The sequence below is a fragment of the Eulemur rufifrons genome, chromosome 8, assembly GCF_041146395.1.
Source record: "Eulemur rufifrons isolate Redbay chromosome 8, OSU_ERuf_1, whole genome shotgun sequence".
In the NCBI taxonomy this organism is placed as follows: Eukaryota; Metazoa; Chordata; class Mammalia; order Primates; family Lemuridae; genus Eulemur; species Eulemur rufifrons.
In genome coordinates, this window is record NC_090990.1 from 113771375 (window position 1) to 113842523 (window position 71149).

The 71149-nt window shown below is 41.0% G+C and overlaps 3 protein-coding genes across 6 annotated transcripts; 2 read left to right on the forward strand and 1 right to left on the reverse strand.

The window, feature by feature from the left end:
- Positions 1-2036: 2036 nt before the first annotated feature.
- Positions 2037-13199, reverse strand: ATP5PB (ATP synthase peripheral stalk-membrane subunit b). The gene is made up of 7 exons (XM_069478979.1): positions 13083-13199; positions 12777-12813; positions 8708-8853; positions 6859-7022; positions 6380-6505; positions 3410-3589; positions 2037-2445 (listed from the first exon to the last, which is right to left on the reverse strand). The coding sequence occupies exons 1-7, from the start codon at positions 13120-13122 to the stop codon at positions 2368-2370; spliced, it is 771 nt and encodes a 256-aa protein (XP_069335080.1). The 5' UTR covers positions 13123-13199; the 3' UTR covers positions 2037-2367.
- Positions 13200-13320: 121 nt separating this feature from the next.
- On the forward strand, positions 13321-21119 carry WDR77 (WD repeat domain 77). 4 transcript variants are annotated; one of them, XM_069480839.1, is made up of 11 exons: positions 13321-13598; positions 13841-14026; positions 15068-15209; positions 15501-15550; positions 17671-17741; positions 17876-17930; positions 18384-18455; positions 18983-19091; positions 19410-19417; positions 19619-19706; positions 20321-21119. In XM_069480839.1, the coding sequence occupies exons 1-11, from the start codon at positions 13484-13486 to the stop codon at positions 20478-20480; spliced, it is 1056 nt and encodes a 351-aa protein (XP_069336940.1). In that variant the 5' UTR covers positions 13321-13483; the 3' UTR covers positions 20481-21119. The 4 variants fall into 4 exon arrangements, with proteins under 4 accessions (XP_069336940.1, XP_069336939.1, XP_069336941.1 ...); XM_069480838.1 differs by lacking the exon at positions 19410-19417 and having other exon boundaries at positions 19638-19706; XM_069480840.1 differs by lacking the exon at positions 19410-19417 and having other exon boundaries at positions 19638-19706; positions 20327-21119.
- Positions 21120-37746: 16627 nt separating this feature from the next.
- On the forward strand, positions 37747-46376 carry LOC138390137 (pepsin B-like). The gene is made up of 9 exons (XM_069478981.1): positions 37747-37805; positions 38322-38478; positions 39613-39730; positions 40260-40378; positions 41109-41308; positions 42583-42705; positions 44825-44972; positions 45895-45993; positions 46224-46376. Exons 1-9 carry the CDS (start codon positions 37750-37752, stop codon positions 46374-46376), a joined length of 1173 nt encoding a protein of 390 aa, XP_069335082.1. The 5' UTR covers positions 37747-37749.
- The last annotated feature ends 24773 nt before the right edge of the window (positions 46377-71149 follow it).

Sequence of the window (71149 nt, forward strand, 5' to 3'; positions counted from 1 at the left end):
CACCTTTCTGCTCTTGTGTTTTATTGGATGTTTCGACTTCCTGGAAGTGGAATTTTTAAGTATTATTCATTTAGGTTAACATTTATTGATAGGATAGCTATTGTAGTGGTTTGCGTCAATTTGATTAGGCTGAACTACATTTTCCAGAATTTTCTTCCCTGAATATTCTGGTTAGGGTGGGCCACAAGAGATTCTTTAACAAGATCTGGAGGGTGAATGTGAAGCAGCAGCTGTTTTGTAGCTCAACCTCCCCTCCTTTCCCTGATCATTCTATTTCTCTAACCTTTGGATCAGGTGTTTGTGATGAAGGACATGGGGTACACAGGACAACCACACTGTAAAGGTCACATATAATAAAAACTGACATGGCTTTCAGTCTGCGCTTGTGATTTCCAATTGTTCCTACTGTTTTCCACTTTATGTCCATCTTCTTTTCTTAAATGCCTGCCCTGTGGACTTCCAAGTTCCAACATCAAAGAAAGATAACAGTCTTACAGACTGCCTGATTAGCTCCCACAGTAGTGTAAAGTCCAATTCCTTATATATAAACATATTCTAACAGTTCTGCTTCTGATTGCACCCTGATCTGACTGGTATATATGGAAATGATGAAGCTGGTGAGACTGCCTAAAATGGTGCCTGCCATACTGTCAAAGCACCCTGTGCTAAAGTCTGTATCATATAACCTACTATCTTCCTAGTAGACAACTTTTTGAGGTGGGGACTTTCATCTGTGACCCGTGCAGTATGTTGCACTGGTTGTGTAATTCTTCGTTAAATGAATAATTCGAATTGCCTCTGCTGACCCAGAGTCTCCTGAAGTAACAACAAAGATGTCAATCTGATTTCTATTTTAGATTAGTACGTTAGCTATCAGTAAATATTGAATCAAATGATTATGTATCTTAGGAATTCAATGAAAATAGCAATTATCCATATGATACATACTTTTAAATATTTCCTATTATGTAATTTGTCCATTTGAATACAAGTAAATCCTTGTACAAATATAGAATTAAATAGACAAACCTATGATGAATTTTCTGATTTATCTGCTAGATTATTTTTCTTCAATTTATTGTGGTAAAATACACATAACAAAATTTATCATTTTAACTATTTTTAAGTGTACATTTCAGTAGTATTAAATACCTTCAAAATGTGCAACCATCACCACTATCCACCTCCATAATTTATTTTGTAAAACTAAAACTACTCCCATTAAACAATAGTTCCCATTTCCCTCCCCGCTGGCAACTGCCATTCTAGTTTCTCTATGATTTTGACTATAAGTACCTCACTCAAGGAGAATCATATATTTCTTTTTTGTGATTGGCTTATTTCATTTGGCATAATGTCCTCAAGGTTCATCTATATTGTAGCAAGTGTCAAAATCTCCTTCCTTTTAAAGGTGTAATAATATTGCATTGTATGGATATACCACATTTTACTCATCCATTCATCCACTGATGGATACTTGGGCTCTTTCCATGTTTTAGCTATCATGAATACTGTTGCTATGAACATGGTATACAAATAACTCAAGACCTGCTTTCAATTCTTTTGAGTATATAGCCAGAAGTGGAATTGCTGGATCCTGGTATTTCTATTTTAAATTTTTTGAGGAACTGCCACACTGTTTTCTATGGTAGCTGTACCATTTCTTATTTTTACCAACAGTGCACAAGAGTTTCAGCTTCTCTACATGCTTGCTAATACTGGTTATTTTCTGTGTTTTTGAGAGTTGTCTGTTAGATTCTTAAGAGTGATTTTATGACATACTGAGTCCATATTTTCTACAGGCATACAGCTAAAATAATAAAGGCAATGATATGATTTGATATACAATATTTCCTTTAGTTATTTTAAGAGTACTAAAAAGCTTAAATTTCCCATAACCTACCATTATCAGTTAGCTAGAAATGGCTTCCCACTGAATGGTCTCATAAACATGACATTAGTTAAATGACATCTTTAATTTATACCCATATGAAAAATGCTCAAATATTTCAGAAAATTATGCAACTCAAAAAACCTTGTTTCAACTGTCACTTTATTGCAAGATGGTAGAATTATTTACAGATTTAAACTATAATTTGGCAATCTTTAGTCAGGCAGCAAATTTTAACAAAAGCAAACCTCTTATTCAAAAGTGATCATGTAACAACCCCAAACGCAGAATAAGAAGGATGAGAAACATCTGACTGGCCAATAGATTTAGTTCTTTCACTATATGAAACTCAAACTTTTCATTTTTAGGAAAGGTAACTTTAACTTCAGTAGATAGCAATATGGAAAGATTTTGTCACACAGACTAGTCTCCATTTAGTCAACTGTTTCTCACTGTCTCAATTGGGAAAGATACATTTACAGAACTGGCTGTGCTTTAGCCTTCTTTGCAAGCAGCTTTAGATCTGCAATGCACTTGGCAATTGTCTCCTTTTCCTGTGATAAGGAAAGAGAAATCTGGTTAGATCTTCTGAAAAAATGGAAGGGTACAAACACCATAATTCGAAAGAACACATGCTACCAGACCAGAACCTCAAGGTGATTACTGGCTTAATATTATAAGACTACTAGAAACGTTTAGCAGTAAAATTAATTATTTAACGCAGAACAGATACAATTTATTTTAAGCAAATCCAAGCCTGGCACACAGCTTTTACAAATGAAACCTGTACAGAATTTGTGAACAGATACTCCTATAATATCTGCCACTGATGTTGGCTTGTACAGCTAACAGCTGTTTGAAAAAGACCAACCTGACAAATATTAGTAATATAGAAATGTTAAGAAAGAATTAAAGGAATTTTTAGTCTCTTTTCTATATTTTCTATTTTGTGAGTTTCTTAAATAAGCATGTATATTACTTTAATGTAGAAGACAATTTAAAAAAATAAGAATCCACCAAACTTTGATAGATTCCATTTTTCTAATCCTATATATGTTAGCCAGAAAATGACCAGAAATGCCTAAATCTGCTATATATCAGGGAAAGAAAAAATAATGTCTCAAGAAGAGGAAATGGAATGGAAATCATGGAATTGGGAAATGGAAGGGGTTTAGAAATAGTCTTGACCAATCTCTATTTTATAGAAAAGTTAAATGTTGGTTAACTTTACCCAAATGATGGAACTTGAACACAGGCCTACTACAACCAGTGTTCTCAACAATCAGTGTTTTTGACTTTATGGGGTGAAAGCCCCTTTGGTAACCAAACTTTGAGGAACGCTGTCATGGCAATTGTGTAACATCTTCTAGATTATCATCACCCAGAAAAACAAACCAGGGTCACACTGCTGTTTGTAGGATAAAGATTCCTTGCCAATTATTCCTACCTTAACAAAACATCAGCAGATGCTTGTCAGAGATACCAGTACAACTTCAGAAGCTATAAAACATTGTGTACCTGCTGTGCAGAGATGCTCTGCACCACATGCTTCTCCACCCAGTTTATCATGTGCTCTTGTTCCTTTCGATGCATCATATTTTGCACAGAGATATGATAGTCCAGGCGATTCTTTACCTCCTTATATACTCTATATAGCCGTTCCCGGTAAGTAACCTCCAAGGCCATAGCAATGTTATTCTGGAGCAAAATTAAGAAATGGTGGATATTGTTTGCATACTTGAAGGAATACTTCTTGCTTTGAGTGCCCCACTTAGAGTTAGAATGCCCCACCACTCTCTTGTATTTTATGTGAAATTCTTTTATTTAACATAAATAGGTAACGTACACATAGTAAAAAATTATAACAGCATATATTAATAGTAAAAATATATTTAAAAATAAGTCTCCCTCAGCCTATGTCTGCCCCCCCACCACTATCTTCCTATATTTATTGTATTCCTTCCAAGAAATAGTTAATAAATATAGGTATATGCACACACATACATAACTTTTAATTATTACATGCAAACTCACCTCAATTTTAAAAGTTACACTGGATTCCACTATATCGATCTTTCATAATTCATTAATCAAGCTCTATTAATAGACTAGGTTGCTTCCAATTTTTCCTACTACTAATAATGCTGCATACATTGTATGTTTGTCTTTGCACTTATGGGTGAACACTTATGGGTGGATCAAATAATGGCTAACACTGTTGAGTACCTACTATATTCAAAGCACTCTTGTGTTTAGATTCAGTTAAATCTTATAACCACACCATGGAATAGTTATTAGTATTATTATACCCATTTAGCAGTGAGGAAACTGAGGCAGAAGTTAAGAAACTTGCCCAAGGTTACAGAGCTAATAAATTGTGAAGCCAAGATCTGCATATAGGCAATAAGGCTACCAAGTCCATGCTCTCAAATATTTCTACTTGGCTACCCACAGGCATCTCAAGCTAATTCATACAAAACTGAAGGGATTTGCAACAAGGCAGTCAAAGATACTCTTCAAAACGTAAGTGAGATTATCACCCCTCTGCTTAAAAGCTCACAATGGCTTTCTCTCTCTCTCTCTCAGAGTACAAGTCAAAATCCTTACAGAAACCTATGAACTTTACATATTCTAGCCCCTGGCCACCTCCACCTCCCGTCTTTCTATTCACCCCTCATCCATTGTACTTCAGCCATGTTGGCCTTCTTAGTGTTCCTTGACCACACCAAACAAACCTCCAGGTTTAGGGCACTTGCAATTGTTCTTCCCTCTGCCTGGAACTTATTTCCCCAGAAACCCACATATCTTGCACCATCAGTTCTTCTAGGTCTTTGCTCAAATATCCACAGAAGTTATTTCCTGACTGCCCTATAAAAATAATAAATCTCTCCTCCTGCGATCTTTTTCTTTAATACTAGTTTATTGTTCTATTTAGCATTTATTACCTGATGTCATTCACTTCTGCTCAATTATTTATTTTCTGTCCTCCCAACACGTGGCTAGAAAATAGACTCCATAAAAGAAAAAGCTTTCTTTTGTTCTCTGTCATATTTTCAGTACCCTGCCTTGGCTAGAGTATTCATACAGGAAGAACTCATAAGTATCTATTAAGTAAATATTTTACAAATAAAAACCCAAATGACAATCATTTAACTCTTATGAAAAAGCAACATCTCCAATTTGGTTTAAAAAAAAAAAAAAGACAAAATTTATGTGTGTGCACCCACATGTGTGTGTGTGTGTGTGTGTGTATATATATATATATATATATATATATATATAGTATGCATGAAGCAGGATGTGTTCTCCTCTCCAGTTGTAACGTAAATACGCAAGGAAAGAGGCTTTAACATTTTCTGAGATTTTCAAACATCCATGTGTTTAAGAGTCTTAGGCCGGGCGCGGTGGCTCACACCTGTAATCCGAGCACTCTGGGAGGCCGAGGTAGGAGGATCGTTTGAGCTCAGGAGTTTGAGACCAGCCTGAGCAAGAGTGAGACCCCGTCTCTACTAAAAATAGAAAGAAATGATATGGACAACTAAAAATATATAGAAAAAATTAGCCAGGCATGGTGGCGCATGCCTGTAGTTTCAGCTACTTGGGTGGCTCAGGCAGGATTCCTTGAGCCCAGAAGTTGGAGGTTGCTGTGAGCTGACGCCATGGCACTCTAGCCCGGGCAACAGAGTCAGACTCTGTCTCAAAAAAAAAAAAAAGAGTCTTTAGTGATCCTGTTTAAAAGAATATAGACTCTTGGATAACCCCTAATAGAGGTTCTGATTCCACAGGTTTTGGAAAGGGAACAAAAAGCTACACCAAACGTAGTTATGTTGCATGTGGTACTGAGACCACACTGAGAAATACTGGCACAGATCCTTAATATTTCAGATATTTACTCTAACTTAGCATCTCATTTTTCATTTCACTGGTGTTTTAATATAAAATTTCAATATAAGAGCATCTCACTTTAAAATATTAGTCATAAAGTATGACACTCAAAGTAAATACAATAATAACAAAATACTTGAACATGTTCCTAAAGATTGTTTTGGAAACTAAGTATTTTAGACTCTAATTATGCTCTGACCATAGTAATAAGCTCTACTGCTATCTGAATTTGCTTTGTGAATTTGGAATGTACAGTGTAAGATTTTCTTATAGCAAGTGTGTAAGAAATACACAGCATTTATTTTGCCTCTAGCCTTTCTTAGTACATGCCATTTTTTAATCAGCTATCACTTAATGACTATTTTCCTTTTGTGTGGATCCAAAATGTGTTTTTTTTTTACAACTTTTACTCTTCCTAATTTTAGAATAATTCCAATTATTTTTTCACTTGGCAGTTCTTAAACGTCTAGCTGTAACTGCCCAAATCTTCTCTTTTCTAAGTAGAATATGTTCAATCTATTTAACCATTCCTCATAAGAGATTCTAAATTTCTTTTTTTAAAAATGCACACAAATATTCTCCTTAGAAACTTCTGAAACCTACCCTCTGGACATCAAAAAGGTAATGGCGCTTCTGAACCAGTGCCTGCTGTGACTTCTCCATATCAATCGCATCCTGGATTTGTTTGATGGAAGCTTGCTTCACCTCTTCTAGTTGGGCAATTTTTTGCTGCAATTAGGGTAATAAAAACATATTCATTTTATATTTCCTCAAAGTTGTATTTCCTATTTGTGAAAACACTAAGAAACATATATAGGGAGAAATGTACAAATCCTTGAAAAGAATCACCCATAATAGCTATGCAATATCTTGTTGAATGAATAAAACTACAGAAAAGCTGAAAGGTTTGGTAGATTTAAAAAAAATTATCTAAAATTAGTAACTAATATTGACACGATTGTACTCATTATAATTAGATTCATTTCTATGTTCTTCCTCTAACACTCATATAAAAATTATCACTAGATGGCCTTGATGTTTCTTCTAGTCTAAAATGGGGAAATAAGATTTATGATTCTTACCTCATTGAGTTTATCAGCAAATTTTCCAACAGAGGCACCATATTTTTTAATTCCATAGACAAGTAACCCTATTGTCGATATGGCAGTGAAGGTCTCTGGGGAAATCACATATATTTCTTTGGATAGACAATACAAGATAAGTCCAGTTCCAAGCACATAGGGTCCTAAAAGAAGAAGAGAGAGTTATTTTATGATATGCTATGCCTAAAAGGGGAAAGATAGAAAGATACTTCTGCATTTGATTAGCTGAAAGCAAAGTTATGTAATCATTTTAAATACTCAGATTCAAAGACAAGCTACTGGATTGGGAAGCGGTATGGCAGAGCTAAAAGAACAAAGATCTGAACTCAAGGAAACCTGTATCTTGACTCAACAACTTATAAGAAACTGAGCAATCTAAATAATCTCTGAACTTAGTTTCCTCATCTGTAAAATGGGAACAGTACCTTCTTTAGTTTGATAAAATTGAGAAATAATAAATGTAAAATATCTAGCACAATAACTCAACAAATGAGAACTATTCTACAAAGATGGGTCAGGTTACTTTCTGAAGCAATTTGGCAAAATATACTATTTATTGAATGGGAACACTAAACAGTGTAAAATCTATCCATTCTTATTTTTATTGATTAGCAACCTGACACAAGAAACAAGCAAAAAACAACTATACATGTATATATGTACATGTAAAAGGAGGAATTTAATAATAGGAATCTCAACTCCTGTACCACCTAATTATAACACTTCAAATTTATCTTTTTTTCTTTAACCAGGCCATGAGTTCTGAAAGGACAAAAACCATGATTTTTACATTTCCTTAGGATTTTCCTCTGTAACTCACAAGATGTTAGGGGTCGAGCAGGCCTTTAGGGCAGCATTTTACAGTGTTTTTAAAATCACAAGTATCAAAAGATGGTAGGATGTATTATGAAAGTAACAGGGTTTCAGTCTCAAATATATTTTACCTAGAGTTTCCCATACAAAGGTTCAGCAGTTTTCTTTTTAAATTGCCTTTAACATATAAATTTTAAATGTGAATTTGCAAGAAAGGCATACCACATGTAATATTTTTATCACTTACGGAGACCTGAGGACACTAATGTTTCTTGCAATTTCAGTTAGGAAAATGCTACTCCAGGGTTAAAAAAAAAAATCTTTGGTTTATAGCAGTATACTTGCGTACAGCAAGAAAGGCAGTATATGTAGTAGAAAGAATTCTAAACTTAATCAGGGGATCTAGGTTCAAGTCTAGCTCAGTCACTAAAGAGATTCATATAATCTCAGCAAATTATTTGTTTTCTAGTTCTTCTGGGTAATAAAAATGTCTTCATAGGACTGTTGTAAAGATTAAATAATGTAAGTAAAATCATATTGCATTATAAAAAAAGCATGGTTTTGAAAGTTTCTGCTGTTTTAAAAGGAGAAAAACTGATAAAAATGGTCCAATTTGTGTTCATGTCCATATATACTCAATTTAATAGTTTCTATTGCTTTATCTTGCTTTATTTTCATCCATAGCTCTTTTCATTATCTGACAGTACACTATACAATTACTCATTTCTTTATTGTCTATCCTACAACAGAACCATGATGGTAAGTACTTAACATAGTTCAACACTGTATGCCTAGAACTATGCCTGGCATAGAGCAGGCATTTAAAACTCTAGTGTACAAACAAACAGAGACAATGCTTCAAGATTAAGTTAAAATCCCAAATAAATTTATACCAAAGACAGGTTGGAGCAACTAAATCAACTGTTATATGGAATCACCTCAACAATTTCCTTTTAAAAATAGCTGACTTGATTTTAGTGTACCATCCAAACACACTATCAAAGACTAGGCTCACCTGTTACACCAGTTTTAGGATAAAGAAACTGGAAGAATTCCTCAGGGATCAGCCCAAAACGAACTTTTCCTCCATATTCAGGAAGAGGTGGTAGAGGGGCAAGACTTGGCTGTCCTGTGTGAAAGATCCTTGTTGCCTGCAATACCCTATAGGTAGCAATTGCAGAAATGTAAAACCTATTCTTTAAAGAGAACAAATGCGTAAACAATTAGCAAAAACAATGAATGGGGCTGAGGATTGAGGCAGCTTCCTATTAACTGACATAATGGAAAGAAGCTGGACTTGGAATAGGAAGGTTAGGGTCCAATAATTAGCGGTGACAATGACAATGACTTCATCACAGACACTTAAAGTCATATGTAACCTTCTATCTAATACTGGAATCTTTTCTATAAGTCTCATAGATCATCTGTCTAGCACCCTGCATGTCTCTTATTAGCACTGAAGTATATAAGAACAAGGATTCAGCAGCTGGACTCCTTGGGTTCAAATCCTAGACTTGCCACTTGACTTTGAGTAAGGAACTTAAGTTTCTGTGAACTCAGATTTCTCTCAGTAAAATGGGAATATAAGATAATACCTCCTGGGTTGTTGTGAGGATTAAGTTAATATATATGTAAAGTGCTTAGCATGATGCCTGGTAAAGTTCTATGTAAGTAGGTAGCTATTGCATACCTGCTGTGTTGTAAGCTCCTTGAAGCCAAGAATTTGACCTTTATGAATACTTCCTTTGATGGGGTGCTAGTCACTATGTGTAACAGGCCTTTTCAGTATTGGGTAGCTCTAATTATGTTCATTTTTGAACTGAGCTGCTACATACATCCTTGGTTCTAATTTTGCTTTTCTATGTATGGTAACGCTCATGTATCTGGGTTAAACATCTCATTCCCCTTACCATCCTGACTGTCCACCACAAGGAGCTCTCTGGTATTATTTTTAAAAAAATGAGGTATACAGAACTGAACATAATACTATAAATATAGTGTGACCAATTTATTCATTCTACAAATATTTATTGAGAACTTGCTATTGCCAGTACTGGGCTTGAACCATTGTGCTATTATCAACAATGCATTTGTAGACTATTCTTATGTTAAAGCAGCCTAAGATTGCATTTTTAGCGTGCAATGAGCATATTGATGTCTCATCAAGCTTCTGATGAAATAAATCTAATCTGGTTAGTCTCCCTCAAGTTCTCAGTCTGTTTTTGTCCCACTTCCTACCCTATACCTCCCCACTCTCTCCACCTCTATCCCCTTGCAAAGTAAGAGTTTACATTATTTCATTGATTTTGGTTCACTACTTATCTTTTGACAGTCTCGCTCTGTTGCCAGGGCTAGAGTGCCATGGGGTCAGCCTAGCTCACAGCAACCTCAAACTCCTGGGCTCAAGCGATTCTCCTGCCTCAGCCTCCCAAGTAGCTGGGACTATAGGTGCACAGCACAATGCGCGGCTAATTTTTCTATTTTTAGTAGAGATGGGGGTCTCACTCTTGCTTAGGCTGATCCCAAACTCCTGAGCTCGAGCGATCTTCCCGCCTCAGCCTCCCAGAGTGCTAGGATTACAGGTGTGAGCCACCGTACGGGGCCATTTTGGATATTATTTCTGCCTCCAAATATATTAGCTACCCCACCAAGTTTTGAAATCTGAGAATTGTGCTTGAGATTCCTTCATTTAAATCAAAGTTTCTGAACCTCGGTACTACTGACATTTTGGACTGGATGTTGTGTAAGGCTGTTCTGTGTTTCGCAGTGTCCTTGTGGCCCTATACACTAGAAACTAGTAGCACAGCCCCCACAGTGGTGACAATCAAAAATGTCTCCAGACAGTGGTAAATATCCCTTGAAGGGTGAAATTGCCCAGGTGGGAACCACTGATTTAAAGTCACAGCATTAGAGGATTAGCTTTAGTCTGATACAAATCCTCTCCGCAACCAGCCTAGTTCAAGCCCTCATCACCTCTTGCTTAAAATAGTTTAACAATCTAAAACCTGGTCTCTCTGCTTCTTGTCAAGTACCCCTTAAACTCCCCGCCCATTACTGCCAATGTTTCTAAAGTGCAAATTTGACTTGAAAACTTCAACAGGCTCTCTCCACCCTACAGAAAACAAACTATTATACTTAATATATATGATCCAGTACCTATCAAATTTTATAACCTCATTTTCCTATCCTCCAGCCACATAGAACTATTAACACTTAACAGCTTCAAAAACAAACAAAAATTTGCCTTATGCTGTCCCTTTTGTATGGCATGCCCTTCATACCATGACTTCACACCAATGACTGCCAAACCCAACCAGCCTTAAAAACATCTCAATCATATCCTTTATAAAGGCCTCCCCAATCTTGGGCTAACATTCATTCATTCATTTAATCAACCAAACATTTACTGACTTTTGACTTCTGTCTGGAACTGGGAACACAGCAGTGAACAAAGCCCCAGCCTTCAACATTCTAGTGGGGGTATGGAAAGTGTGTACATCCATACATAATTTGAGGCAGCAATAAGCGCTATGAAGAAAAAGGGAACAAGGTAAGGCACAGAATGGGGAAAGAGTTTTTAAGAAGGTCAGATGATATTTTAGCCAACGACCTGGGGAAAAGAGAGAAGACAAGTAGAAAGATCCTGACGCAGTTGGATCTTGGCAGTTTCAAAGGAACAGCAAGGCCAGTATAGTTGGAGAAGGAACTAAAAAGAGAATAGGACAAGATGGAATCAAGAGGTAGGATGGGATTAATTCATGTCGGATCTTTTGAGTTATGCTAAATTTGGATTTTATTTCAAGTGGGATGGCGAGCTCTGGAAGGCTTTAGGTGAAAGACTGCCCATTCTCACAAACAGAGAGAATGGGCAGTAATGAGACAAGAATAGAGATGCAAGACTAATTAAGGGACTACTGAAATGGCCTAGGTGAAAGTTGGTGGTGGTTTGTACCTCAGTAGGAGTGGCAGTGGAAGAAGTAGTCAAAGTCTACATATAATCTAGAGAAAGAGCCTTGCTGAAGTACTGGATGTGGAGTGTGAAAGAAAATCAAGGATGTTCCTTGTATCTTGTATATATAGTTATTTTACTTACTATCTGCATTACAATTTGTTTACATGTTTGTGTGGAGTCCTTTTTCTCTGATAAGTTGGAAGCAGTAAATTATAGACTAACTTTATTGCATACACAAGACTTAATTACAGATAAATTAAAACCACTTTTCAATCCATAAGATAGCTATTAAATTTTGCCAGCTTTAGGACTAAGCTTGGAACTGAAAAGAGAAATCTCAAAGAAAACTGACATGTCTTATGAAATAATTTTAATAGTAACAGCTGCTAACATTTACTAAGCCCACTATGTACCAAGCATTGTTTTTAGAGTTTCATGGGAATTACATCTCTTATTTCTCAAAACCCACAATGTACTATTTTCTCCGTTTTGCAGAAGAGGAAATTGACATCATACAACTAGTAAGTGGAAGAGCCAGGTGTACCCTGCTCTAGCTTTAGAGCCCTCACTCTAAACCACTACTTTACAGCTGCCTCCCCTCCTAGATTGTGAGCTCCATGACTGGAGGTACTCAGCTTTACTCTTTTTATTATTATTATTTTTTTTTACCCTTGGTTATGTGGGTGGCAAGATAAATATTTGCTGAATCAATGAATGATTTTTCTGACTCTTATCATCCATAAGAGCAGTAAAAAGTAGGAATCTGGGAGACAGACTAAAAACAACATCTTCACTGTTTTATTTAACAAAATTTGTTCTTGGTTATGTAATCTACTAACTCTGATTCAGGATGTGGCTACTACTTCTAGTCAAAGGGCAGCCTTAGAAGACAGCAAAACCAGTTTCTAGTTTATGTAGAACACATTACTTATCCTCTTAATGTCTTTGCCATTAGGTGATACGACGACATTCCTGGTAGTTACAGGAACAAGTGTTTGAATGAGGCTTTAAGCGTCCCAAAATTACCTGAAGAAAGTAAATTTCTGGTCTAAAGCTAAGAGGAGGAAACCGAGAAACGAAATGAGATGATAAAAACAAGGACGAAGGGGAGCATTACACTCCTCACACTTACCCTGGACCTAGGACGGCTGAGTTCTTCAGGCAGGGGGCTGCAGACACATAAGGCGCAGGTCAGCAAAGTCAAGGTGAAATCTAGTTTTGCCCCTTCCTTGTCCCCACGGGGCCCGATCTCTAGGCCATGTACCCCTCTTTCCCGTCCCCCAAGAGCCCGCGCTTCCTTCCGAAGGCGCTGATCACTCCCCACTCAGGCCCAAGTATCCTTGCGCCTTTCTTCTCCGCCATGCCCCCTCTCCACGACCCTCCAGACTCGCTTCTTTCCAATCACTCTGACAGGCAGACCAGGCTCTACACCCCTCACCCGCTGTGGCGGCAGCAGAAAGCACCACGCGGGACAGCATGGTCAGCGAAAGTCCAGGCAGCGGTCTTAGCGTCCCGGTGACCCCGACCGGAGAAGCTGTCAGGGACAGGAGCAAGATGGCCGCCCGCAAGTCTCGCGAGAAGAGAACTTCGTACCCTTTTTTCCTTTAACTTTCGTCGGGAGGTTTTTGTTTCTCGCGAGAACAGGCACAGAGCCTGTTGCTGGAGGGCGGCCGCGGGAAAGCGGTATGGAATCGGAGAAGCGATTCTCGCGAGACGTATAGTTGCCGTGGCCTCCAGAGAGGGGCGGAGGTCCAGAGGTACACCACGTGGGGATACTCTTGGAGCTGAATCTCCGGCCGGCGTCCAGTTTGGATCGAGGTGAAAGTTGGAACCGTGGAGATGCGGAAGAAAACCCCGCCCCCCCTAGTACCCCCGGCAGTCCGCGAGTGGAACCTTCCCCCTAATGCGCCCGCCTGTATGGAACGGCAGTTGGAAGCTTCGCGGTACCGGTCCGGTGAGCCGAGATCCCAGGCCCTCCCCCTGGCCCGAGTCGCCCCTTCTCGGGACTGACCCTCCTAGCTTGCCCTCGCCCTGCATGCCACCCTGACCCCTGGCTCGGGTCGCTGAGCCGTCCCCAATTCTGCCCACCGCCTTCCTGAGCTTATGTCCAGACCCTGCCCGCGTGCTGTTCTGTGCGGTCACCATGGAGACGAGCCCTTCCACTCCCTCACGCGCTGACAGCTTGTACCCTCGTAGATGGGGCGCTTCTGCTTGGGGCCTCCAGCCTGAGTGGCCGCTGCTGGGCCGGGTCCCTCTGGCTTTTTAAGGACCCTTGTGCCGCCCCCAACGAAGGCTTCTGCTCCGCTGGAGTCCAGACGGAGGCCGGAGTGGCGGACCTCACTTGGGTAGGGGACAGAGGTATCCTAGTGGCTTCCGATTCAGGTGAGTCACTTTCCCCTCATCCCCCTGGTAGAATGGAGCCTTGGGGTACAGACGGATGGGGCTGGTTTCAATCTTTGAAGTCCCATACTCAGTGCTTGGAGGAAACTGAGAGTGTTGGCCTCAAATGCAAATTCTTGTGTAGGTGGGAAATATCTTTTCCAAAATTATAAATTGTCTGGTGGGATTTCCTAGAAAAATCTATAACACAATTAAGAAATGGATTGGAACCATTTTTCTTCTGTATAGCCTACTTCCAACCCTGCAGCCCAGACCAAAGGTAATCTTGGTTTTAAAGATGATGCTGAAGCCAATCTGTCCTACCTGTCTCTTCCCATATTCTTCTTAATTGTCTTCATTCTGCTTTCTTTGTTGTGAATGTCAGGCTCAGCAATGAAGGCTTTAGCATTTTAAAAAATCAGAAATTAGAAGTTGGCAGGCATTGCATGGAAGTTTAAAAGTCCCACTTTTTTAAAAGATTGAGCTTCTCTGACAGTTGAGTTTGAATACTACATATTCAAGATAACTTTTGGGGGGGGGTTTCTATACTTATCTAGTCACTGTGCAAGACAGTCAATTATTCAACATTTTTTTTAAAGATTCTGCAAGGCATTTATTCAAGTAGTTCAGGAAATATTTATTAGTGTCCAAAGGATTGGGCAGGGTTAACATCACTGTACTGTGTGTTGCTTAGACAATTGTGGAGACTCCATTCTTATTTCCTGGGAACTGATTTTCCAGTGTTCTCTCACTGAAAGCAGAATAATGGCTTTTACAGGGTGTTCCATCTTTCCCTGTCTTTTTCTAGAAGCTTTCCCCACCTAGTTGTCTGTGCTGTCATTAGGAAAACAGTAATACAACATAAAGCCAAAAGGCTTGAAAGTTAGCTAAAACCTATAATGATGTGGACTTTGCTATTATAGGAATAACTTAATTTTTTAGTTTAGTGACAGTGACTACTTGAATCCTAGAAGTGAATTACTGTCTTGGTATAATCCAAGCTTATGTTTCTCTCACCTTCCTACCCTATTCCACCCCCAACAGGTGCTGTTGAATTGTGGGAGCTGGATGAGAATGAGACCCTTATTGTCAGCAAGTTCTGCAAGTATGAGCATGATGACATAGTGTCTACAGTCAGTGTCCTGAGCTCTGGCACGCAAGCTGTCAGTGGTAGCAAAGACCTTTGGTGGGTCCCTATTCTCATTGCTTCCATCTCTGGGCCTCCTTTAGGTGTTCTTACTATCCTGTTAACCTCACTAAGTAACGTTTAGGGCTCATTATAAGAAGCCAGTGACTGCTTACAGCATGTCTATAAGGTTTCCTTAGAGATTTTGCAATCCCTTGTAAATAGAACCATAATAGGAGTCCAGGAGGCAAAGACATAGGACATGTTGGTTAAAGAAAGTTCTTGTTTGAACACGTGTTTATATTGATAGCGTAGGTCAAGATTAAGTGTCTTTTTCCTTTTGCTTCCTAGCATCAAGGTTTGGGACCTTGTTCAGCAGATGGTACTAAATTCATACCGAGGTGAGTATTACTTTCTTTTCAATCCTGGCCTTAGTTGTTTTATTTTTATTTTCCTCTTTGGGCTCTTTGGACTTTGCTTGGACCTTAGGATCAGCAGTTCCATGTTCTCCTGTCTGATAGTTTTCTTCTAAAACTATAGGCACGCTCCAATATCCATCCCTTATCCTTTTCTCAATTTCCCTATTTCTGTTGATGGTCTCACCACCTTCGTAGCTACAAAGGGCTCAAACTCTCAGTCCTTTTTTTCATTCCTCCTGTTTCCCCACTGGCAGTTCTTCACCAAGTTCTTTTGAGTCTTTTTCCACTTACTTGGTAACTCACCTTCCTGTCTATTTCTAGCCACTCATTCACTTTCAGGCTTTACCTCACGCAGACAGTGGCACTCATCTCTCCACCTATAATCTTTGGCTCTTTTGATCTTTCATTGGTTTCTTGTGGCCTCTGCATTAAAATCCCATTTTCTTGTTACAGCATTTAAGCTTTGTTACTGTTATTCCTTGTTCAAGCATACCACACTGACTTAACCTAGTCACAGTGGATCCTTCACATTCTCGAGGGATAAACTATGAGACTTGCAAATCTTGAACTTTTGAATATTAACCTCCATAAAATATCTATTTTTCTGGCGAGAACCATCTCTTTAATGTTCTTCTTTCTGCTTACTTTCACTAACAGCACTAGCAGTTGACTTTATTTTAGGAGCCATTCTTTGTGAAGATAATTTCTAGAGCCTTAATGTGTGTGTGGCTATGAAATTTAGCTATATTATACTTCTCTTGCCTTTTATTTCTCAGACATATGATGTGCTTTCCTGGTTAATGCTACTCTTTTTCAGCACTGCCCCCATTCAGCCTTTCCCATTAGTTCTTTGTGTTTGTGTATGATTCCCTTCACTGAATTCCAAATCCTCTGAGGGTAGAGGAACCATGTGTTCTTCATCTTTTGTATACCAACGTGGTGCTTGTCCCAGAGATTTGATTTTTTTAAGTGAGCAATTAATTCCTTTTCTGACTTGTTATCCTGTTGGCTTTCTATGGATTCTAGGGCTAAGAAAGAACTAGGGAAGGTGGTTTAATCCCATCCTTCTGCCTCAGGGTAGGCCCATATTCAGACTACCTTGGAAAGTCTGGTTAAATAACTTTAGAGAAGGTGGTTTCCGCAGCCTCTAATTCATACGTAGCAGTGATTTTCAAAATTTAAGTAGTTACAAAAAAGATTATTTCTGGCATGTCATTTATTATACACTTACTTCAAGCACATGTTTGTCAAAATTTTGAATTTGTAGAATAAGCCTATTTAATTTATGTAAAATGTGTACCAAATAGCCTAACTGGCAAAAACCTATCTGCATTGTTAAGCCAGTTGGCCAAGTTAGACTAAATTTTCTGTCAGAAAAAGTCTGACTTCATTTTTAAATTCAGATAACTTGTTAGATATATACTTATGACAACCGTCTGTCATAGTTTTTAGTTCTTATTAGACAGAAACAAACGTAAGTCACAGAACCACAGTTGTGTTTATGGTGTGACTGAAGGGGATGTCTTTCTTTTGCTCTTTGGCTCTTAGGGAAAAGCTGCTTTTGTCCCTTAGTTTGGAAGCCTTACATGTATTTTTATACCTCTGAGCATTGTACCATGGAAAGATTTGGGATGGGTACGAGGTATGTGTTCCTTCTATAAAATGGGACACAGTGATTGTGAAAATAGAGGCAATTCAATTTTTGGAAAGAAAACATTGGAAAAATTGATTCCTTTAAAACTGTCAGTGCCCAGAACTCCCTCAAAAGTTTATGTATATTGCTTGGAGGCATGTGTATTCCAGTGTGAAAACTGCTATTCTAGAATTATTAATATTTAGCCCCTACATCCAGGATGTTTTAACTGTAAATTCCTCCAGTATTTCTCCTTCATTGTCTTTACTAATTCATTTTCTCACAAGCCTTTTTGGATTTTAAACTATTCCTCATAGGTTTTGCCTAATCCATAATCTCTAACAAAATTTGTTAAATTGTATTATGAGAACAGGTGTGTTTCTCACACCTCCCTGCCCCTTGATTGTACCTGGGCTTCTTATAATGCCTCAGCTTTTTCGCTGTCATATTTCTCCTCTCTCCTTTACAGCTCATGCTGGCCAGATCACCTGTGTTGCTGCCTCTCCTCACAAGGACTCTATGTTTCTTTCATGCAGTGAGGTGAGATACAACCTCCTCTCCTTCCCTAACCACATTCCAGCGCTCTGTAAGCCAAGGTTTCCAGTGTAGAGATCTCCTGGCTATTAGCTGCTTCTTTGGATTGTGAAGCCTTTTTCTGTTCTTCTTCCTTCTAGGACAATAGAATTTTACTCTGGGATACCCGCTGTCCTAAGCCAGCATCACAGATGGGTGAGTGTGAAAGCCAATAGTGAGAGTGGTACTAAGAACCCACCTGGAAGAGGCTTTCTTTGGCCAGAGTCAAATCGAAGTTGCCAGATGCCCAGTCTGGTCACTGTGACATAAGTGACATAATCTCCTTCTTTCCCAGTGAAGCTCTGCTAACTCCATTCTGTGCGATAAAAGGGCCAGTTCCCAGGTGGGAGATTTACTTTGTTAGATGGGTGGACAAAGGGGCCGAAATTGTTATCTTCATGCCTTGTTCTTGAGATTTGCCTGTCCCGAAAGGGCAGTAGGCCAGTGCATAAATGTAGGCTATGAGGCTCAAGGATGAGGACATTACTGCCTTAGCAGGGTTTGGGAAACCAAGTAAAGGTGCTTCTGGGATTTAGAGTGACCTTGTTTGAGAAGCTGCTGCTTCTGGGCTCTGAGTTTTGTTCCAGACCTCTCTTTTCTCCTTTGCAGGCTGCAATGCCTCTGGCTACCTTCCTACTTCACTGGCTTGGCATCCTCAGCAAAGTGAAGTCTTTGTCTTTGGTAAGACAGCGTGTCAGACTTCATATTGATTCCAGGAAGGGGGATCATAAGAGAGAAAGAGCTAACTTCATGAATTATGTTAATGGAGGGCTGGAGAGGTGGGGTGATCCCAAAGTAGTTTTAATTTAGCTTTAAAGAACATGATGTTTTTTTCCCCAGTGGATTTGATTCCTGATTCATTATTATAGCTCCTGTATTCTGAGTGTGGCTAAAAGTCACTGAGCCACAAAGCAAGTGGATTGCTGTATAGGGAATTCTGTTCTACTGTGGGTAGGTGTGGAGCTATCATGGTGATGAGACCATGCATATGGTGACATAGTTTGTGGTTAAAATAATAACTACTTCATGCATTAATTTGATTTATATAACCATCCAGTGACTTACTATTCATACTTTGCAGAAGAGGAAACTGATGCTCAGAGTGGTTAATTTGTCCACTCTTGAGGAAGAAGGATTCGAATCCAGGTCTAGCTAATACCAAAACCCATGCTTTTTACCACTATGACAGCTCCTTCTTTTTTCTGTAGGTGATGAGAATGGGACTATCTCCCTTGTGGACACGAAGAGTGCAAGCTGTGTCCTCAGTTCAGCTGTACACTCCCAGTGTGTTACTGGGCTGGTGTTCTCCCCACACAGGTACTATTTTTTGTCATCAGGGGCCTGGCGGATATGAATGGGAACAGCAAGGGGGGATGTGTATGTTGGTAAAGTAAAGTAAAATAAAGTAAAGCTGATTAGGTATTTTCTTAAATCAGATAGCTCTAGCTAAGGTTTCAGAATCAAAGACCTCTTAAGACCCTAATCCTTTTTCAGGTTGTACAGTCTCTGAAAATGGCTGAAATCTGTTCCCATTCCTGCTCAACACCCAAAATGATTAATAGTGTGGGCTTCTAGGGCTGTGAGGTTGGAAGAGCCTGTGTTTCTGGGTTACTGCTGAAGCTGTAGAGAGACCAGATGGGATAGTTCATTGCCAGGATGATTGTCCACCTGGCTTTGCTTCATTTCCTTCATCTTACCTTGGAACTTGTAACGTAGACTTGAGTGGTAGCCAGGCTTAGCCAAAAGTGGGGGTCAGGCCGCCTTCTCTGGGTCAGTGTATAGCGGGGGTGAGGCTGGGCCAGTCAAGATGATGTCTTGGGATCCATGGGCTTTACCTTTGACAGTGCTGTCTCCCTCTCCTAGTATTCCCTTCCTGGCCTCTCTCAGTGAAGACTGCTCACTTGCTGTGCTGGACTCAAACCTTTCCGAGGTGTAAGTATGTAGTAAAATCCTGTGATTGGGAATCAGGTAGGGGGAGCAGCAGGTACGCAAATCTTTTTTCTTTTCAGAAAAATGTGTTGTCTCTTTGGAGAGAATTCTCCATCTGTATCTGAAGGGCCTGGGTGATGAAGCAGGCAGATAGTTGACTGAGACCAGCACTCTGTTCCTGGGGCTGATTCACAACCAGCTGTGTCCCTGGTAGAGGAGGAATATGGGTGGAATTTCTAAGTCTAGCATTCCAGCCCTCTCCCACAAGGGGACAGTCTACCCTTTCCACATAAAGAGCCATGTATGTGAAATGCAACCTGCTATGGGATAACAGGCACCAGAAGGAAGAACCTGAATTGTACTCCCCTCTTTGCCATGGTTTGCTGCCTGATGCTGGCCCCTCGCTCTATCCACCATTTCTTCCTCCGTGAAAATAGAAGACCGGATCACATAATTGCTGCCATCCCCTGTGGACAGCTACATTGCTACACAGATGGTGAAATGTGTGTAACACACACAAAATATGTGCCCTGGATGTGCTGGGTTCTCTTTCTTTTCTAGGTTTGCTTTTTCTTCTTATCTGTACCATGCCTCAACTTTTTTTTTCTTTTTTCTAGGTTTAGAAGCCGAGCCCACAGAGACTTTGTGAGAGATGCTACTTGGTCCCCGCTCAATCACTCTCTCCTTACCACAGTGGGCTGGGACCATCAGGTCATCCACCATATTGTGCCCATAGAACCTCTCCCAGCCCCTGGACCTGAGAATGTTGCTGAGTAGATTGGATGTAAGACAAAAAGCAAGTCCCCCATGAGTATCCACTTCTTTGCCCCTGCCTCCTCAGCTTATGAGACAACACAGGAGCCTTCTATAGTACGTTGGTACACTAGATCTGTGCAGTTGCCATGGGCATTGTCTCCTAGCCCAAGAAAGGCTGGATTCTGGGATCCTGTAGTCACAGGGAGGAAAAACTTTCTTGAAAATGGATATGTATGTGTGTCTGAGTGTGTGTATAGATCTGTGGTTATTGGTGGGAGGGGAATAAAAATATCCACCCCACATATTCCCTGAGCACTGCCCCACCCTCTCGCCAAAAAAAATTGATAAAAGTGTTTTTTGCTTCCCATGTAACTGTTTATGAGGAATTGGCACTGTCTGGGTGGGGTGTGGGATGTGGGTGTCCCTGGATTCTTGGAACAAGCTCTTATACTACTCATAAGGATCAATTTTATTTTTTTATAGCGGTTAAGTCACCATTACCATGGGAAATGCTTCCAATCACAAAAATTCAGCCCACCTCACTTTGAGAAAGAGGCAGGACATGCCACAGTTTTATACAGGTCTTTGCCACTAAACTGCATCAGAAATCCATTTTCTGGCTGAATATGAAGTTTGGCTGGTACCTGTGTAAAGCCCACTCCCTTCCCTCTCCCCAGTGGTATTGTATATATGAGAGAGGAGTGTATTTCTGTGATAGATGCCATAGGGAAAAGTTTGGGGATGATGGAGAGCTTAAATAGGGCATCTCAGTTAAGTTAAAAATCTGGCATTAACTGTTAAAGAGAAATCTTTACTACTTTTCCTACCTGAAAATGACCTGGGGCCTGACCTCTTCTGCCTCTGGGCCCTGTTCCCTGGATGTAGAAAGTCTGAGTGCTGTATTTGTAGACTCCTAAGGTTTTTAAACCCAGCATCAGGAAGAGAATCAGAAATACTGGTTGGTAAAATAAAGAGTTTAGGCATTGTTGGCCTGTCTTTTTCGAAGTATGTGTGTTATGTGTAGTTAGACATATTTCTCTTACGTGAATCATCAGGGTGTCAATAGCCCATTATTTTTTCTGTGCATCTCCAGCTTCCCAAAATAGCTTGTTGGAACTTAGGGTGTAAACATTTATTTACTCTTTGGGTTGGTGGAGTGGCTATTATCAGTTAGAAGTCATGGATCAATTACTGATTGTATTGAAACTAAATATAAAACTGGGGCCAGGCACGGTGGTTCTCACCTGTAATCCTAGTACTTTGGGAGGCCAAGGTGGGAAGATCTCTTGAGGCCAGGAGTTCAAGACCAGCCTGGGCAACATAGTGAGACCATCTCTACAAAAAAAAAAAAAAAGAAGAATGAAGGAAATTAGCCGGTGTGATGGTGCATACTTGTAGTCCCAGCTACTCAGAAGGCTGAGGCAGGTGGATTGCTTGAGCCCAGGAGTTGAGGTTGCAGGCAGCTATGATCATGCCATTGCACTCCAGCCTGTACAACAGTGAGACCCTGTCTCTTAAAAAAAAAGAAAGAAAGAAAATATAAGCAGTTATGTACTTTTGAGGTTTGCAAGTTTAATTTATGAAACTTGGGCAATTTGAAGGAATATGGGCAAAATATTTCCAAGGAAAACTTACATGCTTCATCTTTGCCATGATTACCCCTGAGTAAAACATGGGAATTTGTAGTTACATGATCTCATGGGGTTGAGGTGGGGTGGGAATAAAGTCTTCCATTGTTCTTATAACTTGGGAGGGAATAGGAAGGGTATGTAGAATCACTTAAGTTCACTTTACAGAGGTAAAATTTAAATTTTGTGGTCACTTAGAGAAAGGGGATGAGGGGTGTGAACAGAGTAGGAATTACATTTACATAGCCCTCTTCCTCATCGACTTAAGATGGTGGAGAGAAGACCTAGTGAAAGAGGTAAGAATCCAAGGAAATATATATACGTGTGTCTGTGTCAAGGTGGTTAAAATGACATCAAAGAAAGCATAGTTTTTGAAGAACCACATTATCTTATTATAAAAAAAAGTTTGAATTCAGATAGATCTGTGCTGATGAGAATAATTCACATCTATTAATGATTGCCACCAATATATTTGTAAACCTAGTCAAAGTCACAGTAGGAATGAGCACAATTTTGGATGAATGTGTGTTACAGTGAGCAAAGAAGATAGTTCAGAATAGAAGGTGACCTCAAAATAGAAGGTTACCTTAATTAGAAATGTAACATCACATATCGAGTGAGTGATTCACTAGGTCCTTGACTTGAGCATAGTTCCAGTAGAGTGAGCATGGACTTTCTGATGATAGGTGGAAATGGGGTCAACTTATTTTTGTTTGTTTAAAAACATACAGATATTTTGCATTTAATTTCACTGGTTCTAAACACTGGAGTAAATCCATTTCTGTGTCATTGTTCTTACTCTGAAGTCAGTTAACCCAACCCACTATGTTCCTCTGCTGATCTCTGGTCCACTAGAGTCTAGGAGGCTCACCCCTTGAGTAGTGCTTGGAACCACAAGGAACATTGAAGGCATCAGACATTGGGCTGATTCCCAAGGTATCTCTCCTGCCCCACAGGACAGTTGGACTCTGATTCTTTAATAGCTATACAGGTATTACCTACTGGTTCACAATCACATCACAGCAGCAAAAACAAGCTCTAACTGCTCTGGGCCTCCAGCCTTGTTCCCTCGGGACAACATGTTAGAAAGGGCAAGAGATAGGAGGTTCCCTATATTTTGTGTTTAAAATTAGATTCAACTTCAGAAGGCTCTAAAACTTTCTTGCTACTTCTAGACCCGAAAGTAAAGGGCTCTGATTTTTATTCTTGCATTTTGAGAGCATGAGTAGTGTATCTTTGTATTTCAGTAGTTGTTTGACTTTGTGTCTACAAACTAAGTGAGAATAGAAAAAAGGTGTGTTCCAAGATACAGTTACATAAGCATTTCAGTAGGACATACACTAACTGTTTTTTTGCATTCTGGGAAGCTTTAGGGCATCTAAAGAAAGTTAACATATGCAAAAGAAGCTGAGATAATTCATATCCAGTCACTGTAGCAAGCTGCTTATTGGCAATCTAGATCACACTGAACATATTAAAATCACTTGTGCAGGAAATTGATGATGTTTGGAAAGAGTGTCAGCAAGCTGTAGTCTCAATTTCGAATTAAAATTTCTCTCAAGAACTTCATCAACAGACTACATACTACAGTTTTCAAAAAGTATACAAGGTAAGCAGACCACTCTTGGACCCCAAACGCATCTTCTTGTTAAATTCTCCATCAAAAATGGGCAATTATGGAGTTTTTTTTGTCTTCATTACATGATCACAGGACCAGTACAATCCAGAGGGAGAGGAAAGGTTAACTCTTGTTTCAAGTTGTAGACATAATCAGTGATTTTGCAATCTTTTATCATCTGGCAAAACATTTAATGTAATATGCCACTTACGGTGGAAACCCTCCTTGTCTCACAAATGATGATCTACAGCTTCACTACATAATGAATGGATCATCAAAATTCAAAAGATTACTATACAAATTGTTTAATCCCCAAACAACATTCTTTAATGTTAAGGTGGTGGTCTGGTGGAAGCCAACCCGTGTAATTGGTTGAAAGTTCCTTCAGTGAATATAGATGCATTTCACCTGTCCCTGTAGGGAGTGTCAGATTCTAGCTAAACATTTCACTTTGACAGGCACCATGTTATAAGCATTAGGGATTTTGGTTCCAAACTGAAAATTTCCACTATGGTAATAACTCTTATCTGGGGTCTCAGCTAAGTAAATTGTTTGCATCAGGAAATGCACTTCATATGTATAAATTAAATTAGGTTCTACAATCTCTGCAACTTGTCTCACAGAAACTGAGTAGAATTAGAATCTGGCTGATGTATGGGACTCTTTAAAACCATTATCCAACTTCAGTTTGCTTGGCAGAGTGAACATTAATGTTACGTTTAATCTAGGCACCCAGAGACAGGAGAGACAGCTGTGTGTCCACTACCATCTCTGGACCTGTGGTGGTGGAGTCCTTGTAACAGGACCAACCTGGGCCTCGTTTGACATTTTTTAGTTGGTTTTTTTAAAAAATTATAGCAAAATATACATAATGTAAAATGTAATATTTTAACCATTTTTAAGTGTACAATGTGGTATTAAGTCCATTTATATTGTTGTTCAACTCTCACCATCTATTTCCAAAACTTTTTCATCATCCCACACTGAAACTCGTTAAACAACGACTCTTCACCCAGGCCCTGGCAATCACCATTCTACTTTCTGTTTCTATGAATTTGACTGTTCTAAGTTCCTCATGTAAGTGGGATCATATAATATTTGGTCTTTTGTGTCTGGCTTACTTGATTTTATAAGGTGTTGACTTGTTCCTCAAAAGTCGGGTCCATCGGTCAGCAGCATTGGCATAATCTGGAACTTGGAAATACAAAATGTCCAGACCTACTAAATCAGAATTTACATTTTCAGAAGCTTCCCAGGTGACTTATGCATGTTAAAACTTTGAGAAGGCCAGGCTCGGGGGCTCACCTGTAATCCTAGCACTCTGGGAGGCCGAGGAGGGTGGATCGCTCGAGGTCAGGAGTTCGAGACCAGCCTGAGCAAGAGCGAGACTCCGTCTCTACTAAAAATAGAAAGAAATTATCTGGTCAACTAAAAATATATATAGAAAAATTAGCCGGGCATGGTGGCGCATGCCTGTAGTCTCAGCTACTCAGGAGGCTGAGGCAGGAGGATCGCTTGAGCCCAGGAGTTTGAGGTTGCTGTGAGCTAGGCTGATGCCACAGCACTCTAGCCCGGGCAACAAAGCGAGACTCTGTCTCAAAAAAAAAAAAAAAACTTTGAGAAGCCCTGATGTAGATTACCTATTGAGGACTCCAGATGGCTCAGAATTGAGGTAGAGAAATCATCAGTCATTCCATGGTGAGCAGCTATGATGTATCACAAACTGTTAGACATTGTGAGTTTTGGCAGTGAGCAAGATAGACATGCTTATCCTGCCTGCAGCAGCTTAGTGTAGGAAGAGAGAGACAGGACAGAATTAGTGTTTCAGTGCTAGCCAAAATAAATAAAGATTCCTGGAAAACGGTCATGTCTGAGGCATGAAGGAGTGATAAATTTTCCCTGGTGAAATGACATTTAGATTTTTTTAGTTTATTTTTACCTTAGAAATATTTAGTTCACAAATATTGTATGTATTCAAGGTGTATAACATGATTTGATATACATGTGTAATGATTATCACAATAAAGTTAACACATCCATTACCACCCATACTGTACATTAGACTCCCAGAATTTGTTCATCTTATAATGGAAAGTTTGTACCCTCTGATTAATATTGTCATATTTCCCACATCTCCCAGCCCCTGGCAACAACCATTCTACTCTGTTTCTGAGTTTAGCTTTTCTAGATTCCACATATACATGAGAAACTGTGTTTGTCATACAATATTTGTCTTTCTATTTCTGGCTCATTTCACTTAGCATAATGTCCTCCAGGTTCATCTATGTTGTTTCAAATGGCAGAATTTCCTTCTTTTTTATTGAATAATCTCGTGTGTGTGTGTGTGTGTGTGTGTGTCACATTTTCTTTATCTGGTCATCTATTGATAGACACAGGCTGATTCTATACCTTGGCTGTTGTGAATAAAGCTGTAGTGAACATGAGGGTGTAGATCTCTCTTTAATGTACTGATTTCTTTTCCTTTGGATATATACCCAGAAGTGGAATTGCTGGATCATATGGTAGTTCTATTTTTAATTTTTTGAGGAATCTCCATGCTGTTTTCTGTAACAGTAGTACCAATTTACATTCCCATTAACAGTAAACAATGGTTCCCTTTTCTCTATCCTAGGCAACATTTGTTATCTCTTGTCTTTTTGTAATGCCATCCTAACTAGTGGGAGATGATATATCATTGTGTTTTTAATTTGCATTTCTCTGGTGATTAGTGATGTTGGGCACCTTTCATGTATCTGTTGGTGATTTATGTCTTCTTTGGAAAAATGCTTGTTCAGTTTCTTTGCCCATTAAAAAAATTGTGTGTGTGTGTGTGTGTGTATATGTTTTTGCTATTGAGTTGTGTGAGTTCCTTGTATAGTTTGGATATTAACCTCTTATCATATATATGATTTGCAAATATTTTTTCCTGTTCCATAGGTTGCTTTTTCATTTTGTTGATTTTTTTTTCTTTACAATGCAGAAGCTTTTTAGTTCGAGACGTAGCTCCGTTTGTTTATTTTTGCTTTTGTTGCCTGTGCTTTTGGTGTCATATCTAAAAAATCTTTGCCAAGACCAGTGTCAAGGAACTTTCCCCCTTGTGTCTTCTAGGAATTTTATGGGTTCAGATCTTACATAAGAGTTTAATCCATTTTGAGTTAATTTTTGTATACAGTGTAAGATAAGGGTCCAATTTCATTCTTTTGTGTGGTGGATATCCAGTTTTCCTAGCACCATTTATTGAAGAGACTTTCCTTTTCTCATTGTATTCTTGGTGCCCTTATCAAAGATTAGTTGACCATATATGTATAGGTTTATTTCTGTGTTCTCTATTCAATTTCATTGGTCTGTGTCTATTTTCATGCCAGTACACTGTTGTAATTATTAATACTATAGCATTGCAATATAGTTTGAAATCAGGGAGTGTGATGCCTCCAGCTTTGTTCTTTCTCAGGATTACTTTGGCTATTCAGGGTCTTTTGTGGTTTCATCTGAATTTTAGGATTTTTTTTTTTCTATTTCTGTGAAAAATGCCATTGGAGTTTTTATACGGATTGCGTTGAATCTGTGGGTCACTTTGGGTAGTATGGACATTTTAACAATATTAATTCTCCCAATTCATGAACATAGGATATATTTCCATTTATTTGTGTTGTCTTTAATTTTTTTTATCATGTCTTATAGTTTTCAGTGTGCAGATCTTTTACCTCATTGGTTAAATGTGTTTATAAGTATTTTATTTTTCTGATGCTATTGTTAATGGGTTCATCTTCTTAACATCTTTTTTTTTTTTTTTTTTTTGGACAGTTCATTGGTATTGTATAGAAACACAACTGATTTTTGTATGTTGATTTTGTATCCTGAAGTTTTACTGAATTTGTTTATTAGTTGTAACAGTTTTTTGATGGAGTCTATAGAGCTTTCTATATTTAAGATTATATCATCTTCAGAGACAATTAAATTCTTCATTTCCGGTTTGGATGACTTTTATTTATTTATTTTTCTTCCCTAATTCCTCTGGCTAGGACTTCCAGTACGATGTTGAATAGAAGTGGGAACCCTTGTCTTATTCCCGATTGCAGAGGAAAAACTTTCAGCTTCTCACCACTGAGTGTGATGCTAGCTGTGGGCTTGTCATATATAGCCTTTATTATGTTGAGGTACATTCTTTCTATAGCTAATTTGCTGAGAGAATTTATCATGAAAGGATGTTGAATTTTGTCAAGTGCTTTTTCTGCATCTGTTGCATCATTTTCATTCTATTTATGTGGAATATCACATTTATTGATTTGCATAAATTGAACCATCTTTGCATCCCAGGGATAACTTCCACTTGATGATGGTGTATGACTCTTAATGTGCTGTTAAATTCAGTTTGCTGGTATTTTGTGAGGATTTTTGCATCTTTCTTCATCAGGGATATTGGCCTGCAATTTTATTTTTTTATAGTGACCTTATTTGGTTTTGGTATGAGGGCAATGATGGCTTCCTAAAATGAGTTTGAAAGTATTCCCTCCTCTTCAATTTTTTTTGAAAGAGATTGAGAATAATTAACATTAATTTTCTCCTTTAACTGTTTGGTATAATTCTGTGAAGCCATCTGGTCCTGGGCTTTTCTTTGTTGGGAGGTTTTTGATTAGTGATTCAATCTTCTTACTAATTACTGGTTCATTCATATTTTCTATTTCTTTATGATCTAATCTTAGTAGGTTGTATGTTTCCAAGAGTTTATCCATTTCTTCTGAGTTATACAATTTCTTGGTGTATAAATTATTCATAGTAGTCTTTTATAATCCTTTGTATTTCTTTGGTATCAGTTGTAATGCTTCCTTTATTTATAATTTTATTTGAGTCCTTTCTCTTTTTTGCTTGGTTAGTCTAGCTAACGGTTTGTCAATTTTATTTATCTTATCCAAAAATCAAATTGTAGCTTTTTGTTGATCTTTTCTATTGTCTTTCTAGTGTCTATTTCATTTACTTCTGCTCTAATCTTTATTATTTCCTTCCTTCTGTTGACTTTGGCCTTAGTTTGTTCTTGTTTTTCTAGTTCCTTAAGGTGTAAAGTTAGGTTGTTTAGAGATGGGGTCTTGCTCTGTTTCCCAGGGTGGAGTGCAGTGGCACAATCATAGCTCACTGTAGCCTCCAACTCCTGGGCTCATGGGATCTTCCATGCCCAGCTAGCCATCCTCAGAGAGTGGCAAATCTCCCTTGTGAAAATGTGAACTAATTAATTGTTTTCATTTTTTTAGAGACAGGGTCTTGCTATGTTTCCCAGGCTGGTCTCAAACTCCTGGCCTCAAGCAATTCTCCATCTCAGCCTCCCAAGTTGCTGGGATTACCTGGCTCTTTCTTTTTGCTTAATGCAGGTATTTATTGCTACAAGCTTTCCTCTTAGCACTGCTTCTATCATATCCCATAAGTTTTAATTTATTGTATTTTCATTTTTGTTTGTCTCAAGATAATTGATGATTTCCCTTTTGATTTCTTCTTTGACTTATTGGTTGTGCAGGAGTGTATTGTTTAATTTCCATATATTTGTCAGTTTTCTAAAATTTCTTCTGGTATTGATTTCTAGTTTTATATTATTGTGCTCAGAAAAGATACTTGATATGATTTCAGTCTTTTTAAATTTGCTAAGACTTGCTTTGTGCTCTAGTATGTGATCTATCTTGGAGAATGTTCCGTGTGCTCTTGAAAAGAGTGTTTGCTGCTGTTGGATGAAATGTTCTGTATGTCTGTTAGGTCCATTTGGTCTATACTGTTATTCAAGTCCATTGTTTCCTTATTGGTTTTCTGTCTGGATGATCTGTCCATTGTTGAAAGTGGGGTATTGAAGTCCCCTAAAATTATTGTATTGATGTATATTTCTCCCTTCAGTTGTATTAATATTTGCTTTATATATTTAGGTACTCCAATGTTGGGTACATATATTTACAATTGTTAAATCCTCTTGATGAATTGATTTATCATATAGTGTCCTTCTTTCTCTGTTGTGACAGATTTTGACTGAGGGGCTATTTGGTGTGATATAAGTATAGCCACCCCTGCTCTCTTTTGGTTACTATTTGTGTGGAATATCTTTTTCTATCCCTTCACTTTCAGTCTGTGTGTGTCCTTAAAGTTCACATGAGTCTCTGGATAGGCATCATATTGTTTTGTTTTGTTTTTTTGTTTTTTTTTTTTTCACCCATTCAGAGCCACTCTATGTCTTTTGGTTGGAGAATTTAATCCACTTTTGTTTAAAGTAATTATTGAGAAATTAAAAACTTACCATTGCCATTTTGTTATTTGTTTACTGACTGTTTTGTAGTTCCTTTGTTCCTTTCTTCCAATATTACTATCTTCTTTTGTGATATGTTAAATTTTTGTAGTAGTATGCTATGATTCCTTTCTCCCTTTTAAAACATATATCTACTAGAGATTTGTTGTGGTTACTACAGGGCTTATATAAAACATCTGATAGTAATAGCATTTTAATTTAAGTTGTTATAACAACTTAACTTCAATTGCATATAAAACTCTGTACTTTTACACCCCTCCTACATTTTATGTTATTAATGTTACACTTTACATCTTGTCATATTATGTGCTCATTAACAATTTATTATAGCTATAGTTAGTTTTAATAGTTTTGCTTTTAACTTTTATACTAGAGTTAAAAGTGATTTTTATGCCACCATTACAGTATTAGAGGTTTATGAATTTGTACATTTATCTTTACCAGTGAGTTTTATACTTTCATGACTTTTTATTTGGTTGCTTAGTGTTCTTTAATTTCTACTTGAGTAACTTCCTTTGACATTTCTTGAAAAGCAAGTCTCATGGTGATGAACTCCTTCAGCTTTTGTTTGTCTGGGAGTGTCTTTGTCTTTCCTTCATTTCTGGAGGACAGCTTTGCTAGATACAGTATTCTTGTTTGGCAGCACTTTTTTTTTGGCACGTTGAATATATCATCCTGCGTCTTCCTCCTGTCTTGCAAGGTTTCTGTTTGGAAGTCCACTGATAGTCTTATGGGGGTTCCTTTATATTTGATGAGTCTCTTTTCACTTGGTCCTTTAAAGTTTCTCTCTGACTTTTTACAAATTTAGAGTATTCTTTGGGTTGATCTTTGGGTTGATCTTTCTTGAGGTTCTTTAAACTTCATGTATTTGGATCGTCATATCCCTGCCAAGATCTGGGAAGTTTTCAGCCAGTGTTTCTTTAAGTAAGCTTTCTGCTTCTCTCTCTCTCTTTTTTTCTAGAACTCACATAATTTGTATAATCATATACTTGTTGGTATCCCATAGGTCCCTTAAGCTTTCTTCAATCTTTTTTCTTTTTCTTCATCTAATTGGCTAGTTTCAAATGACCTGTCCTTGAATTCACTAATTCTTTATTCTACATGTTTGAGTCTGCTGTTAAGGCTCTCTATTTATTGGTTCTGTCATTGTATTAATCAGCTACAGAAGAGCTTTAAAAAAAAAATAAAAAATATCTAGTGCTTTATTAAACCTCTCATTTTATTCTCGCATTGTTTTTCTAATTTTATTTATTGTCTGTGTTTTATTACATCTCACTGAGCTTCTTAAAGATTATTATTTTGAATTACTATTCAGACAATTTGTTCATCTCCATTTCTTTTGAGTCAGTTACTAGAGCATTATTAGTTTTCTTTGATGGTGCCATGTTTGCTTGATTCTTCATTATCTGTGTAGCCTTATGTTGGTGTTTGTGCATTTAGAGGAGCAAACACTTCTTCCAGTCTTTAAAGACCAGTTTTGGCAGGTAAAGTCCTTTTGTTGTTGGGTCCCTGACCTGAGAGAATTTCCCCTGGGATCACAGTTGAGTAGGGTTGGAGCTAGGTCACACAGCTGCTGCTGAATCCACAGTAGGGTCCACAGTTTTGGGGCCTGTTAATAGGGTCTCTAGTGGGTGTAGCTCCTCTCTGGTCTCTGGGTAGATTGGACTGTCTCCAGGACCATGGTCAGTAGGGCTGGTGCTGGGATGAGCACAGATGGAGGGCATATTATCAGGTGTGTAGATGAGTGTGGTTTCCTCCAGGTTCCTGGAAGGGCTCTCACTGGGTCACTTTGTGAGGACCTGGGCAAGTAGTACTGGCCCTGGACTATGGCTGAGAGGGACTGGAACTGAGTCACAGGGATGTTTCAGGGTCTACAGCTGAGACTGAGGTCTGCAGGCCTGCCTCTGGGGTCAAGGACAGGTGTGTCTCCTAGTAGAGAAGGGAGGACTCCCCTCAGACTGCAGCTGAGAGGGGCTAGACTGAATTTACAGGGCCATTTCAAAATCCATAGTGGGAACAAGGTTAATGGGCCTATCTGCAGGTGCACTCATGGGTGTGTCTCCCTCTGGGTCCTGGTGTGGGCAGGATTGTGCTCAAATTGTGGCTGAGAAGAGACGGAGCCAAGGTATCAGGCTGTTTTAGGATCTGCTGTGGGGCCAAGGTTGGTTGGCCTGCCTAAGTGGCATGGAAGGATATATCTCCCTCTGGGTCTGTAGGCAGGCAAGATTGATCTCAGACCACAGCTTAGAGGGACTGTAGATGAGTTTCAGGGCCATTTCAGGGGCCACAGCTGGGACTGAGGTCAGCGGGCCTATCACCTAAGGCATTAGTGTGTGTGACTTCTCCCAGGCCCCTTGGTGGCTGGTTTTGTTAGCAGGACTCAGGCCAAACAGGTCTTTTGCTGAGTCCGCAGAAAGATGGGGCCATTTTCAGATTTGATGCTGGGACTGTGGTTGGTGATTCAGCTACCTGGGCATGTGTCTGCCCTCTCAGAACAGCTCTTCTAGGTCGTAGGCTCCCACATTATTGTTGCTGTGGGGAAATAAAAGCAGAGGACCTCATATTCTGCCATCTTGCTGACAAATGACATTTAGATTGAGTCCTAAAGGTTGAATATGGGCTAGCTGATAGTTGGGGCTGGGGAACAATTTCAGAAAGAAGTGATAGTATGGAAGTCCTGCTGTAGAAGGAGCTTACAGCATTCTAAAAAAGGAGATCACTGCATTTAGTGTTAGATGAGGCAGGGGAAGAGTAAAACAAGATGAAGCTAGCAATGGCTGGATCGTGGATGCTGTGATCTCTGGTAAGAATCTCAAATGGAGAAGTAAAATGTATGTGTTTTTAAAATAGATTGTGTAGCTGTGGTTTGCAAGGGAGGCTATGGAAGCTTAAAGGGGCCTAGTTTTCTTTCTTCATCTCTAGGCCCCTAGGCTTGAACTAGGCTTGGCCATTTAGTCATATTCATCTGGGACTTGAATCTAGAGGAAATGCTGCAAAGATTCAAAGAGTGGGTAGATGGTAATGGGTGATAGGAGCCCAGTGGCAGCAGCACCACTGGCAGTAGTGGAATTTCCGAACTAGACTTCCCATGGCAGGATGTTGGCAGTGTCTTTTACAAGTAGTCTTTCTTAGATCCTGTCTGTGTGTTAAGACTGATTTTATAGCATTTCTATTGATTCTGAGTTGTCTTACAGTTTTTCCATTGAATTTTTGTGTTGATTAAGTTAGCTAGAGTTGGTTTCTGTTGTTTACAACCTGAGTACCCTAACAATTATTGTCTTGGTCAATGGGGGAAGTGGTGAAGGGTCTAGTAGGTTGGAAATGAAATAGAAGCTATTGTTAAAGTTTTTTTTTTATTTCAGTATATTATGAGGGTACAAATGTTTAGGTTACATGTATTGCCTTGGCCCACCTGAGTCAGAGCTTCAAGTGTGTCCATCCCCCAGATGGTGCTCACTGCACCCATTATCTGTGAATATACCCAACCCCTCCTCTCCACTCCCACCTGCCCAACACCCAGTGACTGTTACTACTATGTGTGCACGTAAGTGTTGATCAGTTAATACTGATCAATAAATCAGTTAATTTGATGGTGAGTACATGTGGTCCTTGTTTTTCCATTCTTGTGATACTTTACTTAGTAGAATCGGCTCCAGCTCTATCCAGGATAATACAAGAGGTGCTAGATCACCATTGTTTTTTGTGGCTGAGTAGAACTCCATGGTATATATATACCACATTTCATTAATCCACTCACATATTGATGGGCACTTGGGTTGTTTCCATATTTTTGCAATTGTGAATTGTGCGGCTATAAACATTCTAGTGCAGATGTCTTTTTTTTTCCTTTGGGTAGATGCTCAGTAATGCAATCGCTGTATCAAATGGTAGTTCTACTTTTAGCTCTTTGAGGTATCTCCATATTACTTTCCACAGAGGTTGTACTAGTTTGTAGTCCCACCAGTAGTGTAGGAGTGTTCCTATCTCTCCACATCCATGCCAAAATTTATTGTTTTGGGACTTTTTCATAAAAGCTATTCTCGGTGGAGCTAGGTGATATCTCATTGTGGTTTGATTTCCATTTCCCTGATGACTAGAGATGTTGAGCACTTTTTTTATATATTTGCTGGTCATCAGTTTGTCTTCTTTTGCAAAGTTTTGGTTCATGTCTTTTGCTCACTTTTTAATGGGGCTGTTTTGATTTTCTCTTGTTTACTTTCTTAAGTTCTATATAGATTCTAGTTATCAGCCCTTTGTCAGATATGTAGCATGCAAATATTTTCTCCTATTTTGTAGGCTGTCTGTTCGCTCTAATGATAGCTTCCTTGGCTGTGCAGAGGTTTGGACTGAGAACACAGATATAAAACAATCCTCATATTGTCATCTATTCTTTGACAAAGCAGACAAAAATATACACTAGGAAAAAGAATCTCTATTCAATAAATGGTACTGGGAAAACGATATCCACATGCAGAAGATTGAAACTGGATCCCCACCTCTCACCTCTCACAAAAATCAGCTCACAATGGATAACAGACTTAAACCTAAGGTGTGAAACCTTAAGAATTCTAGAAGAAAATGTTGGGAAAACTCTTACAGATATCGGCGTAGGCAAAGAATTTATGAAGAAGACTCCCAAAGCAATCACAACAGCAAGAAAAAGAAATAAATAGGATCTGATCAAGTGTTGTCACTTTCTGACCTGGATTTTGAAAAGTCACATGAAAGGTTACTTTCACCTTTCAAAAACCAATTTTTGTAGGTTAGTAATATTGCCCCCAGGTGGCAGCAGCACATTTTTATGTGTAGGTGGGAAGGAGAAAGTGTATGAGAAAAGCAGTTAGAGTAGCTTTCTATAAAAAAATCAAATATACATATTTTCTCATTATCATTAAAGCTAAAAGCTTCATGCATATTGAAGCAAAGAGAGCTTGAGCACACCAGGCCTAGAGGAGGATGCTGTGGTGAGATAGAGGTTCTGAGTTCAGACAGACCAGATCTGAGACCCCCAGTTCCACCTTTTATTAACTTGTGATGTTGGGGAAGTTGAATTAGCCTCCACAGGATGTTGCAGTGATTAAATGAAATACGTGCCTGGTACAAAGTTGGTGTTCCATATGTGGGAGTTATGGTCATCATAAGCATTTCCTTGGAAGCTCTTAAATTTCCTTTAAAAGCTTATTTCTGTAAAGAAAAATTAAATCATACGCGTGAAGTTGAACTTTCTCTGGGTTTGTGCATAGCTTCAGGGTAGAGTCATGACAAGGTTCCATGCCAACTACTTTACTTAGAGAATCATTTTGATATGTGGCCTTTTTCACTCAATACTTCTAAAACGCTGTGATATAAAAAACTATGTATAAATGGTATATAGAAAATCATTAAGTGTGTCATTTGCTAGATTGAAAAAAAACATTAATGGCTTCTTACTGCTTACAGAATTGAGTCAATGTTGCTTAGCATAACATACAGGGTTCACCTTACCAGGTTCTAATCACGTAAGCCATCCCCATGCAGACAGCTAGTACTATCTACAGTACCTAGCCATGTACTACTAGTATAGTAGTCCAGTGGTTATAGTACTACTAGTATAGTAGTCCGGTAGTTATAGTGCTACTGATATAGCAGTCTGATAGTTATAGTACTACTAGTATAGTAGTCTGGTTGGTAGTTACAGTACTACTAGTATAGTAGTCCAGTAGTCCTATCCATGGTGCTCTGGTGTGTTGTAGTCAGTCATCAGGCATGTCATAAATAATTTGATAGAATAATCGTTAAAATTCTGAAGAAACTGAATGTGTACTGCTTCAATATAGTATTGTAGACTCGAGGGTATTCCTATTATAGCATTATAGCCTTTTTCATTTCAAAGGGTTTCTTGAGTGAAAATAATTTCAAGAGTGAAAATTAGCATGATGGGAATTGGGCACACACAGGCAGGTCCTGTGATGCACCTTAGGCTGAGGAAGAGTCATGCTGAGAATTGCTCTTCTGGCTATGTTGGCCACAATGTTCTCTGAACTCATCACACAACTGCATTCCTTCGTGCTACTGCTCAAGCTTTTCTTCTGTTTCCAATAGCTTTTTTTTTTAACCTTCCGTACTTCGTCATCTAGCCTCCTCCTGCAAGATCCTCACTTAAATGTTACGTCCTCCATGAAGCCTTTTGAATCTCACCAGGGGCTATCATCCCCTCTCTTTTTTTGCTTTACGAATACTATTATTATCCCTCTCATTCATTCAACAAATATTTGAATGCCTAGAGTGATCACATTGCCTCATAGTTTGATTATGTGTCTATCATTCCAGCAGGAATGCAGACATTTGAATCACAAGGGTGCAAATTTTAGTTATCTTTGCACTCCCAGAGCTTAGTAAGAAGTGGACATAGAGTAGACATTCGATAAAAGTTGACTAATTTGTGCACTAAAAAAATGAAAGAGCAAAAAGTGTTGTGGGCTATGAGAATCATATATGCAAGGCTATAGATGAAACTGATAAAAGAAAGAGAGAGGAGAAGAAGAAGTAGAGAGTTAACGGGGTTCACAGCACCACCGATATAACCGGGTCCCTGGTCAGTGTGAGCTGCAAGAGATAGAAGAGACAAAGACACGGACACAAAAAGTAAGGTGAAAGGGTGTGGGGAAGTCAGGGGATCACCAGCATTCCTGTGAGCCAGGTGGTACTGACCAAAGTCTAGCACCCATTTTTATTCTCTTTTTCATGCTATAGATCACAATGATTTCATGTGAAAAGATCGTGGGTTACAATGTGTAGAAGTTTCAAGGCTCCCCTAACTGTCACAAGATGCCTTAGCTAATTACTCTTTTATCTATAGAAGCGGGAACACATGGCTCCCACTCATTACTAAGCACAACTATGCCTTAAGGTATGCATACATAGTATCTCTGAACTCAGCAGCTGTGGCTCATTCATTTGAGGAACAAAGAGATTAGTACTTCTTACTGGGAGGTTAGCTCCCCATTAACTGAGGCATTCTACTGAAAAAGGGGAGGGAAGGAACTCAGTCTGATGTTTTTTAAGAATTGGAGCCTGATGTCCCTTCTCCGGGGCTGACATTTTGCAATCTTCCTCTACAGCCATGGGTGGCTTTCATGTCAAGCTGCTCCATGGCTTTTCAGGCATGAGGCCCCTCAGGCTTTAAGGTGGGAGTCTGCTTTGCTGTACTCCCAGACAGCTGGAATGTCCCCCAACTAGGCAGTTAACTTCTGCCCTTATCTCCGGCTCCTGCTCAGACAGCATTCCTTCACCTCCTCTCTCCCATGGCCTCAGAAATGGGGTCCCTAAGCCCCAGTGGTCTTATTCCCATCAGAGAGTAGACTATAAATCTCAGAAAAGTACATGTCCTCAGATGGCAAAGAGCAAATTATTCCATTGTTCTTACAGAAGTTGCCAGCACCCATTTCTCAGTAGACACAGAGACCAAGATCCTTTGTTTTCAGTGCCTTTTACATTTGTTACCAAATCATAATCTTTAGATTCCATCAGTAAAGCCATTAGTTGCTTTATAAGTTGACTACAGAGTGAACAGAAAAGTCCTTGATGCTTGCCAGAGGGAAAAACAAACAGAATCCATTGATTTCTAGGCAAACAACTAGTACAAAGGTAGGAAAGCCTACATATCAAGAGATCAAAAGTGCAGGGAGATCAGGCTATAAGAGAGAGACTCAACCTCCCTCTCTGTGCCCTAACCCTTGGCTCTGCCACTGTGTCCTGTGTGTTGGTGGGCAGTAGAAAATCAGCACCATGAAGATCCTGGTCTTGGTCTTAGCTTGTCTGTATCTCTCAGAAGGTGTGCAAAGGTATGTTTCGGGATTTGGCTTCATTGTGAATTCTAGCCTCCAGAGAGCATGACAAGCTAGGGAAGAGCATAAGGCTTTCCTCTGCAGGCCTCCTGGAAAGCCAGTCAGGTTGTCTTTTGGTACTATGAACTGAACACCCACTGGGGGTCAAGGCTTGAAATGGATGGGGCTGTGGGTGTGTGTGTAAGGGTGGGTGAAGTGTTTTGTTGGTGAAGGAGGAAGGATGCACAATCCCTGCCCCAAGCTTATAGGAAGGACTTGGAAGAAACAGACATTTATCCTCTGAAAACAATATATAAGCACAAAATCTTGAAAATATGGTATAGGGCATTTCCATGCTGGGAATGCTGGAGTGAATTCAGTGGTTAGAACTTGCTAAAATCTGGGAGGATTCCCTCTAAGAGCCTCTACTTGAATACTGAAGAGATTTGAATACTGCAGTTCAGATCATTGAAGGGATTGCTTTAATGGGGCCAAGGTGAAGCCCATTCCTTTTGTTTACCCTATTCTCCGCAGAATCATTATGAAGAAAGGCAAGTCTATCCGCCAGGCAATGGAGGAGCAGGGTGTACTGGAGCAGTTCCTAAGGGACTACCCAAAGGTTGATCCAGCTGCCAAGTATCATTTCAATACTGATGCTATTGCTTATGAGCCCATCACCAACTACCTGGATGTGAGTAAAGGGGCAAGGGGTGTCCATAACCCTTGTATAACCACCATTCTTAGATACTCATTTGTACCTCTCATTAGCTGTAATGTTGAACTGGTTACTAAACCTAAGTCTCACCTTCCTATGGAAAGAATTAGAACAAATTATAAGTTGGTACCATCTGATAGTATAGTTAATTCCCTTTTATTCCTCTTTTCCTCTCATTACTGGCCCATCTCTCTAAAGCCCCATTTATATGGTTAAGAGATTCAAGTGGGAATGTTCAAGTCAACTGAGAGATCCAAAGGAAGTCCTGGCAATGGCTGCAGGGGGAAGAAGGAAAATGCATGTGAAGCTGGCAGGCAAGAGCTCCAGTGGCACCAGACACTACATCTCTCTTTCTCTCTTTGGAAAGACACACTGGTCCCCAGAGCAAAAGTCTGCAAGTGCTCAAGCCTACAGTGTCTCATCAGGGCATCTCAACATTCTGGTGTCCTATCGACTGTCCATAGTGAGACGTCATGTTGAGCATCAGAGCTAGAAGCCACTTTAGGGATCTCCTATTTCAACTCCCATATTTTATATATGAAAGAACTAGAGGTGGGTAAGTGACATGACTGGCCCAAATTGACTTAGAACTTAAGCTACCTCCCAATGGAATGCTTTAATGGTTCTCCACGCTACCTCTTACCCCAGACTTCCTTGTACTCCCTGCTAGCGTGTGACCAGGAGGGAGGAAAATGGTGGTAGAAGTACCTAACAATGGAAGAGAAGAGGAGAGGAGTGTGTGTGTGTGTATGTGTGTGTGTGAGATGTGGGAGGATGGACGGACACTGAGAAAGGAGAAAAAAATGAGTGTTTCTCCAACTCTGGGTATTCTGGCATAGCATGGTAAACCCATGAAGATGTTAACTTATTGTTAAAGTAGAAACTCATTTGGAAGAGCATATTGTCTTGCCAAACTAAGTCTCAGCTGCTCAATTAGAGATAAAAAAGCAGAATCTTGAGAGGAGCTGGCTCCAGATGGGAAGGAGAACTTGTGGGAGAAGTCGCTTATTCCCCCAAAGAGATGATTTGGACAAAATGTGGGTCAACTTCTTGCTTATCCCTAGGACAAGACTTAGTTGTTTAATGAGGCTGACAAACCTCTCTTTGCAGTCTTTCTACTTTGGGGAGATCAGCATTGGGACACCACCTCAAAATTTCCTAGTTCTCTTTGACACGGGCTCCTCCAACCTGTGGGTGCCTTCCACCTACTGCCAGAGCGACGCCTGCTGTGAGTACACCACCACCACCCTCCACACCATGGATGGGAGCAGATGGAGGGGCAGAGTCAGGATTGAAGTGCAGCCTTATAATTCCAAGTCCAGAGTTCCTTAGACAGATCTATATCTCACCCTCCTTATATTGGGAACATCTAGAAGTCCTGCTCTCAGCGTATCACTTCACCACATTTCAGAAGTGCTGACTGTTTTGGAGAGAGACAGCAGAAATAGGCTCAGGCTTTCATTCCTTTCTACATTGTTCCTTCTCCTCAGCTCTCTCCTGTGGCCCAGAATTCCTGGCATCTCTGAGGCAATCTGCCCTTCAAGGAGTGATGGGTTGGAACGAATTTGGGCAATGTCTGTTATCTAAGGGGACAGACTTTTCTGGGGCTAGCACAGTTTGTCTGCAATGCCAAGGATCTGAGCGTGATGCCCCATCCCAGCCTTTGTCTGATGATCCCGAGCCATTGAGGATTAGTTGCCTCCAAGCATTTTGGAAAGCGATGACTGACACTAACATTCCCTTCTGTCTTTCTACAGCCAATCACAACAGATTCAACCCCAGCCTGTCCTCCACCTTCAAAATCAATGGGCAAACCTATACACTGTCCTATGGGAGTGGCAGCCTGAGCGTGGTCCTGGGATATGACACCGTGACTGTGAGTAGTGTTCACTTAGCCTTTGAAGGTCTGTGATTTGGCTCCCATTTTCTAGAGCCTTAAGCTATTAGAGAAATTCATGCTTACTGAGTAGGTATAACCATCCCAAAAACTGAGCATCAAAAGGAACATCTAATTTTATGACTACAGAGACATCACACACACACAAAAATGCTATCTAATTTAAGCTTCCTCCCAAGACAGGAATCACTTTCACAGCAGTCCTGGCTATAGAAAACTCTTTATGTTGTGCTAAAGTTGCTGTGTCTTCTTGTAACTTTGCTCTGTGGTCCCAACTCTGTCCTCTGGAAGCACACAGAATAAATCTGCTTCCTTCCTCTTCCACACAGTTGCACTTTGCATATTCGAAGACAGGTCTTTTCATTTTCTTATATTTTTACGTTAAACACCCACAGTTCTTCTAATCATTCTTGCATGCAGATTTTTCAGTATAAAACCAGTCGCTCCTTTCACCGTCCTTGGAAGTGGAAACCATAACTCCAGAAAACAACTGCCTGCACTTCCCCAACACCCATGCTTTTTTCCCCAAGACCCACATGGTTGGTGGCACTGTTGCCCTTTCACCTTCTACTCCCACCCCCATGGCTGAGCTCTGCATGAAAAAAGCCAATTTCCTTTCCCCAGGAGAGGTTCTGGATTCTGGATCCTGGGCACCTGAGCCATGATTTGTCCACCTCAATTGTCAAGCTCTACTGTCTGCTCTCCCCAGGTTCAGGACATCACCATCAATAACCAGGAGTTTGGCCTGAGTGAGAATGAGCCCACCATTCCCTTCTACTATTCAGACTTTGATGGGATCCTGGGAATGGGCTACCCAGGCATGGCGGTGGGGGATGCCCCAACAGTCATGCAGGAGATGCTGCAGCAGGGTCAGCTCACTCAGCCCATCTTCAGCTTCTACTTCTCTCGGTAAGAACCCTTGTCCTGGGAAGGGCTCAGGAAATGAGGCTCCAGAGGGTCTCTAGACAAAGCAAGATCAGATGGGGCCCAGGTTATAGTTTCCTGACACAATGAGTATTTCTGAAAATTTGTAACTACATTTGGGGAGGAATTTAATTTTAAATACACTTTAAGAGTTTTTAATTATATTAGCCATAAGCCATATGACAACTCTTTTCTTAAAAGTAAGCAACAGTCCCTCAACATTTATTTAGGAAGTCTGGAGATTGCCATATTTGCACAACTCTAGAGCTATAGAACAAGCCACATGAACTTTTACTATCAAAGAGAACAATAATGAAATAATAATTATACCATGCCTGGTTTTATGAAGCATTCTCATAGCAATTACTTCAAATGACATCTCAAAAATCCTGTTATTAGCCCCATTTTGCCAGGGAGGAAATGGAGGCACAAACAGCTTGTCAGTATTGATCAAGGTCACCCACTGGTAGTTATGAAGCCAAGACTCAAACTCAAATATCTTGATCCCAAATCCAGTGCTTTTCTTATTTCACTTGGCCTTGAAATTTTGTGTCAAACCTTACTTCCTGTTCCTTCTTTTCTAAAACATGATCCTCAAGGTACCAGATGGCAAAATGCCTTTCTTCTATGACTGGGAGGACCAGGATAGTGAACATGAAAGGGCTAAATCCTTCCAGCATGTGCACCACCGACTTGACCACAATAGGAACATGCCCCTCATAGCACACTTGAGGGCTATGTCAGACCCCATTCCAGGTGCTCCTAGACATGTTTCTTCCTGGGGAGAGTTTCTCTGGAATGCCTTCATAGTTTGTTTTTGTTGTTTTTTTTTTTTTATTTCTGATTTTATTTTATTTTTTTTCATTTTTAATGGCCAAACAGAAATTTTGTGAATAACAGTAACATATTTTCCATTGAAATTACAGTGAATTTTTTTCTGGAAATGACTTAAACTTCTTGATAAAGGATGCCATAATAATTTTAACTTGAAAAATAGTGTACCCCCCATAGTTTGTTTTCAGGTACCTGGTTTCCAATTCCATCTTCTCCAATTATGGGCTAATACTTTGTGCGTTCTTCTGAGAAGCCTCCTCTCCCTGTGCCTCAGCAGGGGGAACCTGAGAGCAGCTCAGAGGTCAGCATCTCCTTGTTCTGCAGCACCTTTGTGTCTGAGGGATTGAGGAAAGGATAGAGGAGAGATAGAACTGCCTGACCTATTTTGGTTGTGGGAACTCACACTTGTGTACGTTTCTCCCCAGCCAACCAACCCATCAGTACGGTGGAGAGCTCATCCTGGGAGGTGTGGACACCAGACTTTATTTTGATCCGATTGTCTGGACCCCTGTCACCCACGAATTTTACTGGCAGATTGCCATCCAGGAGTAAGTAGAAAGGGCAGTTCTTCAACATGACACTATTTCCCGTTCCTGCCATGGCTGACACCCTTCCTCCACGTCACACAGGTTCCTTAAAGAATCACCAAACCCCCAGGCTGAGATGGTCCTGGAGCTCAGTAGACTCTGGCGCCTAGCTCTTGTCTGAACTTTTTGAACTGGTTACTGGGCCTGGCATGCCAGCAAGTTGGTTGTTCCTAGGCACTGTGAATAATCCATGTCTTTATTCTTGGAAGCTTCATTGTCCTCATCTGCGTAATCTTTACCACTTCCATCATTAGCGAGATTAATAGTTATCATTTATGTTGAGTACATGCCAGATGCTATGCTAACTACTTTAAATATGTTATTTCATATAATCTCCACAACAGTATAAGAAGGTCAACAATATATTTCATTCTATAAATAAAGAAATCAAGGCTCAGAGGTTGGCCAGACGTGGTGGCTCACACCTGTAATCCTAGCACTCTGGGAGGCTGAGGCGGGAGAATCTCTTGAGGTCAGGAGTTCAAGACCAGCCTCAGCAAGAGCAAGACCCCATCTTTACTAAAAATAGAAAGAAATTAGCTGGGCAACTAAAAAATAGAAAAAAATTAGCCAGGCGTGGTAGCGCACGCCTTAGTCCCAGCTACTCAGGAGGCTGAGGCAGGAGGATTGCTTGAGCCCAGGAGTTTAAAGTTGCTGTGAGCTAGGTTGATGCCATCATGGAACCCTAGCCCAGGCAACAGAGCAAGACTCTGTCTCAAAAAAAAAAAAAAAAAAAGGCTGAGAGGTTAACTTATCCAAAGTCACATATTCCATAAGGCCAAGATTTGAGCACAAGCTTATCTGATCCCAAAACTCATGATCATAAATCAGTTACTTCTACACTCAAAAGCCCTCAAGAATTCTCTATCACATGCAAATTAAATACAAAACTCCTTTGGTCTATACTCAAGACCATACAAAAGCTAGGCTCCACCTGTCAATACAGCCTTCCCAGTGCTTCCTGATATGAGGTAAAGACTTCTGTGAGTCCTCACACCTGGCCATGACTTTTTTGCTTCTTTTATTTTAATTATACCTCCTGGAGTGCTTACTTGAATTTTAGGCATCCTTCAAAGCCCAGATTAATTTCTACCTCCTCCAGACATCTTCTCAGGGGCCCAGTGCACAGTGATCCTTCTTTTGATCCCGTAGTATTTACCTGTGCTCCTGTCACAAGGTACACATCCTAGTCATTGAGTAAGGCACTGGGAAAATAGTCCAAGGTGCAAGAGCCAGAGAGAGGTAAGAACTTGGCAGGTCATGAGACTAGTTGTGTGTGGGATGGAGGTGTCTTTCTCACGTGGCCCAAATCTACTTATCCTTTAAGTGTCAGTTCCTCAGAAAAATCCTTCTCCGACCTCCAGGTTAGATCAAGTCCCTTTTCTCTGGTGTATTGCATTTGCTTCATGGCATTTATCAGGGCTGCAGTTCAACATCATTAGTATTTTTTTGTTAAGTGTCTGACCCCTCCACTGCACTGTGGTATCTGCCTTATTCATTGTTGTATCTCTAAGTGCCTTGCATGATACCTGGCTCATAGACAGCACCCAGCAAGTATATGTGGAATGAAGAGGAAAGGTAGAACAGCAGAAAAAGTTGAACAAGGAATCAGAGAATGAATCATGTAAGACATTACGTACCACACTGCAGAGTTTATCAGATACTGCCCTATGGTGGTAGCAATGGATTGTGTGGTTTCATCTCTATTAGACTAAGCTCTTTAAAAACAGTAAGTACAAATTACCCCTTCCTTGTATCACCATAATCCCTGAAAAGTGTCTTATACATAGTGTTTTGTACTATATGCTGGACTCCATATAGGTAGATTAAACAAGACAAGATGCAGCTTCTGTCTTCCAAGAACTTTTAGTGGCTGGAGAGGACACCGGACCAAGACTTGAGATATTGCTCCAGTAATCCCAAATGCACAGAAGGATTGCATGGGCAGATATGTAGTGGGGGTGGCCTGGCTTCCTGGAAAAGGCAGGATATTGGAGTTGCTGCATTGAGAGGATGACGATGGATGTGGCTTATGTTTTGAACAGAGGCACTTGATTCTCTTTGTCCTGGTGTCCCTCAGATTTTTAATTGGCGATCAGGACACCGGCTTGTGCTCCCAGGGCTGCCAGGCCATCGTGGATACCGGCACCTTCCTGTTGGCTGTTCCCCTGCAGTACATGGACTCCTTCCTGCAGGCAACAGGAGCCCAGCAGGCTGAGAATGGTGAAGTGAGTAACCAGGAGCCAAGGGCTTTTCTGCACATCCAGGCAGCCTCAACATAGTCTCCTAAGTGTAACGAGTTCACAGAAGAGAAGTGGTTGGATGGGACCTGAGTACCTAGCAGGAAAGATTGGGTGGGGACACAGCATGGCATTTCTGCCATGAACCTTCAATGCAAGGCAGGGCAAGGGGAGGAGTAACTCCATCCAGACTGATTGTGAGTATGGGGTGAACAGAGTTAGGAGGTGCTGCTAATCCATTGCAGGTCCTAGGAGCATAATTTCAGCTTTGGCCACTGTCGTTTGACTTCTCTGAAATATTAGAATTAGGGACCAAGGCATTTCTCCGTTCCCTCTGGTTTCTTTCTTCCCTAGGAATATATCTTTGGGTTTTACTCTGAGTAGTCTTCTGTCCCCACACTTGCCCCCTTTGTGGTTTGCTTCTGCCTGCATGCATGCAAGTGTCTGTGCCCAGACTAAATCTTGGCTTCTCAAGTTGTGTATGTGTGTGCGTGCACACACATGCTGTGGTGAGTACATGAACATGTGCACAGAAACATGGATATGAGTGTACGTGAGAGTATGAGAGTATGCTGCTACAAATGTGTGCCCCATGCATTTATTCTGTAATTTACACTTTCTGAAGTTATAGACTATGTTCTAGAATGAGTCTCATTCCTTAAGGCCATATCAATATAACCAAAATCCACTAGCTGAGATGTATTTAAGGAGAGCACTCCAGAAGGCCAGAGGGCCTGGTTAGTGTCATGCCTGGGAATCAGGCCATGCCTCCCTTGCTCTGAAACAGCCTCTGCTGAAAGGTTGTGAGGAAAATCTCACAGAGGACTCACAGGAAAAAAGGGGGACTTGGGCCATTTGTCTGGGCTCCCAGTCCCCTGAGCACCTAAGCTTTGCCTCTTCCCTCTCTCAGTTTGTGGTCGACTGCAACTACGTGCAGAACTTGCCCACCATCACCTTCATCATCAGCGGGGCCCGGTTCCCTCTGCCTCCCTCCGCCTATGTCTTCACTGTACGTATTTACCCCCGGGCTTCTTGACACTGTGATTGGTGGGCCCAAACAGGTGTTCTGTGTCCCAGCTCACATCTGGGCAGCTACGAAGAACCACTAGGGGCCAGGCTGAGGCTGAACAAGAATCCAGAGCCCCCTATAGGGGTCATGGCCTATAGGTGGGGAAGTTCCTGTGGGGGAAGGTCTCTACAGTGCAGCTGGTTATATCTTCATGTCCTTTGTCTCTTCAGAACAATGGTTACTGCAGGCTCGGGATTGAGCCCACCTACCTGCCCTACCCTGGTGGGCAGCCCCTGTGGATTCTGGGAGATGTCTTCCTCAAGGAATATTACTCTGTCTATGACATGGCCAACAACAGGGTGGGCTTTGCCTTCTCTGCCTAGACTAGCCAGAGACAGCTGTCTTCACCCTTCTCTGCAGGACTCTGGGATTGCCCTGGTGCTTCTGTGGGCCGATGGCAGCATTTTCCACAATTCTGACTCCTTCTGCTCACTGGAGTCTTACTTTCTGCAACTAATAAATCAGGAAACTCCAAATGTCTTTGATTTTCATTCCAAAATGTCTTTTTTGGTGTGTTCTGCTTTTAGAATAGTAGTTTATTCTAAGTCCAAAATTAGCAACAGTTATTACAGGGGATCAATGAATTGGTCAATGGGAGAGAAAATAGGGAGGAGGTCTCTGAGTGTGGAACTGCAGTGTGTATGCAAAGGACACAGTGGTATCTCCATGGAGGCTCTGGTTGGAGGTTATCACCCCTCCTAGCACTCTCTTCCAACTTTGTCTTTTTGCTCCATCCTTAGAAAAGAAAAGAACATGAACCAGAGCAATTGCTGATTCAAGAAGAATATAAGAAGGGATAAAACAATCTTCTAGATCATTTCGAACAGGTGCTCTGAAGGCCAAATTTGATCAGAAAACTTTTTTTTTTTTTTTAGGGACGCAGCACAGTTTTAATGATCGTATTGAACACTGTTATATTCCTCGTTACTCCCTACTGGTACTCAGGCTGCCTCGCATGTTCATTTTGCCTCCCGGGACCTGAAAGCAGCTGAGTTTAAAACTCCAGTTTTATTTATTTTGTTAGGCAAGGAGAGGTGATCATACACTTGGTGTTAACGTCAGATCTGGCTTCACTATAATAAATGTTTTTTATTACATTGCTATGTAGTAAAGTCCACTGTGCCACGGGGGTATAAGAAACATAACTGAGGCATGGCTTTGACCCCTAGCAATTTGTAATTAAGTAGAGTATCTTGATTTTGAGCATTTTCCCATTTGAAGTAAGCCTAGTAGTCATCAACAGTCATCCGAAGTGGGGGCCTCCAATGCCGACAGCTGCCGCCAGGGAATTAAAAACTGGCATTGACCTGGGACTTCACAATTGTTTCAATAATGGAGATATCACATTAAGAAAAGTGTACCTGGAAGAAAGATGCAAAGCATTCTCAATCCTTGTGCGTGTGTGTGTGTGTGTGTGTGTGTGCGTGCGCACGCGCATGTATGTGTGGTGGATGTTGGTGGGCATTTCCTCACATCATTTCATCAATACCCTCTGCTAACATATGACAGAGCTGATCTTATGGAATTGAGCAATGTCTGCAATGGGCCATTTCTTTTTTCTTTAGTGTTGCATTTCTCTTGAGGGAGAAAAAGATTCTTTTTTGTCAAAGGGAAGGGAGCTGCAGGTCAGGTCAGCCCCAGTTAACCTCCAGCCTCATTCCTTGCCTTGTCAGTCATTGCTCGTGCCTCAGTATCACCTCTGATCATGCTCTGGCCTTTGACCTCAAGGGGTTAGAGCAAAGATCTTGAGTTAGAGATACAATTTCTGGAAAGTTCTCAATGCAGTTACTGAGATACAACCAAACTCAGATTATCACAAGTCACCTGAAATTTATCAGCAGGAACCAGTCTGCTGGAACAATGTATGGTATTGACAAAGCCAGAGTTAGAAAATTCTACCTGCTCCTGGATTCTAGAAAATAACAACCAACAGAGCTCCCCTAGCTTACGGTCTGTTCTACCTTGTCTATCATTTGAGATGGGGACAAGATTTGTTAACATGTGAGTATTTCCCACCTTCCACTAGCACCCCTCTGTCCTCACCTATTTGCCTGCCCAATTCTTACATTTCTTTTTTTTTTGTTTTTTAGTTTATAAAAAGTTTATTTTTTTAAAAGCAACCAACCATAGTATATATATATTTTTTTCATCTTATTATGGGGGATACAGAATTTCAGGTTACATACGGTGCCCATGTACCGCCTGTCCACCCAAGTCAAAGCTCCAGGCGTGTCTGTTCCCCAGACAGTGCGAGAGAATTGGGGAACTGGGTTGAGAGAGAGTATGGGCAGGTCCATAGAGGTATAAGGAAAGAGGAGAGAATTTAGGTAGAAAGAACTGGAAGATAATAGGGAGGTGAGAAAGGATAGAAACTATGAAGGAGGAGGTGAAGAGAGATTTGGGCTTTGCTGGGGGAAATGTTCCAGAGCAACGTCTCGTTCTTCTGATTTGGCCTCATGGACAAGTGCTGAGTTTTCGGTAACAACATGAACATGAACATACTGACGTGTACACAAGCAAGCACACATACACATCAATACCCAAAAGACCTTTACACATAAGCTCACACACTTCTGGCTCTTTGCAGTCAAATCTAGGGCCCAAGGTAGAGAAAATATATAATTACAAAATTTTTTCTTTTTTTACTAGCTCTGACCAACTCCCCCACCTCTTACTCCATGTCCAGCCCTGTCTTTCCACTTCTGCCCTCTTTCCTTTGACATGTTTAGGGAGGAGGAAGCAAAGATAAGACAAATGAAGGTGAGATTGGCCTAGGACAGTAGGTGGGAGGTTCTGACTATTTATACCCCTTCGTTCTTAAGAGAGAGGATGGAATTAAAGTTGCTCCAGAAGAGGAATATTACTCCTTGCACTGCTGATCAGGGTGACAGAAATCCTAAACCTTTTCATTGGAGGGTCATGGAAGGCATTGTAATGTAGCTGGCATGGACTTTCAAGGGTGAGAAGTTAGGGCTAACCATAAGTCAACCATGTTACCAATAACTTAAGCATGAAGTAGGCGGTAGTAGCCACAGTCTCTCAGACCTTGGCAGTTATTCACTGGTAACCACAAGGAAGCCTGATTTCCCATGAAATCCAGGCCTTGGGCCCGGTTCTGCATGCATGTTGGAGCTGCTGGCATTGCATAGTAGTAATTGAAGATCAAGCTCTATTTGCTTAGCGAATTTTTCTGGGAGCTGTGGCAAAAGTACATTTTTATTCCATGGAAAGAGAAAGGAGCCTAGTTGTTTTTCATTACCTGCAATGTGGCAGTTCTATATTTTAGCTCTTATAACAAGCCAAGGGCTGGATTCCATGAAGAATACATGGTGAGTATGTACCTAACAAATGACAGTTAGCATTATTATAAGGTATATATTATTTCTATTTTCCAATAAGGAAATTATCGGTAATAGAGATTGATTTACTTACCAGTGGCATACATTTAGTAAGTGGTATACTAGGATTTAGCTTATAGGTTTGAATGATGCCAAAGCTTATGCTCTTTCCACCATACCACACAGACTCCCAGTTTCTAAGAACACTTGGCATTCCAAGGGCCCCTTGTATGGGGTTGGGTTGGTTTCCTCTTTGAGAAAACAAGATGGCTGTATGTAACAGGAATGATACACATATGTATACCTTTTAGCCTCCTATTCCAACTCTTGGGTAATTATTAGAAAAACAGTGTGGTGAAAGCATTTATGTATAAAGGTGTTTCTCAGAGTCTTGCTTATGATCACAAAATATGAAAACAATGAGGAAAAGGTGTATTAAATTATAATCAATAAACACAAAAGAATATTTTTAATCATCAAAAATGATAAGTATAAAGACTAAGCAGAAATATGAGAAATGTTTATTTCTTTTACAAAGTGAAAACAAAGACAAAAAACAGGATATAGGTGGTTTGTGTGCTATGATGGTGACCATGTAAACCAGGATGGCATGTACACAAAGACCATAACCAACATGCAAACACAGTTATTTCATAGTAATATGATTTTGCTTTTCTTTGTGTTTCCTTTTTTAGAAACTCTTTGATCCTATTACATAAGGCTTTCAATAATTTTATAGTGTTTTAAAAGACTTAGTGCTGGATCAACAGATTGCACTCTTACATCACAGGTACGTTTCTGAAAGCAAATGGGTTTGGTGGTGCCATGGTTTGGGTTCTTGACTTGGAGGACTTCCTGGGAAAGTTCTGCAATGAAGGTTCATATTCTCTCATCTACAAATTCAAGTCCTTGTGGGGCTGCAGATGCCAGGTAGTTAGGGAAATATCTGCATACCTTGAACAAAGAAAATACACATTAGTGTTTACTTGTTGATTTCCAAAAAAGCAGAAGCAGAAGGCATGATTTCTGCTCTGGGGATTTTAATTCATTTCTTGCTGAGAAAAATTTAGATTTTCTAGCTAGAGTGCCCATATAATTTATTTCCAACTGTAAAATACAGGAAAAACTACACTGTTTTTCCTGCTCTCTACTCTCTGCTCTCACACAGCCACGCAACACTTCTGGCACCAGATTTGTGAGTTTTTTTCCCCATATACCAAGCCATTCTCCAGCAGATTCTCCAGTGGACACCAGCTGGGTGTCCTCTAATTCAATTCAATTCCGATACTGTCTGCCTGGAGATAGTGTCACATCCCACAGGTCAGGCCTCAGTCCCACAAGACTGCCCCTTCCCCCACTTCAGATGCCAGTTGCAAGCACAGGTTGTGACCTGTGTGTCTGAGCAACTGGCTAAAAATCAGGGTTCCCATCACCCCTTCTGCGAGTTAGATTAATTTGCTAGAGCAGCTCACAGAACTCAGGGAAACACTTATGTTTGCCAGTTTGTTAATAAAGGATATAATAAAGAATAGAGATGAACAGCCAGATGAAGAGATGCATAGGATGAGATCTGGAAGTGTCCTGAGTGTAGGAGGACTTCTGTCCTCATGGAGCTGGGGTGTGCCACCTTCCCAGGGTTCACCAACCTGGAAACTCCTCGAATCCCGTAATTCAGGGATTTTGATGGAGGCTTCATCCCAGAGGCATGCTTGATTATTAACTCCATTTCCAGCCTCTCTTTCCAGTCTCTGGAGAATGGGGGCTGGGGCTGAAAGCTGCAAGCTTCTAATCATGACTTGGTTTTCTTGGAAACCAGCACCCATCTAGGAGCCCACTGAGAGTCACCTCTTTAGGACAAAGACTCTCCTATCACCAGGAAATTCCAAAGGATTTAGGAACTCTGCGCTTGGGAACTGGGTCAAAGATCAAACATTAGAATAAGATTCTCCTAGCATACCTGTCTATAAGGGGATTAGGAGCTCTGTGCCAGGACTGGGGCAGAGAACCAATATGTGTATTTTGTATTATTTCACACTAACTCAGGACAATTTTGAGTGAAGAGTGTAACCCTGTACAGTCCACAGCAAACTGAGATGGGCTCACGGACCATTCTACCCAGACAAGGGACATGACAGTTTAAATGGTGTAACATGAGATTCAGCAGGCTGAATAAACCTCAAGACAACTGATGGCTTCTAATTTTCCATAATTTCTCATTTGGGAGCATGGGATGGGCTGTTGAGGCAAATTAGTTAACAAAAACCCCAGAAAATATATAGTTTTTCATCTGACAATATGTTATATATAAAATTTCTGGCTTGATATGGTGAACTTGAGAATTCCTTTTGCCAGTCAAGAAACAGCTTTATTGTCTAACTCACCAAACCAGCTAAATACCAAATATTTATAAGGCTATATAAGTATTTTCTAGTCTAGCTAATAAAAGAAGTATTAATAAAACAAACACTCTCTTCACTTTGAATAAATGACACCGTGGTAATCTGCAACTCCGCTCTAATCTTTGGTGAATAGGGTCCCCCTACCCAAAATCTGATTTGCTTTGAACTGGTGAGTAGAAAACTTTTCTAATCTCACATGTTTAGAGATGTTTCTTCCAAGTTTTCATGGACTGTCACTGACGGCGCTTGTATTGTCTTGTGTGTAGGCTGCATTGCTCCAGAGCCTCCCAGGAGCACCCCCCCACCCCCACCGCCCCCGACCCAGTGCATTCTGTGAAGGCAAAGCTGACGGGTTCTGCGGGACACTGGTGATCCATCCAGGTGTTCCAAGTGTGCTAATGGCAACACTGTGGCCAAAAGGTGTGCAGAGGGCCTGTGTTGGACCAAAGCTCCAAGTGCTGTAACTGGCCTTGAATGGAAAAAATGAGCTGGGAGGTGATGAAGTCTTCCTAGAGTTTGTTTCAACTCAATAAATACATGAAACATGACATTGCTTTGCCAATCATTCACATATATTGTTATCCTTTTGTTATTATAGTTTAGAAAGTCATTTCCACGCTGGACAATCTGTGAAGAGAATTAAGCAGCCGGATCTTTTATTCATGGACTTGCTCCCTGAAAGAGAATGTACTCATAACTAGAAAACACATTTTGAACAAATAAAAGTTACTTCTTTGCAGTGAACACAAGCAAAGAATAACTTTATTTTTATTTTACGCCTTGTTTCTCAAACTGAGCTCATCTTATTTTCTGCTGAATCAACTTTCCCTTCAAAACTTCTCAATGAATTCTGTTTTCCTTCAGCTTTATTGAGGTATAATTTAAAAATAAAACTTGTATATATTTAAGGTGTACAACTTGTGAAATTATCACCACAATCAAGTTAATATATCTATCATATCATTTCACAGAGTTAACTTGTAGTGTGTGTGTGGTGAGAACACTTAAGATCCAGGTTCATTGACTGTGTTCTCCACCTTTGCAGAAGGTCTTTCTGGGACACATCTGGCTCTTGTCCATTTGCAGAGATTAGACGATTTTCCCTCAGCCACATTAATATTGGCTCTGGTTATTAACACTTTAATATTAACACACTCTCTTCCCAACTGAGAGAACAATAGAAAAATGTCTACACATATAGCAACTACAATGAACATTATTTAAATTACTTTATTCCTGTACAATGATCCAGTACAGTGGGCTCCACTGTCTTCATTTCCATGATTGTCGGAAAGCTATTTCTCTTGCCACGTTGCAAGTTGACACTAATCTGCTCAGTCTTGGGGGAAAAAGTTTTCAGAGCCTTTACATGATTAAATACCTTCATTCTCAGTCTGCAAGAACAATTTTTAAAAATAACTCTTCCCACTGTCTCACTAAATCCAGAAATCTTCTAACCATGCATCTTATTAATAATAAATACTGAGCATTCTGTTTAATAGAGCACTCTGGTTTTTTTTCTGTATGTAAATAACTATATACCATTTTATGTATGTTAACACATTCAATTTTCAACACAATGTTGTAAAAAAAGTATTCTTATCCACATTTTATACAAGAGAAAACTGAAGCCCAGAGAGGTTAAACAACTTGGCCATGGTCACATGTCTAAAAAGTGACAGAGTAGATATTCAAATGCAATTTTATCTGCATCTGAGCCCAGCATCTCTGTCATGATGATTCACCATTTCTATTTTGGGCCAGGAGGTACCTACATCTCCCTGCTGTGTTTGGTTTCCAGGGTATTGCCTCCTCTGCTAGTCTAGTGAAGAATTTACTCCAGCATTACCTGATATGGAATCGATATGTTGTTTTCTTTACAGATATTACCATTGATACAAAGGTGATTCAAATTACAAGCAGATACTACAAAAATTTTATACAAATGCGCTAAAACATGTAGAGGAAATAAGTTCTAGGAAAATTTGAACCAATTAAATGACATAGGAAGAGGTAGAAAACCTAAACAGACCAATAACCCTGGAAGGTATTGAAAGTGTTATTAAAAATAGTTTCCCTCAAAGCTAGCAGAGCCAGATAGCCCTATCAAATATTGAAGAATCAATTAAATATTTCCAGTGCATAGGAAAGTCTTCTCAATTCATTCACATTTTACCTAAGCTTGATAAAGAATCAGCAAACATTTTTTTGAAGATCTATTACTTCCCAGGCATTCTGCTAGGCTCTGGGGACCAGAGGTGAATAAGATATGCAATTTTTTTTCTTTTCTTTGTGGCTCTTACAATCCATAAGAAATAAATCATATTCCTGGATGGAAAAACTCAATATTATAACTATGTTAATTCTCACATAATAACCTCTAAATGTACTGAAAAGGGGTGTGTATGCAAGTTTTAATTTGACAGATTGACTATGGGGTTCATCAAGAAAAAAACTGGTAAAAGGAGTCAAGAAAATATTTTTTTAAAAAAAGAAAAGTAATAAAGACTTGTCCTATGATATGTCAAAATGTTACAATAAGGGTCTGTGTATCAGTGGAAAATAATACAAGGTTCAGAGATAATTTTGTATTTTTTGAAATGTATTTGATTTTCCTTCTTCATGCTACTGAGTTCCCTTAAATGATGCGCACTTTTCCTTTTCTCATCATGTCATGAGTGTGTGTGACCCAGTTCATGCAGGTCAGGCTATAGGGGTCTCTCAGGAAGTGATGGAAGTAGGAGGTAAATAGTAAGTTGTGTGTTACTATTCCAGAGGATCAGAAAGATTTCTAGGCCAGTTTTCAGGCTACTGTGAAATGGAAAAATAAATTTTCTCTCAAGGGAATAAAAAACCATATCTTAGGTGTTAGGCAAGTAGTAAGGCATGATAATCGTGGAGATCTTGAGGATTAATTTTTGTATACTTGGTAAGACTCTACTAATTTCCCAGAAAGATCTTGGGCTGGTTTATCTGCCCTTCTGTATGACAATGTATATATTTACCTATCAAAGAAGAAAGGAAGAAGGGGTGGGTTCCATCTACTCTAAAAGATGCAGATTGGGTCGGTCCATGGCTGGGGAGAGCCTTGGTTAATGGAGGCCCATCCTACCCTGATTTGTAGGTGCATGCACAGTAGACACATGAAGCCTGGTCAGCAAATGGAGGGAGTGAGACCCATTAGGACCTCCATGAACAAGGTGGGCCTGAGGCTGGAATCAGGTCTGGAGAAAGGAGAAGAGTAAAACTCAGGGTTTATTGAGCCATTCCATGTCCCTGGAGACCAGTAGGTAAGTGGTTAAAATCTGAGAACCCTCTTTAAAATCTCTAGTTGGATAGGTTGGAGACCTGGGAGACTATTGATAAGTAACTCAGGTGGGGCCAAGTGCTCCTGCCCTGTGCTCCCATGGCACTGGCACCCCACCATATCCCTATCTCCTCTACTAGTTTCTGAGTTCCTGGAGACTAGGGATGGTGTCTCCCAATTTTTGAATCTTTCATACAGTGGTCATTCCAAAATTGCCATGTCAGTGTGGAAGCAGCTTTCAAAACGGCCTTCAGTGATTCTTGCCTCTTGGTTTTCATGCCCTGTGTTAGTTCCTCCCACACTGAATGAGACTGACCTGTGTGACCAATGGGATATTGGGGATATGATGAAATATAACTTCTGCCATGCTCTTTCCTGAATTACTTTCTCTGGGAGAAGCCCACTGCCACTTTGGCAGCCCCACGGAGAAGTCCAGCAAGGAAATACTGGGGCCTCTCACCAACAGCCAGCACTGTCTGCCAGCCTGCGAGTGAGTCAATCTCAGGGGAGGATGCTCTGGCCCCAGTCATGCCTTCAATGACGGCCCCAGCCAACACCTCCGCTGTAACTTCATGGCAGAACTCAAACCAGAACCACTCGCTAAGCTGCTCCAGAATTATAGAAACTACATGAAATAATAAATATTGCTTATTGCTTTAAGTGGCTAAGTTTTGAAATAATTTGTCATACAATAATAGACAACTAATAGAGTCAAGAATAGCTTGAAGATTGCCCAACACCAGAACTGTTGAAGATAAGACGTTCACGTATTCAACCAATGTTTATCAAGTGCCTAGTCTGTGCCAGGTACCAGGGATCCAAAGATGAATGTGGCATTTGGGGTATGAACAATTTCCTTACTGAGCAAGCTGAAAGGAGGCTAGATGCACTGAGGAAAATTCTTGGCCCAGCCTGAGGATCTGTTCTCAGGCCAAGGCTGGCAGCTGCCCCTGCACCTGTGCCCACTCTTATCTGCCTGGCTGAGCCCCAGTTCTAAGGGGTATGGCTGCTGGCAGTGGCACATCTATGTCCATGGGGGTATGAAGGTGAGATAAAGCAGGCCCTGACACCTGTGACTCCGGCTCCCACAAAGCACTGACCCCTGTCAGCCACACTTCTCCCTCCCCTGCAACACCACTCTGGTTTTTCCTAAGGAGTCAGGCTCCACAAAGTAGATCGCAGTGTTCTTCACACCCTGCTTCTACCACTCCTCCCAGGATGAGAAGAAGGGGAGGGGTATGGGATCCATGTTTCTCTGGTAGCAGCTGCCTTCTCCCCATTCCTGCTCTGGGCGGCAACAAAGGAAGAAGAAGCTGAACAGCTGGCAGCTGCAGCATCCTATGGCTGACCCATCCATCCCCTCCAGAGCTGTGGCAGCAGAAGCACGAGGAGCCAAGGGGGATATGATGATGAGAAGGGATTATTATGCCCCTTCCATGAACTTGATCCCTTCCAAGACCCTTGCTGCTAGCTTTGGGCATTGGGCCAGGTCCTGTAGGAGGAAAATTACCTGCTTTAAGTGAATGCTCCAATATCTGAGCTCTACCCTTCATGTGCTTTCCAGGCTCTGAGCTTGGACCTGGGAACCCCGATTCCTACCCAGCACCCTTCATTCTCTCCCTGAGCTTCCACATCCTCAGGGAAAGGGACAGCCTCAGTGCTGAGCTAAGGCCTCCAACTGTAAGCAGTTCTGTTGGAGTAGCCAGACGTAGGCTGGTGAGGGGGCTTTGCTGGGTTTCTCAGTTTCTCTGGCTGGGGTAGGGGGTGCTGACTGTAATGAATCTGGGATGGGTGTGGGGATGGGAATGTGATATCATTGGGACTTTGGGTCATAAGGTGGCAGCTGTGCTGTGCCCACAGTGACAACCGGGGTCTCCTCCTTATATAAGGCTGAGCCAAGAGGCTGAACAAAGTGACCAGTGTGGAGGTACGATGGGGAGGAAGCTGCTCTGGGCCATTGAGTCTCCCACCCTTTTTGCCCTTGATCCTTCCCACAGGTCATGGGGGTGTCCCAGGAATGGGGTGGGAGGGCAGGCATCTGTTTCAGTGAAGTTTCTCCATGGAGTCCTGCCTTCTCCCCATTCCTGACCTGAGCTGCAACAAAGGAAGAGGGACCTGAGTCTCCAGCCTGGGAATAATAAAATGGGGCCCTAGGAAAGGCCACTGCTTAATAAAAGGGCCATTGGGCCTTAACACCCTGAGAGTCTCCTGGGTAGGGGCAGATCCTAACAGGGAAGACTGTCTAAAGATTTCCTGTTTTTGTATTTTTTTGTTTCAGGCTTAGTTGTTCTGCTGCAGGTGCAACTACGTAAGGAACAAACACAACTTCCTATCTATACCCCAATTATCGGGAGTTCATGACACCCCCTATACAACCAGGTCCTGGGCAGTGTGTGCTGCAAGAGATGGGAGAGACAAAGATACAGACACAAAAAGTAAGGTGAAAGGGTTTGGGGAAGTCAGGGGACCACCAGCATTCCCGTGAGCCAGGTGGTACTGACTGAAATCTAGCACTCGTTTTTATTCTCTTTTTCATGTTATAGGTTACAATGATTTCACATGAAAAGCTCGTGGGTTACAATGTGTAGAAGTTTCAAGTCTCCCCTAAAAGTCACAAGATGCCTTAGCTAATTACTCTTTTTTCTATAGAAGCAGGAACACATAGCTTCTAAGTCTAACTATGCCTTAAGGTATGTATGTATAGTATCTCTGAACTCAGCAGCTGTGGCCCTTCGACTGAGGAACAAAGAGATTAGTACTTCTTACTGGGAGGTTAGCTCCCCATTAACTGAGGCGTTCTACTGAGAAAGGGGAGGGAAGGAACTCAGCCTGATGTTTTTTACAAATTGGAGCCTGACATCCCTTCTCCCGGGCTGACATTTTGCAGTCTTCCTCTATAGCCATGGGTGGCTTTCATGTCAAGCTGCTCCATGGCTTTTTAGGCATGAGGCCCCTCAGGCTTTAAGGTGGGAGTCTGCTTTGCTGTACTCCCAGATAGCTGGAATGTCCCCCAACTAGGCAGTTAACTTCTGCCCTTATCTCCGGCTCCTGCTCAGACAGCATTCCTTCACCTCCTCTCTCCCATGGCCTCAGAAATGGGGTCCCTAAGCCCCAATTGTCTTATCCCCATCATCTAATCTTCCTCATCATTAACTCCTCTTTCTCTCCTTTCTTTCAACTCTGCATTTTCTTCCCCTTCCATAATGAAGTCATGACTAGAACCCCAAGCCTCCACCGTGTTTTGCTGGATCCCAGAATCTCAGAGCTGGGAGGGAACATATATCCCAAACTCCTCCCTTTATAGGTTAGAAAACCAAGGCACACAGAGGGAAAGTGATATGTCCCTCATTACTCAGTCCTGAGACTTAAACCTACATCCTGATGCTAAGCCTGGTGCAGTTTCTATTATGTATTACTCTATACTCCTCTTTGTTTTGTCTTTTTCCCCCTCAAATGTTCTCACAGTCTTTCTAATTCCTGGGCACTGGGCTATGGAGATGGAACATGACCAAGTCCCAGATAGGGGAACCCAGGAGAGAAGAGTGGGAGGAGCATGAGCTTTGCAATAAGACTGCCTGGAAATAGTAGATGCACAACCAATACCTAGGGAATAGATGGATAATTGAATTGGTATCAATTTTAACCTTGTAGTCCTGAGCAAGTCAGTTTTTCTGAGTCTCATCTAAAAATGAAGATAATAATGTTTTCCTCATGAGTTGTTATGAGAATTAAAATTTAAGCAAAACAATGCATATAAAAACCTCAAAATAATGCATCAGTCACCTTACATGCCATCTACAAAAGGTAGCTATTTTATCAGTAATAAACTTGAACAGTTATGCATATAATGGAGTGACGCAGAGTACCAGATGAGCATAATTACCCTGACCATTTGCTTCTCTAATGTCAAATTGATTTTACTTTATATGTTGACTATAATTGATTTTTAAAGCTTTCTGGGTCATGAAAGATGCTTAGGTCTTGTTCAGATTCTGTTGAAAAAAAATGTCATTACTGATTAGCAAGGTCTTACATAGACACAGGAAAGGCATGTAGCACCATCTACCAGGTATATGCCATGCTAACTCTTCCCCGGAAGAGTTTATCGGCAAGTGAGACAGACAGTGGGGCTTCACACCACAGTAACTGCTACTTTCTCCTCTCAGGCTCAGCCTATAAGATAGTATGCTACTTTCTTAACTGGTCTCAGTATTGACCAGAACCAGCCAAGTTCTTCCCTAAGAAGGTGGACCCATGTCTGTGCACACAACTGATATATGCCTTCAGCACCATGAACTGCTGCCTATGGATGGAATGGTTTTGATGTCCTGTATCCTTAGTCCTGAGCCCTGAAAGAGCAGTTGGTAGGAATTGAGCCCACGGTGAGTGGGAGATGGGGAGAGATAATGGAAAGCCCAAGCCTAGTCCCCAATTTATTTCAAATAGCATAAAATTCTGAGAGGCAAAGTCTTTTGCAGATAGCCTCTTCCTTAAAAGAGTTTGTAGATTTCTGAGACATATGGTAAAGTATAATGTAAACACTATCGTGGGCAGAGGGGAGGAACACTTGGCTTGGGAACTTTAGAGGACGTGACTGGCAGCTCCCATTCCCCAGAGAGTCAGAAATAAGGGCAAGAAGAGTCACTTTCCACAATGTCTGCATCCTACAGGCCCACAGAAGTCTCCCTTAAATGTGCCTCTTTGTTTCTTTCTGCAGCAATGGAGATCTGGGCCAGGCATGGCAAATAATTTGATCTTCCTTCTAATTTGAATTGATTGTGTTTACTCGAATCCTGTGCTGAAAATTCTAAGACTGATAGATGAATGATTAGCATTGTTTGCCAAAGACTCAAGAGGGAAAATGACTACAGCACATATGTTCATACTTACCATTTCCCAAATAACCTCTGGGTACAGAATTAGTTAGAATTATACTTGTTTGCAGCTTGGTTTCATAGAAAGTTGTGCTTTCATTTTATGAGAAAAATTACTTCCTAGAAAAATATGTGAGATTAATATAGATTTCATAATGTCCTTTTTTTCCATCTCCCCTCCCATTTCTTCCTATTTTCCTTCTGTTTAAGTCCTTTCTCCTCCAACCTATGACATAGATCTGCAAATGCTCAACATTGCCTTCTTCATTCCCACACTTAAGAATGTGGAGATCTGCACATTCTTAAGTGGAGCCACAAGTGCCTGGATTGAAGGCCAAAAAGTGCCATATGCTTGCAAAGATACTGAGTGGATTGGTCATGACAACATTCAGAGCTATAGCTATAAGATATGAACATTGCAAAAAAATTACAATCTTGGCTTCAAATAATTTATCTGGAGCCCATTTTCCTAAGTTCCGTGGCTTCAAGGTTTTAAGTATGTGCTGAGGGAGGGTAGACCAACCTCATTACTACTTACCTTTTCCCTAGATAAGGAAAACAGTATGATTAAATATAATTTAATTTTTATTAATATACAATATAATACACTGAAATATACTGGAATACTCTAATATGATGAAAATTTCCAATTTTTGTCCTGTAGGAATTTCTATTAGTACATGTGAATCATAGTAAGGCTGGCATAAGACCATCACCTTCCATGACAATAATAAAAATAACACTTCACATTTTTATCTAAATGTTTTACTCTTACAAACCAAGAGTTTGCAACCATTATCTTACTTGATTCTATACAGTCCAGCGAGGTAAGAAACAGCCTCTCCATTTTACAGATGTATAAGCTGAGGATCATGGATTCTATAACTAATCCAAGGCCACATAGCTGGAAAAAAAAAAAGGAATAATTGAAAATGTGGCCTGGCTCAGAGTCTTGTTTCTTTCCACTACATTACTCTGTCAGGTTGTCTTTACAGAATCCTGGGCAGAAGAAAGGTGGCTGACAAGGAGAAGGGAAGGGGTCTTATGGTGCAGTGCTTAAGAGTTAGACTTTGGAGTCAGATATACCTTATTCCAAATCCTCAGTCTGGAGAGCCCAGGAGTTTGAGGCTACAGTGAACTATGGTGATGCCACTGCACTGCAGCCCTGTAGCCTGGAAGACAGAGCAAGATCTGTGGAAAGAATCCATACAAAGAATGAGGGGCAATATTTCACAGGAAAAATGGCAGACTAGAAGCAGCCTGCCAGGATGCTGCTCCCAAGGAAAGAAGTGAAAGGTGTAGGCAGCTGCTTACATATGGATTGCTCATCCATGAAGCAGCATTGTGAAGTCACAGAGAAGCAACACAGGACACTCAGAGTGGGGAAAAAAAGGGTCCGCCATCCACACAGCCCTGCTTTTAGCTCCTGCACCCTGCTCAGAAGTTCTGCCTTCTGACTCCTCTGCCCTCTCGGCTCTGAGGCTCTCACACCAGAGCCCAAGGCTCCACCTCTGTGCCTCTAGAACCCCCACCAAGCCCGAGACATCATCCTCAAGTCTCCAGTGCTGCACCTGGATCCCAAGACCCCAACCCAGAGCCTCCACCACTGCAGTAGAGTTGGAGGAACTGCTCTAAAGTCCAACACCCCACCAGGGACCCCCCAGCCTCAAGCTGCCAGTACACTACAAACTGGTCTGAGCAAGCACACACAGCTTGGAAATCCACAACAACTGCATCCAGTTGCTGCTCTTAACTCTGCGGAGAAATCCTGGGTAGAGCAATACCCACAACACCAGCCTCAGTGAAGAGGGTCTCACCCAGCTCCCAACACAAGCATCCTATAACTGTCTGGTGAACAACCCAACACGCAACACAAACAACATTCAGCACAGACTCGAGAAGCAACAATTGCAACAGAACAAATCAGAATAGCTGCATTACAGGCTTCTAGTGCACACACCCCTCCTCTGCCGCATCAACATTCCAGAGTAGATGGGGGTCAAGATGGTGGACCAAAGACACCACCAGCCACAATGTCTCTATAAGAAGGAGAAATTTTAGATGAAGAAAAAAAAAAAAAAAAAAAAACAGACAGACAGATATAGATTGGAAGAGGGTCTGAAGGAAGGGTGCCTGAACCTACAGGAGACTCCACGGGAAGAGATTGCAGAGCCAAACTAGAAAGAAAAGGCATCAGCAGGGATTAATCCCAGAGAGACTCAGAGACCAGCAAGAAGGGTAAGTGGATTAGCTAAGATTCCCTGCCCTCACATCTTGGGCTGTAGGTGGAATCCCAAGACGCTGGAAAGACTTCTGTCAAAGTAAGCCCAGAGACTGCTGCCACCAGTGAGTGGAGAACTTCTTGCAGACAGGGCCCCAGGCTGTCACCCCAACCCAGGGTGCCTCCCGCCCCACAGACTTGAGCTGGACGGCAGGCCCCATATTGCCTCTCTGCCTACCAGATGCCTTTGCCCTCCCCAGGGGACCTCAACCACACAGGTTCCATCTTACTCATCCCCACACAGACATTTCCCAACTCCGGCCCAGACTGCAGGAGCCACAGGGATCCAGTGGGTCCTGGGGTGATCTGTGTGACTCCAGAGCCTTGTCATTCTGGGTGGACTGTCTCCCAGAGAGAGGGTTGGAGACGACCAGAGGGTGGACTTTCCCTCCACCTAGACTCTTTGCTAAGAGAGACAATGGAGCCACCACATGGAGGCTTCCCCAGGGAACAGGGCTCAGACCTTTCCTTTAGGGGCCCGGCCCTGCAGCAGACTGAGGGGTGCTCGGGCTATGAGCTCCCTGCTTGCTGGCCCTCCCTTGTGCTGCTTGCCCAGCAACTCCAGAACGGGACACACCCTGAGGTGGAGGGACACTGAATCAGCTTGGGGACCCTGTGAGGAAGACTTGAGACCACTACCCTTTTCCCTGGTATGGTCAGGATTTCATCCCTAGGGCCCAGGGGATGGACCAGCAGGCCAGATCCTGTACAGGCCAGAAGGAGAAACAGGTCTGGATCACATCGCCCAGGGGCACGGAGGAGATATTTGGGAATTAGTCTCCTGAGGTGTAGTTGCCTGCAGGGGCAGATCAGGGGTGAGAGTGCAGAGTGGGTCCTAGCTGCGGCAGGCTCCAGGGCACCCCTCGTCCATGGGAGAGCCATGCTTCCAGCTCAGGCTGGGATCTTGGGCAGGAAACTTCCTGGTCAGCATCACAGTCATGGGGGAGCTCGACTGGCTAGAGGTCCTGCCTGCCAGCAGAGGCCCGGAAGAAACTGCAGGATAGGGGAGGGTGGAAAGGAGTGAGGCCTGGTCTAGACTGCAGGTCTCAGACAGCCCCACCTTCACATGCAGAATTTTTGGTTGAGTGGGGCCACTTTAGCTCCTCCCTGGCAGCTTTGCCCAGAGGCAAGGAACAGACCTTTGACCCCTAACAAAAGCATTTATGGAGCTTGAGGGCAAGCTCACCCAACCTAGCCCCGCCCAGCTTCACTTTCCCGTGCTGAGGTGGAGAAAAAGGACATACCTGGAAGTTCCAGACCCCCACCCACCACCTGGGGCATTAGATTGCTTCTTCTGAGGAACTAGAGCTGGTCACAGGACCCAAACACAACATTGCAGCTTGTTCCTCCCAGCAAGCGCCACCTACTGACAGGGAGGTCAATTTGCATGCCCTTTTACTGCATTTACTGACTCATGGCACAGGGTGTGGTCAAATTTCACCCACAAGCACCACCTACTGACTCAGGGACTAAACAGGGCATTCCATTATCTAAACAAAAATCCAAAGGTAAGAAGCAACAGCTGCTCCAGATGGGAAAGAATCAGCGAAAGAACTCTGTAAGTATGAAGAATCAAACTGAAAGGACACCCGCAAAGGGGAACACCAGCTCTCTAGCAATGGATACCAACCAAAATCAGAACACTGAAATGACAGATGAAGAATTTCGAACATGGATTGTAAGGAAACTCAATGAAATGCAACACAAAATGGAAGCCCAACACAAAGAAACCACACACACACACACAAAAAAAAAAAAAAATCCAGGAAATGAATGAAAAATTCACTAAAGAAATTGAAATATTAAAGAAAAATCAAACAGAACTTCTGGAAATGAAGAATTTATTCAAGGAATTACAGAACACATTGGAAAGCCTTAAGAATAGGTTAGATCAAGCAGAAGAAAGAATCTCAGAGCTTGAAGACAACATCTTCCAATTTAACAAGCCAGTCACAGAAATAGAGCTGAGAAATAAGAGAAAAGAGCAAAGCCTATAAGAAATATGGGATGACATGAAGAGGCCTAACATAAGAATCATAGGCATCTCTGAGAGTGAAGAAGAAAATACACAAAGGTTGAACAAACTATTTTAGGGAATAATGGAGGAAAATTTCCCAGGCTTTGCTAGAAATCTAGATATCCAAGTACAAGAACCTCAAAGGACTCCTGGGAGATTCATTGCAAACAGGGAGACACCATGACACATGGTCATCAGACTGGCCAAAATAAACACAAAAGAGGTCCTCCTATGCGCTGTAAGGCAAAAGCAGCGGGTAACTTACAAAGGAAAACCCATTAGACTAACTGCAGACTTCTTATTTGAGACCTTACAAACTGGAAGGGACTAGGGCCCCATTCTTAGTCTTCTTAAACAGAATAATGCCCAGCCTAGAATTTTGTATCCTGTAAAACTAAGTTTAATATATGAAGGGGAAATAAAATCTTTCTCAGACAAGCAAACACTGAGGGAATTTGTTAAAACAAGACCTGCTCTGCAAGAAGTACTCAGAACAGTGTTACACATGGATCAGCACGATAGACACTCACCAGTGTAAAATCATCCAAAAGCTAAAGGTCAAAGGCCAGATACCATAATGGCTCAAGAGAGAAAACAAAGTTCTACTCAACAGGATGAACAGAAATCCACCCCATTTATCAATTCTTTCAATAAATGTGAATGGCTTAAAGTGCTCACTGAAGAGACACAGGTTGGCCGAATGGATAAATAAATACACACATGCCAAGTATCTGCTGTCTTCAGGAAACACATCTAACCCACAAGGATGCATTCAGACTCAAGGTGAAGGGATGGAAAATGATATTTCATGCAAATGGAAACCAAAAGAAACTGGTATAGCAGTTCACATAGCAGATAACTTAGTCTTCAAATCAACAAAAGTAATGAAAGACAAATATGGTCATTATATAATGGTAAAGGGAACAATTCAACAAGAAGACATAACAATTCTAAATATTTACACACCCAACACAGGTGTGCCTAGATTCATAAAGCAAATCCTACTTAATCCAAACAAAATGATAAACATCAGCATTGCAATAGCCGTATTGTATCAATGTAAGAGTTTTACCTCACTCACTGGGAAGAGATTTTAGGTGACACCACAGGTAGGCAGTGTGATTTTTACTCTCTGAAGAACTCCTGCGCCGCCTAGGAGTGAGTATCTGGAGAACTCCTGTGCAAGCAGTGAGAACCCTACGTAAATAAGCTCTAATAAACTCATCTAACTCGCCAAGCTGAACTTGTTTGAGTCATTCTTTGATCTCTCAGCTCCATCTCAGTTTGGAGGGCAGTTTCTATACAGTCCTGGGGTTTTTGCAAAACAGAAGGAAAGAGGCCTACGTCTCAGGCCCGAGTCTCTGAATAAGTATTTTGCAAGTGGTTGCTGTGAGTTCTAGCCTTTATAACTCTGGACTAACTTGTAAAGCTCAGAAGTCATTCGGATTGGGGAGCAGACCCAACCCATTAGCTGCCCTGGGGAGTCCTCCTCATATTTCAGGCCAGACCCAGGGAGCTAGTAGATGAGTTTATTTTGATTCCTGCTGTATCCCCATTGCTTACTCCTCTGTCTGACACACAGTAGAAACTCAGAATATATGTTGACTAACAGACCAAACAGATGATGTAATGGGAAAGGGGGAATTTTGGGTTCTTTGAGTTTTATGTCAATCTGAGAAAGGCAACCAAATCAAGACCTTCCCACTCCACACAGGAGAACTCAAAAATGTGGAAGAACTCCTAAAACATATATATATTTTAATCTGCTTTAAGTGTCTTTTGTATCTAATAAACCCAGATCCCATCCAAACCCTTGATATGTATAGGCCAACAGCCTCTTAGGACCAGGGTTAGTGGTAGATTATAAAAAACTGGTACCTGGGAATTGGAACTAGAGGGCAGGGACCCCTGAGTATTCATTATAATGAAACCAACTCAACACCCAACAGGAACCCTCCCACCCAGCTCCGTGTGTATACACCACAAACCAGCAGATGGAGCTAGCACTCTGTACTACTCTTTATGCTTTCATACAGTAGTTACGAGCCCTGGCCCCGCCCTGGGCCCCACGCTGGCAGACAAGAGGGCACAGCAATACAGAAGGAGAAGAGCAGCTCTGTCTTCAATCCTGGAGACTCTGTTTTCAGGAGGAGCACGTGAAGGTAGTCACCGCTTCTCAGCTGTAAAACAGGCTTAGGTAGGCCACACGGTTCCGATGCTTTCTAAAGTCTTTGTCTGTGGACAGCTGCAAAGAAAGAATATTGTCTAGCTCAATATTCCAATGAGAACCCTCTGCCTCTGGTCTTCCTGGCTGTGCAAAAGAGAACTGTACTTTATAGATACGTGGCTTAGCCGAACCCCAACCCCACAGTCATCTAGCCTTAGTAAGTCTCTCAACATTTGTATGTCCATCTACCCTTTATCATCTTACTACGGTATAGATCATGCTAAGATTAACTTCCTACTTGGAAAATTTCCAAGTAGTTGGTAGCCTTCTTGAAGACAAGGATTATATGTTTAATTCTTGAATGTTACCCATAGGCCCTAACACAATGATGTTAATACATTAGGCATTTAATAAATATTTGTGGAATTAATCCAAAGTTCCACCAGGGAAAATAAAAGTCACCTCTGGAATTATGATAACAAACGGTTTCAGCATTTATTATGCTATCAGGTGCTGTATTAAGTGATTTTCCACATTATATCAATGTTTATAACCTTATCAGATTGATTCTATTATTTTACCCACTTCACAGGTAAGAAAACTAAGGCTTAGAAAAATCAAGGAACTTGTCCAAGATCACATAGCAAGTAAATAATGGAGCTAGTATTTGAACCTGGGCAGTTCTGTCCCCAGAATCCATGCTCTTAACCAGAATGTTCTAAAGCTCCCTAGTGATCTAATACTCAAGTGGTGTGATGGAGAGAGCATGGCTTAGGACTCAAGATCCAGATTCCAGTTGTGCAACCTGCTCAAATCACTTTTTCCGTCTGGGTCTCAGGGTCTTTCTCTTGCATATAGGGATATTTCTCCTGTACCAACCACAAGAGATTATTTGAGGATCAAATGAGAAAATGTGACTTTTTTTAGTCATATACACCTTTAAAAATTTAATGAGGTGGCTCCTGCTTGTAATCCCACAGCTTTAGGAGCCCAACATGGGAGGATGGCTTGAGGCCAGGAGTTTGAGACCAACCTGAGCAACATAGTGAGATCTCCTCTCTACAAAAACTAAAAAAATTAGTGGGGCATGTGGTGCGTGCCTGTAGTCCCAGCTACACAGGAGGCTGAGGCAGGAGGATGGCATGAGCCCAGCAGTTTGAGGTTGTAGTGAGCTATCATGATGCCACTGTACTCTAGCCTGAGTGACAGTGTGAGACCATGCATCACTAAAATATAAAATAAATAAAAATCTAATGAAATTGTGTAGCTCTCCAAAAAGATCCTCATATTCAGATACACACAAAATTATGCATATAATTTCAGATCCAAGGACTTCCTGAGAGTCATTCCAAGCCTCCTGGTTAAGAACCCCTCATATATGTGAAAATACTAGATAAGAGTGCTCTACAGAAGTCCAATCGTATTACCTCAGTTTTAAAGGTTCTTTTCTGTAGACATGGAACCTGAGCCCAGTCAGGAGACCCAAATCTCATTGGCCAAGCAATTTTGGGAAATGGCTTCATCTCTGGATTGTACGTGCCAGGGCTGGAAATAAAAATACAAACATCATGTTTAATGAGTTAGTGACCATTCACGAACTCCCTCAGTACCATAGCTATCCTTGGACTAGGCCTAACCCCTGGGAAAAAGGCAACAGACTTGATTATCTTTTTAATGTATGGGGAACATGGGGTTCTGTTGTCTGTTAGTGTATTTCTAATTAGATGTTAGTGTTAAAGATAGCCAGTCTTGATATCCAGCTAGGGTAAAGATCAACTTTAGTTTAAAAGATATTTCCGCAAATCAGTATCCTCAGCTGAGAGACCAGAAGACCCCAGAAGTGGTGGGTGATGAAAGACATCTACAACAGTGATGAGTTAGCACTGCCCACAGTTTGAAGTTGGTGATAAAAGTGCAGCAAAAATCTATCTACAACGTAGGCACAGCAAAGGAGAACCAGTTAAATTTTCTTGACAATGGTATTATTTTAAAATTGTGTTTGCTCATAACATTTTGTTTTGGTACAGCCTCTTTACTGTGGGGAAGTAACACTTAGCGTGAACTTGGGGGCAAGACTCAACGCTTCCACTTCCTCAATGCAAGCTCAAGAAAGTTACATTCACTGTTTGATCCTTGGATTTCTCATCAGTAAAAGAAAGGCCTTCACCCTTTGCCCTACAGTTCCATCCACTCTGAACAGCTTCCTGAAACACTGAGAATAAGCCCCCAAACCTGCAAGGCCTGTATACTTCAGCCCACCCTCCTTTTCTTTTCTCATTCCCCCCTTGCTCACTATACTCTAGCCATGCTAAACTTCTTTCTTTTTTCCTCATACCAAATTCTTTCCCAATTTTCAGTCTTTGCACTTGCTCTTCATTTTGCCTGGAATTCTCTGTTCCCAGATCTTCACAGGGCTGGCTCAGTCTTGTCATTCAGATCTCAGATCCAATGTCATTTCCTCAACCCTTGCTAAAGTAGCCCAGCCCATCACTCCCTATCGTATCGTCATCTTGTTTTCTTTTCTTTGTAGCATATCACCAGGTCAACATACTTCTTGGTTTGCCTGTGATAGTTTTAGCTTATGGCTACTGTCCTGATATAATTATTAACAGGCCCCCCCTTTCACTCTCAGAAGTGGCACAGTTTGAATAATAAATTATATGGTCACTCTCCTTATTACTATTGATATTTTCTTGTGCATTTGCCTCTCATTTGTCTGAGCCCAGGAATGTAAGCTCCAAGAAATCAGAAGCCTTGTGTGATGGGTTTACTGCAAAATCTCTGGTACAAAACTACCTGGCACATTAATAAATATTTATTGAATGAATAACTATGATTCTACAATTCTACAATGCCACAGATCTGGGAGGCACTAGGTTAAATTTTTAAAGGTGAGTGATTTCTTATTTAACTAGGATAGTTTAGATGTAATCTCTTCTTTATGTACTTCTTTTCCTATCATGTACTTTCCCCCCTTCTACTGCTTTTTGTTGAAGTGCACCAGAAAAGATGAAACTTACCCGGGACAATAAATGTCTTTTGAGTAGCTCCCAAATCGAGGTACCAGGACATTAAATGGAGCAAAACTTTGTTTGTGTTGTTCCTCCTGAGGACTTACTCTCTGGTACATGCCTGGGTAAGGTGTCACATCCTGTTTCCAAAAAAAGATCAATTATGTTAGAGGGCGATATATATGCACATAAAGCCTTCCTGGTAGAAAAAACAAAATCATCCTTTTCCTGTTCATAAATTAGCTAAAGTTCAGCCACCTCAAGCTATAAAAATAGGCTGAGGGTAGGTAGAAAACCAAGATATGGGTGTGGTTCAGCTACCTAAGGATACATAGTGAATAGGATGCAAAGATAAACCTAGGATGGGTAGAGAACCAAGGCAACTTGTCCCGGTCACCACTCTTACCACCCAACTCAGATTTTGATAGCCAGTATCCCTACTTCTTGAGCTTAAATGTCAGGAAAATGTCCAGCAAGAAATTAGGGTCCTATACTAAAGACTTTAGACTTGAAATCCAATCACACAAAAGAGTGGAAAAGCTGGAATTTGTTTTTTTAACTGACAAGATACTACAATGTGTATAAACACAGCTTCCAATATTTTAACCTCGTGCATCTCAGCACTGAAGTCCTGCCTTGGGACTATTTCTTCAGTGAATTTTTTCCCACTTTCCTTGGGACATTCCTAAATGCCTACTTTTCTTAAATTTCAGGGCATATTATCTTAATTCACCTCCCTGTTCCCTGCCCTTTTAACCCCAATGCAAACACATGCAGAAACATGGACCACACTAAAATCCTAGCACATTACCTTGTTGATTGGCTTAAACCTCACAGCTGTTCTGGCTCCTAAAGCATATCCTTTTACACTGGTCGGGATCCTAGATAAGTTGTATGCCAAGCCATAGCTCTTTGGGTGGTATATAAAAAACAAAGAAAAAACAACAACACACAGTCAGAGAACATTAGGGCCATCAAAATGTAGTGAACTTAGAACGTTTCCATCTGAACCTTCTCTGCGAGAGATTGCGCTCTCTTATCTTAACTCCTTACAGGTGAAGACCATACCATTGCATAAGTAACATAGGTAACCCTGAAAAGGGATATGGCTGGTTAGGTAAAATAAATGACATTTCTATGTATTCTAATGAATCTAGTCTTCTGAGCCCAAACAGCTGAACTAGCTCCAAGGCAACTGTCGGCCTGAAATTTGGACTAATGGGAGGGCAATTGGTATTGGGGCTCAGAAAACAGTACCCCAAAATGAAGGCCTCAGAAACAAAAGTTTTTCTCTGACTTTCTCCTGTCCTCCTGTCTCTCAGTCCCATTCTGCCCTTAGGCTGGCCATAGAAACTAGAATTCCTCTTCCTCAAGGTGGGTCATAGAAACCAGAACCCCTTTTCCCGAAAGCCAGTCATAAAACCCAAAAATATTCTGGGAAAAACTGGCCATAAAGAAATTATCTGACCTACTTTGTTTGACTGTAGGTCATTAAGACCTTCATCTCAGAGAGAGTCCTGCCCTATACCCAGAAGGAAGGAATGCATGCTCAGAGAGGCCAGAAAGAACCTAGACAGTCCTTCCTGGGTTCCCCAGTCTATTAGCATTAGATCATACACTTCTAGTCCAATCGTATGGCTACATGGTTGTCCATACTTTGTTGAATCTAAGCATAAAAATGGACAATGTCCCCTGTATCTCT

Bases quoted from the DNA above. Each gene is read 5' to 3' on its own strand.
- ATP5PB (XM_069478979.1), bottom strand. From the start codon at position 13,122: ATGCTGTCCCGCGTGGTGCTTTCTGCTGCCGCCACAGCGG. The intron at 12,814-13,082 runs GTGAGGGGTGTA...ATGTGTCTGCAG, and splicing joins TTCTGCTGCCGCCACAGCGG to CCCCCTGCCTGAAGAACTCA. The intron at 2,446-3,409 runs GTACACAATGTT...TCCTTATCACAG, and splicing joins AGAGCATCTCTGCACAGCAG to GAAAAGGAGACAATTGCCAA.
- WDR77 (XM_069480839.1), top strand. From the start codon at position 13,484: ATGCGGAAGAAAACCCCGCCCCCCCTAGTACCCCCGGCAGTCCGCGAG. The intron at 14,027-15,067 runs GTGAGTCACTTT...CACCCCCAACAG, and splicing joins CCTAGTGGCTTCCGATTCAG to GTGCTGTTGAATTGTGGGAG. The intron at 15,210-15,500 runs GTGGGTCCCTAT...TTTGCTTCCTAG, and splicing joins AGTGGTAGCAAAGACCTTTG to CATCAAGGTTTGGGACCTTG.
- LOC138390137 (XM_069478981.1), top strand. From the start codon at position 37,750: ATGAAGATCCTGGTCTTGGTCTTAGCTTGTCTGTATCTCTCAGAAGGT. The intron at 38,479-39,612 runs GTGAGTAAAGGG...CTCTCTTTGCAG, and splicing joins CCATCACCAACTACCTGGAT to TCTTTCTACTTTGGGGAGAT. The intron at 45,994-46,223 runs GTACGTATTTAC...TTGTCTCTTCAG, and splicing joins CCTCCGCCTATGTCTTCACT to AACAATGGTTACTGCAGGCT.